The sequence below is a fragment of the Coturnix japonica genome, chromosome 2, assembly GCF_054131305.1.
Source record: "Coturnix japonica strain WE chromosome 2, WE-NBRP24, whole genome shotgun sequence".
Classification (NCBI taxonomy): domain Eukaryota; kingdom Metazoa; phylum Chordata; class Aves; order Galliformes; family Phasianidae; genus Coturnix; species Coturnix japonica.
Window position 1 is genome coordinate 18,209,919 of NC_140664.1, and position 57,970 is coordinate 18,267,888.

General features: G+C 45.6%; 3 protein-coding genes across 10 annotated transcripts; 2 read left to right on the forward strand and 1 right to left on the reverse strand.

Moving 5' to 3' along the window:
- Window positions 1-864: 864 nt before the first annotated feature.
- LOC107310425 (uncharacterized) lies at window positions 865-21,104 on the reverse strand. Of its 3 annotated transcripts, none has more exons than XR_004306286.2 (4): window positions 20,993-21,104; window positions 19,280-19,486; window positions 14,001-14,526; window positions 865-1,330 (listed from the first exon to the last, which is right to left on the reverse strand). XR_004306286.2 is itself a non-coding variant. In XM_032442870.2 (3 exons), exons 1-2 carry the CDS (start codon window positions 20,078-20,080, stop codon window positions 19,296-19,298), a joined length of 633 nt encoding a protein of 210 aa, XP_032298761.2. In that variant the 3' UTR covers window positions 11,353-14,526; window positions 19,280-19,295. The 3 variants fall into 3 exon arrangements, 1 of the variants encoding a protein (XP_032298761.2); XR_004306285.2 differs by lacking the exons at window positions 865-1,330; window positions 20,993-21,104 and adding exons at window positions 11,353-13,148; window positions 19,639-20,080; XM_032442870.2 differs by lacking the exons at window positions 865-1,330; window positions 20,993-21,104 and adding an exon at window positions 19,639-20,080 and having other exon boundaries at window positions 11,353-14,526.
- On the forward strand, window positions 19,868-45,809 carry AZIN1 (antizyme inhibitor 1). Of its 4 annotated transcripts, none has more exons than XM_085537119.1 (13): window positions 19,868-20,146; window positions 26,252-26,389; window positions 32,987-33,184; window positions 34,042-34,212; window positions 35,181-35,354; window positions 35,630-35,802; window positions 38,397-38,676; window positions 40,606-40,687; window positions 42,114-42,188; window positions 43,233-43,398; window positions 43,973-44,091; window positions 44,282-44,496; window positions 45,134-45,809. In XM_085537119.1, the coding sequence occupies exons 7-13, from the start codon at window positions 38,588-38,590 to the stop codon at window positions 45,243-45,245; spliced, it is 858 nt and encodes a 285-aa protein (XP_085393245.1). In that variant the 5' UTR covers window positions 19,868-20,146; window positions 26,252-26,389; window positions 32,987-33,184; window positions 34,042-34,212; window positions 35,181-35,354; window positions 35,630-35,802; window positions 38,397-38,587; the 3' UTR covers window positions 45,246-45,809. The 4 variants fall into 4 exon arrangements, with proteins under 4 accessions (XP_085393245.1, XP_015711571.2, XP_085393244.1 ...); XM_015856085.3 differs by having other exon boundaries at window positions 38,542-38,676; XM_085537118.1 differs by lacking the exon at window positions 34,042-34,212.
- Window positions 45,810-53,056: 7,247 nt separating this feature from the next.
- KLF10 (KLF transcription factor 10) lies at window positions 53,057-57,754 on the forward strand. Of its 3 annotated transcripts, none has more exons than XM_015856156.3 (4): window positions 53,057-53,172; window positions 54,102-54,341; window positions 54,452-55,265; window positions 56,267-57,754. In XM_015856156.3, exons 1-4 carry the CDS (start codon window positions 53,095-53,097, stop codon window positions 56,524-56,526), a joined length of 1,392 nt encoding a protein of 463 aa, XP_015711642.2. In that variant the 5' UTR covers window positions 53,057-53,094; the 3' UTR covers window positions 56,527-57,754. The 3 variants fall into 3 exon arrangements, with proteins under 3 accessions (XP_015711642.2, XP_015711643.2, XP_015711644.2); XM_015856157.2 differs by lacking the exon at window positions 53,057-53,172 and adding an exon at window positions 53,525-53,746; XM_015856158.3 differs by lacking the exon at window positions 53,057-53,172 and adding an exon at window positions 53,858-53,992.
- Window positions 57,755-57,970: the final 216 nt, after the last annotated feature.

Below are 57,970 nucleotides of genomic sequence, written 5' to 3' on the forward strand. Positions count from 1 at the left end.
GTGTTTTTGATAGGAAAAACAATAACTCTGTCTCATCACTATATGACTGACCAGAGGAACTTTTCTCAAAACAATTATTTTTAAAAACCCATCAATTTGACCAACTGTATGTGCTTTGATTTTCATTTTGTTTTTATTCAAAACTTTTGGTTATAACCCCGATAAAATATTTTCCATGTCACAGCACTGTGTTAGAAAAGGTTTTAGGGCCTAGCTTGATAAGAAAATTTGGCAGCTGCACCAGCCTAAAGAGTCACTGTCTCCCTCCTGTGCCTTTGGCTGTTGGTCCCTAACCTGCATCACCTCCCTTCTGCCCAGGGCTGCACCAGTACAAGCATCCTGCAGCCACACATTGTGCTGATATAGCTGAAAACCAGCCCCCTTTTCCTCTGTTGTTTTTCAGTTGAATCATTTCTTCTACCTTATTTACTCAGTGGCTGTGCAAATGTGTCACTGGGAAGGACAGAGCTGGTGTGAGAATGGGAGACCGAGAGGGCACAGGAGGAGTGAGCCATTAAAATGATGCATCTGTCTTTCCACTGACTGCCTAACCACATCTTCAAAGAAATACAACTCTGTATTTGTTTATGATTTATGTAGATGTATGTGCCTTATCCTAACTATAACAATAAATTTGTTCAAATACAAAATTAATGCATCATTTGATCATCTTTGCTTAAAGTTTCTGATAGAGGGCAATGTTAGCATAAATCATTGTGATTCCCAGTCCTGTCCTGGTTTCTCACAGCCTGAGGATGATGGCATGTTTTGCAGACGTGCTGTAAAGCTCGTGTTTCACTCGGGGTTCCTGGGATCTGAAGTCTCACTTTGCTCAGCATACCTCCAAGGCAACTATTCGGACTATGTGACACTGCATATTTATTTTTAATTTGCCAAAAGGGCAGAGATTTACCTGCTTGTACTTTTAGATATTTAAGTATATTCCCCAAGTGATAGTGGAAAATCTGTCACCTTTTCTCACAGCTTTATTTTAGCCAACAAACAAGCAGGCTAAAGAAGTGCTGAAATCCTGGCAGTGCACTGGAAATGCTTGATATGGGAAATACAGTAGGAATGAGCACAGTCTGTTAAAACCAGCCAGGCCACTGTCCGAAGCACAACCAAATCCCCAGCAGACTTGATGACTTGTGGTTTCCTTGCTTGTCTTTGCAATATTCAGGATTTCTGGGTCTTGTTCAGTAAAGAGAAAACTTGCAGGAAAAGGCTCTCGCTGGACTCAGTGTGATGTGACTACGCAAGTGGTTTCTTCAGTGATCAAATCATGAAAAGTGCTGCTGTTTCCTTTTCCTTGGAGCTGATGTTTCTGGACCTAAAAGCAAGAATGATCAAAACTTAAAAGTGTTTTGTAGCACAGTCTTATGGTCTCAGAAGTTCAATTCCTCCATCTCACCTTTGCTTTCTCACAGGAGTTTCTTTGTTTTTTCTGGTTTGGCTGTAGAGAGGAAAGATAATTTAGGGGTTTTGTTCACCTAACAACCCCACAAATGTCTATTGTTTCAGTCAAAGAGAAGATGCAGGTGCAGCAGCTGTTAAGCTGCTCACTGATGAATATGCAGAGAAAGCCTCAGTTTTAAGCTGATTTTCAAAAGAAAATGGTGCTTGGTGTAAGTGCTATTATTAATTTTTTTAAAAAGCACTTAAGTGAATTCCATCAGTATAACTTTGCACATTGAATTTCTGAGTTCTCTCACGCTGAGATCCCTCAGACCGGGGGATAAGGCTGGGGTGGCAAATGTGACCTGCATGGGTCTTTAGTTAAGTCTTAGGCATGGAAGCAAAGCCTCATCTTTAAAATGGTGATTGGGTCTACGAGAAAGCTGTTGTCTCTGCTGTGTTTGAAGAAATACACTTTTAAATCCTGCCACACCGAATCAGCCTCATTGAAAGTATGGGATAGGACTACACCCTTGGGATGCAATTTAAGCATTTTAAAACTGCAATCAGCATGTGTGCAGTAGGTGAATTTTAGCAGCAGGGTGCCAATAAACAAACATTCATGCTGTCAAACCTGCTAACAGTTGCAAGTCATGTCATCCCAGACCTGCTTCGTGGCTGCAGAATAAAACTGTATTGATTTTTCCGATCAAAAGGAGACCTGAAACACAGGTTGTGAATGTTGCGCAATGTGAGGTAAAAGGGATTGCAAAGGTAACCGTGTGTTAGCAGCAAAGTTCAGGAGTCCTGACACGACATCTGTTCCCAGTAAAACATTGCCTGTTGGGTATTCATTCCTTTACCAGAATGAAATGATCTCACAGAAGGCACATGAATTCATTGTAGCCCTCCTCACTAAAGTTAAACGATCACCCAGCAGTGGCTTTCTGGATATTTCATCTTTTAGTCTATTCTAAAAGAATACTCAAGGTTCAGACAAGGAGTAGTACATTTTATTCTCTCTCGCTCTTGGTAAATAGAAACACAACAAATATCTTTCAGTTAATTCCATCCCCATCTTTTGCATCATTGTACCTTCAGTTTATTTTGCAGCTGAAAATATTGAAGGTCTTCTTTTTACTGGTCTGTTCTGAGTTTGGCTTGAATAATGTGCTGGATTCTTCCATGTCAGATTCCTGTGAATCATGTTTATTCTGATCATGTAAAATGGATTGACTGTATTTTAGTTAAATGGTGAAAATCAGACAGGAGCTTGCTATGAATTCCCTGGGTTTGGAAAATTCAATATGAAACATGACCTTAAGATAAGGCATGTGTTAAGAACAAGATAGATTGCTAGAGCTGTTGGCATTCGTTACATGGATTTGAGGCAGCTGTAAGACAAGCGGGAGCTTTTTCTTGCCTAAAGCACAATTTGGATGCCAAATAATCAACTCTTGTAGACACAGTTATGAGTTAAATGCCAGGTAATGTCTCACACATTGCAGGTGAGAAATGAAATACAAGTTTGAATAGTAACAAATCTTAACAGCAATAATATGTGTTTTAATATGGCTTTCACTCAGAAAGCTCAGAGTGACATGTATTGCTGCCTTCTCTGTTGTGTGGGTGAGGAGGATGAAGAACTGGGAGAAGGGGCTCACTCCAGAGCACCCTGCAGAGCCTTCAGCCATGAGCCGGGTGCTACAATGGCCACATTGGGAGAGTGGCCACCTTTTCCAGACTGTCTTTTCACATCCACAGCAGAAATTCAGCATTGCATCTGAAATGTGGTCTCTTCGTAGGACTGTTATTTTCTATGGTGCAAAGGCTGCCTGAAAGACAGTGAAGAATGGAAAGAGAGCAGAGGAGGCAAACCCCAAGAAGGATGGAAATGATCTTAGTAGCTGAGTTTCAGGTAAAAGTCTGCTCTGGAAGGGTATGGTCGCAAATAGAACGGATGGTCTTCTCTTAGGCCATGACAGAAGGGAGGATAACCCAGCTGGACACTAGCAGTATGGAAAACTTAGGTTTTTCTCATTAAAAAAAAAAAAACCAAAACACATGGGCTTTACACACAGTTAAGTGTTACTGTGGCCTCTTCAGTAGAAACGGTCCTTCTTATAGTTCCATTACATATACGTAACATATAGCTCTGTCTAAACTACTTATGTGGCAAAAATCTCACTGTTAAAACCTTGCATTTAGAATTGATCTGGTTAAAGTAGGGCAGGTTTTCTATTATAGGCATGCCTCAGGGCATGGAGAGATGTGAACAGAATCCACGGCTCCCGTTATTTCATTTGAGAATATGAGCGCTCATGAAAACCTGACCCTCTGCAATGGGGTCAGCCATGGCTGATCATGTACATAGGTATATAGATATGCATTTATCCATATATATACATATGTATATAGACCACCCCAGTGCCTAGCTCCCTGCTGTCCTGCTGAAGGCATTAGGAAAGCTGGGACTGGCCGAGGGAGCAGCGTGTATTGCTGTGCTTTGTGGCTCATGCTGCATTGTGGGCTCCAAATCCTTCAAAATAAGGAATTTAAAAAGAAAAAATCAACCCAACACCAAAAAGCAAAACCTCAAGATTGCACATTCACATATTTGTCCATGGTCCTTCTTGGTTTTCCTCCTTTAATAAACACGCAGACCGCTTCCTTAAGGCAACCTGGCAGAAAAAACGTGTAATATCACAAGCTCTCACCGTAGCTTAGCAAGTATTGTAACACTGCAGCTGGCTTAGACATTTGTGGAGACCTTTTGCTTCTGCAGCTCGCACATCCCATCATTCTTAATGTCACGCCTCCGAGCTGCAGCATTAACCCAGGCTTTCTGATCTGATAAGTGCTGCTTTTTGCAGGGAAACGGTATCTGGGTGAGACGTGGTGCTGGGTGAGTCCTCTGCTGAGCCCGTGATGTTCATGAACTGCTGGATAGTTCTGCTCAGGTGGCTGTTTTTTAACTTGTCTTCTTAATCCTAGGGTAAGTAATTTTTGTTGAAAGATAATGCATGTCTAAATGCAACTTTCAGAAGTGCTTCTTTGCAGGGATGGGGCAGCTCATTCACAGGGTTTGACATTTGTGGAATTTTCTTCACAAATGAAATTTCAAGTTATTCCTGACTCGATAGAAGACGTAAAACACACGAGTGAGCGAGAAGCTGCTCAGAAGGAGTGACACTCTCATGAGGGCTGTAATTATGACAAAGGCACACCAGTTTTTAAAGTGACACACATAAATGTGTCGTATCAGCTGTTTTGTTGGATTAGCCACACGGCTTACACAGCCTTGTAACCTTTCCCTGAGTGTAGTCAGCAGAAGGGGCAAGAAATGTCCTAATCCCGATTAGCCAAGGATTGGTGTAAAACCTGACTGCTTGCAAAATTTCAAACTGTTGCAACTCTGCATGATCTCGTTCATGCCATGCCCTTGCTGAGCCTCACAAAGGTTTTCCTGTTGGTAAAATGAGCTCTGTCCCATTGCTTGTAGCCAATGCCCTCTGGGAAGCCCCTGCACTGCCCTCACTTGGTCACTGAAACAGCTCCAAGTTAAGTCAAGGTGTGTGGTGGCTTGGAGCAATTTGAAAGGAAGAGCAGGCTGTAGAGAGAGAGCTTTCTTGCTTGCAATTCTATGGTTAAGGTGGAAGATTAAGTTTCTGATTTAGTATTCCTATTCTATTCTATTCTATTCTATTCTATTCTATTCTATTCTATTCTATTCTATTCTATTCTATTCTATTCTATTCTATTCTATTCTATTCTATTCTGTTCTATTCCATTCCATTCCATTCCATTCCAGTTTCATTTACAGCTTAGCTGGACATCTGAGCTGAGAGTGATGTGGAAACATTTATTCTGAGGGACTTTCCCCTTAAAGGCAAGCCTGCAGCATTAAAGGTCTCGCAAGCTGTGCAGAGGGCTGGCAGCAGTTTCTGAGCAACAGCCAAAAATATGTTCTTGCAGCAGCATTTCCACACTGATGGCACTACAACAGAGTCAGCTCCACTACAGACAGAGTCGGAGAAACCATGTTTTGGCAGAACCCTGAACTCCAACTGCATAGAAGCAGGGGCAGCCATCATTTTTGCTGTCTTATTGTTCTTTGCCCATAGCAGTGATAAGAATTATGTACATATGGCGATTAGAAACAGTACCAATAAAAATATCCTGGGTCTTTATCCCTTCTCTTTTATCTTACCGCAAATTTATTCCAATTGCTTTGAAAAGGTGACGCTCTCTGATGGCAGGAGAGCTGCGTTGTGCTGAAGTTAAGAGTTCAAAGGGAAGGAGAAGAGAAATCCCTGATGTCGCACTGCTCCAGTCTCTCTTTGCTGATGGGGGTGCAAACGAATGCCATGGATGTCACACTCTTTGCAGCTGGGACCGAGAAGTGGTTTCAGATGACTCATGCAAAGGGACTACAGTTTCAGGGTAGCACATGCCAGGAAGGACATTCTCTCCTACCTAGCTAATTCTGAATATATAATGTGCAGCCTCTGGCTGATCCGGGGGAGCCTCACGCTTGCACAGTGCCTGCCTGGCGGTTGACCTAGTTGTGCATGCAGGGAGTCGCACACAATAACCCATCTGTCAAGCCACTGCAGAATTCTCTCCCAAACAAGCAAACAAGAAATTAAAGGAAAGCTCCAGCTTTGCTGATAAGCTTGTAGAGACACACAAAGCTTGTTTGTTCAATTTGAGATTTGTTTGATCCTCTCCTTGAACCCAGTGAAAGGGAAGAACTGAGAGCAGAGGCTGCAGGAAGACTCAGTGTCTGAGCACCCACCCAGCTCCACATCCTCTCATGCCTGGGAATTCCCTCCGCTGTGATCCCATCTTCCCTGAGAGAGGAAGGCAATGGATAACAGGGCCAGTTTCAGGGGAAATGTGCCCAGCAGTTTCTGGCCAGTTGCTCCCTGGGTAGTATGAAGTCCCTAAAGGATTGTCCATAGACTTGCAGGCACCGATCTAAATCCTTGTTATTTCCAGAAGCAAACGAACACAAGAATTGTCCTGTGCTAGCAAACACAGCTTTCCTAGCCGCATGTGCTTTGGGACCATGTAGATTATTCTTATCAGGGTGGTGTCTTACTGAAATGTATCTTGAGATGGCTGGAAATGTCTTCATCAGTTTTTCTTACTGAAGAAGACCCATAGATACCCCTTCTCAGTCTGGTTGTATCTGTGAAGTGAGTGCTGTACCTCCTTTGGGATGGCTGTATGGATAGCATTCAGCTCAGGGATCATCAGATGTAGAGCTGTGTTCAGCCCAGGGCACACAAAGCTGATCTGCATGCAATATGTTCTCTTCATGAGAACACAGATGAAGGTGGGCTGGCCTTGCTCTGTTACAGCCACATTTATCAGGGTCCCAAAGAATATCACAGACTCCTTCTGCAACAGTTGCATAAGAAATAAATGCTCCAGGACCCATTCTTCCTAAAGGAGACATCAGCATAAATGAGACTCTGCAGACAGTCTTCTTGCCACCTGCAGGACAAAGTGCCAGCACAGAGCTGCTTCTTATTTGCAACACATTGCACTGCATGCTCTGTAATCCCCCGGACCTACTTTCCCTCCACGACCAATGCTTTCATCTCCTGTGACAGTGCAGTTGGGCTCTGCACAGCACTGCTGCCAGCAGAAGGTCTCTGCTTGGCTCCTGCACAGCCTCAGTGAGCTGTGGTGTTCTGCTTCTCCACTTCACGCTATGTGACCACCAGTGTATTAACACTCTTCTGAGAATATTAGTGCAGCAGAGCAGAGAACATTTTAAGTCCAAGAAATGGGAAGAGGACTTGGGCTTAAATACCAAATAACAACACTTATTTACTATGCAACAGAAGTATCGTCTGTTAGAGATGGACAACGATGCTAATATAATGCAAACTCAATCTGTGCTCCAATACTTGCTACAGCTTCTGCCTGGATGTTAAAAGTCTACCACTCTGCTCTTGCTGGGTAACTGGGTTCTTAGCTTACGGCTGGCAGTGCTGACCCAGGGTCACTCCAACAGTGAGACAGAGTCCTCCACTCAGTGGGAGTGAGGAAAATCCCAAGGCATATGGGAGCAGGAGTCAAAGCAGAGCTGCTGCAGGTTTTCTGCAGGGACGCTGTATTATGAGAGCTGCTCCAAAACCAATGTGCCCTTTGTTATTCTGTCAGAGGCAGACGGTGGTGGTGTGGCAGTAGAGGTTGAACCTTCCAGCCAACACTGCGCTACATGTTGTTGCCGTGACAGGTGGCAGCAGAGGGACAGTCTGACAGAATGGAGTCTGACATGGAGGTGCGGATGAAGCAAAGAGACCTCATTGAATAACTCCATGCAGGAAAAAATGGCACCCACTGACATTCACTGATGCTTGCTGAACATTTATGGAGACCAAAGCAGTGGCTGTGAGCACAGGGAGGTGCTGGGTGGTGCATTTCAGCAGTGGTAACACTGACATGTAAGCCTCGTTTTGGATGGCCATGCACAGCTGTCACACCACAAAATGAAGAGTCTCAACCAGCTCATCTCTATGAATCAGCTAATGGTGCTGGCTCTGTTGAAAAATAGTGTTTTGTAGCTGAGAACTTGCTCTATCAAGCAGTGCTACTGTGCTCTTTATAGCTGTTGTATTTTCCATGGAAATAAATGGGAGGCATTACTTTTGGAGCAACCTATGTGCCACAGTTTGTGAATGTGGAAATCTCACCTTTTATTTATTTATTTGCTTATTTTTTTCGTCCTGGAAGACATATATTTAAAAACAATAAAAATGGCATCTTGTTTTATGTTTTCCTTTGCAGAGTTCATTAGTACAGCGGGGCTTTTTACACATATATCTTCCCCTGTACCACATCTAAACAGAGAGTACTTGCTGTGCTCCTGTGGGGCTTGTTCTGTGGAAGGAGGCAAGTGCAAGGTTTGGGTTTCTTCCCAAGAATTCAGCAGCCACACTGCAAATAATATCACTACTTACACTGCCCATATTTACATAGTCTAAATATCGCGGAAGAACGTCAGCTGCAAGAATCTGCGTCACAGACGTTCCTTTATCTTACTTTTCGCAATGCACACATCCAGTCACAGTAAGGTGTTCTTTGTTGCAAATTAAGCATTAAGCACAATTAATACTTACGTACAAATCTGGAAATGTTTTCCAAGGAGGATTTCCAACCCAGAGCTTTTACGTTAATCTCGTGTTCATCATCTGTAATCACCGACTCCTCAGTACTGGTCAGATATGCATGCAACATTGTGTTTGCCCTGTTTTGAGCCAAAGCAAGGATGGAATACAGCGCAGAGGACTGAACAGGCATTACCGCAAGGTGCTGGTTGTGGTTACCACTGCAATAGCTTTCATTACACGGATCACTCCAGAAGACAGGTAACGTGTGACTGGGCTTACCAAAATGAGTTACTTCTCCATCTGTTAGTAACGTGTTGGCTTGCAGGAGATGAAGCTGGAAAATAATACCATTGTAACTGCAATTAGCAGCACACATCTGAAGAATATCTTGAGCTTGTGCTCCTATTATATTCGGAGTTGTTATGACAAGTTTAACTGTTATGTGGCCTCCGGGCCTGAATTCTGCTTAAATAATGATGATAGTAAAATGCATTTGAAGTATTTTAATGCATTTAATTGATGTATTTTAATTTATTTGAAGCACCTATAAAATTCCTCTGCTGACTGGGGCAGCAAGGATCACCTAAGCTTAAACTACATGGGTTGCTACACAGAAACATTACTTTTTCTTTTGTTCAGAAGTATTTCCTTTTCTGACTTCCACCTAACTACATGAACTGGCCTATGGTTGTTTGCAGGGTTGTATAAAGCTTGTACTGCATGCTTAGCACTTCTTAACCCAAATCACTGTGAAAGAGGAATTTCATCAGTTCCAGCTGCAATTTCATGGCCCCTCTCTTCTCATTCCCTGCTTCCCAGCACACACAAAACAGAAAGCAGTTCTTTGAAGTTGGTGCTCTTCTGTCCAAAAAGACCATCTTGGAATGATTGCTAATGGATGCTCTGCTTCATATTCCATCTCCTGAAATGCTGCACGTTGATTTTGCAGTTACCGTAGTGGATGCTAATATCATTTGCTTTGTTGTTTATGACTTAAGTGATGCTATTTTTAATGGTGTTCTGGCATGTCAAATTGTAAGCGCATTTTTGGCAAGGAGTTGGTGCAGCTCCTGGCTCCTCACACTGCTCAGTCGTTTCGGTCGATGCAGACACTGCCATTACGGTGACACCTACAGAACGCATTAATGCAGCCTTAATTACTGATACAGCTGCCCTGCCAAGAAACAAGCTGCACTGCATCATCCAGATCATTCTTTGAGGGTGTTTATGCTTATTTATTTTTCCACAGCATAAAACCACTTGACCTTTGGTAAAGTTTGTTGCTTAATCACCGTGTACCAACTCCATACATTCCACTCAAAATGTTCTCCAGAGGTTTAAAAGACGGATCATCTCCACCATCTCATTGCAGAAATCTGGATTTCTGGTCTGGCACTAGGGTTGACTTCTTCCTTTTTTCTGCCCTCCAGTTTCTTCGGAATATCAGGATTCTCATCTTCCTGCAAACTCAAAGCAGTTAAATGCGATTTCAGGCAGTTTTTCTGCTTGAGGGCATGATTTCAGTCTGCTCGTTATGACAGCCTTGCAGTACAAGTTGTTATCTGGCACGGGTAGGTGTATAGCTTTGTATTTTCATTGGAATCTCATTTATTCTCTGTTCTGGGAGTGCTGAAAGCTTAACATGTCATTAGTATTCTTTCTGGTCTTTTGAAAAATATCAGCTGCATCATTATAACCCAAGGAAAATGGGTCTCTCTCAAGTTCCCACCCCCCTATTAGGGCATGCAAGCTATGCAGAACCTTCATTTTTGGCCTGAGCTGAAGCAGTTGAACACAGAACTGAACATTAGTGACAACTAATTACGCTGTCCGGAGCCTCAGAGCAGCGGAAGAAAACACTGCTTATGGAGGAGGATGAGCTGAGACAGTGACCTGGTTTTCCCAAGTTGTGCTCAGACAGTGCTGGGAGCTGCGGCTGACGAGGAATGCTAATGGTGTCGAGCATGGAGAACAGCCCTGTCCTGCAGGCAGCACAGCTGCGTGTGCTCCCATCAGCCCTATGCCCAGCGGCTCCTTGGAATGCTCTGCAAATGTTCCCTTTGCCTTATATGTTGCTTGTTTGCTCATTCAGAGTGCCAAGCAAATGAACGTAGATTGCTCTGTAAGTAGTGCCTCTTATTTATTTCTGTGGAAACTACAACAGCTACAAAGAGCATAATAATACCATTTGATAAAACAAATTCTCCGCTACAAAATATTTTTTTTTCAAAGTAGTCACCATCATTTAGCTACATGTTTTTACCAGAGATGTACAAGAGCCAGAAGGCTGGCCCCAGAAGTGATCATGGCCTCCTGCTGATCCCTTTACTTGTGTGGGCACCAAGAAGCCTCCCTACTGCAGGAGGAATACAGGAAGAGCAGAGCATAAGTTGCATCCAGTCCCCTTCCACTGAAAGAAGGCTCTGTTTGCTGGATCCTTTCCACCTGGGAAAAAAGATGGAGGAATGGATGGTGGGTCCCTTTCAACTCAGGATATGCTGTGACTTTCTGACACGTGGGGTTTTGAACACATGTTTCTGAGGTGTGTGGCTGTGTAGTGCAGCTTGCTGCCCCAGGCCTTCCGGCCCAGCCATACTCAACCTACCAGGCCCCTTTTCTGGAGACCACAGACCTCAAGGAAACACCAGTCAGGCCAACAGGCAAGCACAAGGCAGGCTGGTATCTGTACAATGGGAGCATTCTTCCTATCAGAATTTAGAAACCAGACAGCTTAAAAAGACAATAACGAGACAGTGCTTTGGAATAAAGGGCCCCAAACACAACAATGTCTTAGCTGTGGTGCCGCAAGAAGGCTTGCATCTGCCAAATCTTCTGTTGTGTTTGCCGTTCTTATTCAAGGTGAACAGATTCATGAACACATGATATGTGCGGCAGAGTAAGAAGGATGATTTGGTTGTCTAGTCCATTAATTCTTCTCAGAGAAAAATGGCAAGGTGCCCTTACAAGCCCATCTCTATTTACCACTTGGCAGAAAGGACAATCCATGTTTTAAGATTCCTCAGTGACACAATGTCGGAGATATTATGTGTGTCCTGCTTTTGCCACCATGGAATTTCAATAGACATCAAAACAGCAAAGTCTGGTATTCATAAATTATCCCTCATACATCACAGAATTGGTATAATTTGGGCAAGCCCTTTTCCCTGAAGTCTAAGCACTTCTGTTTTAGGCCAATGGATGATGGCAGGTGACCTGCTGCTGTTTTTAGTTTTTATTCTGTAAGGCGTGGTATTTGCATTCCTCAGCTGCATGAACAAGACAAGTACTGAAGGTAAGGGTTGAAGTGGAAATTCAGAACACAGAGTAGTTGGATTAGCTCTGTGGTTAGCAGCACTGCATTTCAAAGGCTAACAATTGCTACGGTCAAATATTTATATTCTCAGGGACTGTATTCTCTCTTTGTTAATTTGCAGTTGTCGTGATGTCGTCATGGTAAATTTCAGCAAGAGGGGTGGGGAGGGAAGTAAGAATTGTTTGGGTTAAACATTAGAAGAACATCTTGATTTTACAAATTTCCAGGAAATGCACTGAAGAATTCTTGCCACAGCCACAAGGGTGTCATTTTACGGATTCCTTTTCTCGTCATTGTTACATCACATTGTGGTTATTGGTGTTGGAAGGGATGATGATGGAGAAAAGGCTAATTCTCAGTAAATTCCATGAGTATTCAAATAATTCCATGGCAGCCCGGTGAAACAGCTGGCTCAGCATAGATGAGAGCAAGTCTTTTTAGAGGTCTTATTAACAGTTTTAAGGAGCGTTATATTCACAACACTGTAAGAACATTTAAATTCAGACATTCTACTTAAGAATATGCATTCATTAAGCAAACGTAAATTAAAGTCACCACAAAGAGGCGGTGTAATTAAGATTTCTGATTTGTGTAATGACGAGAAATGCACATGAAATTCTTAGTTTACGAATTCATTGTGAAAGTGATGACTTGGGCATTGACAAGGATGGAACCGTAGATGAAACTCTTTCATAGAATAAGTCTTTTTTTGTTTCTTTTTCCCCCAGACTTGAATAACTCAATTTGGAACTTATCATTTCACCACCGTTTCCAATAGATTTGTTAAATGCATGAGTATGACCATTAGCTTCATATAATAAATGGTTTGTTGTAAGAAATAATGTAGCATATCATCAAAGCAAATAGTAGATCTAATTGCATTCAATTTATCTTTGGCCATGTCCAATCTGGTGTGGTATTTAAAAGCAAACTTTGTCCATGAATTAAATGGAAGCTATTGAAACTAATTACACTTAAGATTGTGTTTACATGTAAAATCTCAGAAACACAATCTCTAGTTTATTATTATAATCAATCTTCTGAACTCTGCTTCTGTTACAAAAAAAAAGGGTAAGCATTGCTTTGGCTCCTGAGGGCAAACCTGGAAAGAAAAAAGAAAAAGCCTGAAGCCCTGTTCTGTACCCAGAAAGAGATCAGGACATTCAAAATGACAGAAGGATGTGGTGCTGTCTGGAGGCAGTAACTTGCACACACACTGCTTTACACAGCTCTTCCCCATGAGGATGACCAGTTGTGGTGTAGTGCTGTTGCTTTGCCTTGCCTTGGGCACTGTGGAAGGGGGGTAGTGAATTCTGAAATGCACAGGAAAATTATATGAAATGGAGAAGGGCAGAGAAAGAAGTTGGCAAGGAGAGGATGGTGGTGCTTTTACTAACAAAATGTGTTTTCAAGGCTGTCTGCTGAGTGGCATCAAAAAGTGTGGAATTCTGAAAATGTCCCTGTGACCCAGAGAACATGTTCCTGCCACATCAATGCATTTGTGGCACTGTCAGTGCTTGCAGAGATCTCAGTGAGGCTACATCCTTCTACTTCTTTCAAAATAACCCATCTTAAACAATTTGGTGCCTTGAAATCTTTTACTCACAGGAAAACGTATTCTGCAAAGCACTCACTGTTACTTTTTTTCTCACCGTTTCAAGCACGAACAGAATTATCTGTCCCCTCTGCAAACAGCTTTTAACAAAAAACCAGATCTTGTTCTCAGAGCTGCGGACCAGTTTTAGTGGTGATTCTCATGATGGTCAGATGTTGGGGTACTAAGTTGTCACTCACATCTCGCATCTGGCCCAGGAACTTTCCTCACATTCTTTGGCAAAGTGTGGCTGAAGTCCTGAATAAATCAATTGGTTCAGGGGATCTTAATGGTAACAAAATTAAAAAGGGACTTCCTTCCCTGATTTTGAGGACCACAGGAAGGATGAGACAGAAACAGAAATTACAAGCTACAAATCTTAGAGATCGGGGCCAGCCTCAAGAGAACATCAGGTATGTTAACACAGCTTGCTAGAGATGAAAATCCTGCTTGATTGCATCCAAATAGGGACTCAAAATCTTGCTAACAGACAATGTCTTTAGAAGCCCCAAGTGCCAGCAGCAGTGCTGTGACAATTCAGTGCACAGGTTGCAGCTGTGCAGCTCCTTACCTTGCATTGTATGTGCAGATCCTGCAGATCCTTCTGTCTGCTCCTCATTGTGTTATAGGAGTAATTATTTCACGTTGGTCTCTGCTGCCATCCATGGCATATACGGGTTTTATTTTCTTTACGGAAAAAAAAGAATTCTTTTTGAGGAAGCCTGTCTTAACTTCTAATGCGTGCAAAATTTCAGATGTAGAGCACTTTGAATAGTGCCAGTCTGCTCATCTTACTCCTGCTAACATTAGTAAATCTATTCATGCAAGTAAACAAGATTCATCTTAAGTGGGTCAAATGTTTTTTGTTGAAAAGAAAACGAAGATAATCAGAGGCCTCTCAGATTGACACGAAGTCTTGATAGACACTCTCCCCCTCGCTGCTTGCAGGTCACACAGGAGGGCAGTGGGGGACACTGATGAGTGTAGTGTTACTTCAAGGCTCAGTTGGGAAACTTCCTCTCTGAAAACTGAGGGAACGTGCTTGACAAAATGCCCTGCCAGCCAGGGGAGCTCAGCCAAACCGCTGCATCTGCTGCCTGGAAAACACAAGAAGAACACATTGTGTGTTTGGCAAGCTGAAAGGTGAGTGACAAGAATTACCAGCAAGCGTAGGAGCCTGAGAACACTCCTAATTGTGTGGAGCTGGAATCAAATTTGGTTTGATACCAAACCTACAGGGCTGAGAAAAAAAATTCTTGCAAGTATAATACACAGCAACAAATGTATGGCAAAAAAGCTGGACATCAACCAGCAACATGCTCTTGCAGTCCAGAAGGCCAACTGAATCCTGGGCTGCATCAACAGAGGGACAGCAGCATAGAGTGGGAGGGGATTGTTCCCCTCTGCTCTGTCCTCATGAGGCCACACCTGCAGCACTGCAGCACTGCGTCCAGACCTGGGGACCCCAGCTCAAGAAAGATGTGGAGCTGTTGGAGTTGGTTCAGAGAAGGGCACAATGATCATCAGAGGGCTGGAGCCTGCGGGAATTAATCTCTTGTGTCTCTTCCAATCCAAGCCGCTATGTGATTCTATGATTCCACTCCAGAAAAGACTCCCTCTGTTATGTAACCACTAGTAACAGCACGATACACATTGCTTTAACTCTCATCAGAAGGTCTGGATGGCACATAGAACACTTCATCTCACTTCAGCACTTGGTCTGCTGCATTTGAAAGTTGATGTAGCCTTAGCACTGTTGATTAATTCCCTCTTCTGGGAACAGATGCCTCCTGTTTATCCAGAAAGGAAAACTTCATACCTCTTCACCAATCTAAAGGCATCCATAGTAAGAAAAGATGAATTTCACAGAGGCTGAACCCTGAGCCACTAGCTGATCCTGCAGGTTTTCATGATGAACTATGCTACCTGGATGTGAGTAACTAGAATGTAAATGGTCAATACGCAACTAAATCTCTACTACATAACAAGTCCAAGTTCTTTCTAACTTGGGCTGGGCTTAGGACTATTTCCTGATAGTAGGAAGTCCATATTCTGTTGCAGGTTTGCAGGTACTTAAAGCTTTTGAATCTTCCTGCTGTTTACTAGTTAATACAATGTATGCATGAAGTCATTACTGGACTCTGCAGTAATGCTCATATTTGAATATTCTCTTTGATAACCCTTATTCAGCTGCTAAGATATCTAGTTCACAGGCATTTTCTTTTAGCCTCTGGTCATCCACTCTAGGTTTTCATAGAGGTGAATAACATTTTAGCAGTGGACTGACAGAAGGCTATATCTGTAAAAAGCAAAACTGTGTTTATAGCATATTGCTAGGTACTCCTAAATCAAGACTGATTATTTGTTGTTGTTATTCCTTTTTACTTTTGTTTTTTCTAAAACAACCAAAATTCAATGCTACTTATTTATGATACCCTTACACAGTCCTTTGAGCCACTGTTTCCATTAATTTTCCACGTGTCAGATCACCCCACACACCTCCATAGTAGCTATGTCAGTCAAAGCAATGAGCCAGTATATACTCATTTTTTAACCTTTTCTTTGTTCAAATGACCTAGCTTGAGTATGAGATGTATTCTGTAAAGATTCACTGTGTAAACCAGGCTAATCCAAGACCAGATCTGATTTCTGCTGCAGCTATTTTGATCCAGCAAATACTTCAGCAAACATAGCTGAGAGGCGACTGCTCTGTGTGCTAAGGCAGAGATGTCTTCCTCCCACCACCTCTGGGCTTTTAATAATTACGAACCATTCCTCCAGCTGCTTATCAGTGTTTCTTTCCACTGGACAGGAACAGTGATAACTCTGAAGTATGCAGCAATGAGAAAGGCACAATGATTCAAGTACTGAATGGACAGTACAGCCAGAAGATCCTATTTATACAGACATACATAGAGGCTGCTGGAACTCTGGCACTTCTATAGCACAGTGGGAACAAGGGGTCCTGTCATCTGTGCTTGTTTCCTCCTGTGCCTGCCCTGTGCACAGCGATTCCTCCTATACACAGCTCAGACCAAAATGAAATTCTGACTGCTTCTTTCCTCCTACCGCAATGGCTCGGTGCTCCTGCTGGACAGCTACAGATTGCTAACTGTTCCTGGCACCGGATGCCTCCGCATGGACGTGAAGCCAAGAAGCCAAGAGAGGAACCGTATTGTCAGGTCCAAGCATTCTGAAACTGCAGTAACCTTTTCCCTAGACAAAAAGTGGGTTATTATTTGTATTTATCTTTTGTTGCTCCGTGTTTTCAGCAAACATATTTCAAACTCTTCTCTATGATCGTGATCTTTTTCTCAACGGAAGTTGAAATTCTTGCATACCCATATAATTCCTGCACCTGAGGCTTTAAGAAAAAACACCGACGACTGCAGGAGTTGGCAGCAAAGAGGGAAGAGGAAGAGGAGACGGAGGAGGAAATAATCTCATTCTCTCACCTGCAGGAGCGGAATCTGATCCCCTGCTGATGTCTGGTGATAGAGAGTGCATCGGAGAGGGAAAGGAAATGGGAGAACCGGGGGAGAGAAGAGGTAGCCCATAGGAAGACATAAAGAGAAGGAAATACTTTGGGTTAGTGGAGAAGGTCACCAGGCTACACAGCCTTCAGACATCTGTCCAAATCAGTTTGAAACTCCTGACCACGGGGTTACCTCACCGCTGAGTGTTTTTTGCATTCCAAAATGAGTGGTGGGGAAGGGTGTCCTTCCTGCTCCTGTTTATCTGAGTCACAAGGATAAAACCTAATTTTGTCTCTATCCAACTGTCAGCAGTGCGGCAAACAACACGTGTGGAGGCAGGAAAGGAAATGTAGTATAAGCACCTCGCAATTGGAAGTGAGGGCTGTACCTGCCTTTTGTGCTCTGCTGCCTTTTCATCTTACAGAACATAACGTGAGCTGTTACTCTAGTAATCCATGAAGTACTTTGTGCACGTGGAGCCACACAAGGTTACTAACTGAAGGATCAGAACTGAGTGTAGACAAATGTTAATGAAGTGAAGGAACTGTTATTGAACTTATTACACTCTGCCTATACGTACAAAACAGCATTAGTTTTGTGTAGCACAGTGCTAACACTACATACACATTTGAGCTGGGACATCAGTTTTCTATTTCTGTGTTATTATCACCAGTGAAAGTGGAAACACTGCATGCAGTGCGGGTCCTCATTCTGTCTGTAGTTCACTCTTCAACCGTGTGCCACTTCTTTTTGTTTTTTCAGTAGACTGGAGAGGATGAAGTTTATGTTTCTGTTTTCAGTTGTTGCTTCCTCCACGAGCAGGAAATCCTCCCTCCCTCCATATGTTTTTAAAATAGCTGACAGTGCCCCCAATTAATTGCATATCAAACTGAACTTCTTTTTCCTGGCCTACGTGACTGTCCTCCCCTCCTCAACAGTCAGCCCGTTTTCACGCTCACGGTAAGAATATTAAAAACATCCCCTACCCAGCAAAACAAGAACTCCTCTGGGAAGGTGCATGGAGATGAAATGGCAGCAGCTGATGTGACAGTCACATCCTTCATGTACTGCTGAGACATCTTCAGCTATTGCCATCACAAGGTAAGAACACAGATAAAATAAATAGTTCTATGTGGAATTCGTGCTGACCTATTTATTTATTTACTTACTTACTTTTAAACTCCTCCACACTTTAAACCAAGCCCTTCTCCTGGTTTAAATCCTTTCCAAAAACACATTTTAAAAAGTCTGTCTTCCCTAAGAATACAGCAATCTGAATGGCTCCTCTGGTTATATCCCTATAACCTTTGTCCTCCCTTCTAATCCTTCCTCCCTTTCTGTCTGTTAATGATTCACATTTATGGTACCCTTGTCCATATCTGTCCAAGTCTCTCTTCCTATCTCTCTACAGCTTGCTTTCTTTTCTTTTTTTCCTTGCAGTGTGTGGGTTATATTTTTGGTTTCTTGGTGATTCCTTTCCTCCTCCTGCACTTACTATCCCAGAATAGGAACTCAAAACAGCAGGCGAGTCACCAATGAGGGGTGTAGCATGAAATACACTTGAGAAAACAGCAAACTGCTCTGTTTTTATTCCTAAATGCAGGGTTTGGCGCAAATGTATGCAAGAGGTCCTCTGACTTCAGCATTAAGTGCCTGATTTTACTGGCTGATCTGTATCCTCTTAGTGCTCTTATCGGGAAAGATGAGACTCTGCACTGAGACTGCATACATTTGTCAGCTCACTTCCTCCTCATTTAAAACGATTCGCAAAAGAGAAGGTGACAACGGATGAAGAGTAAACAAACTCCATCACTGCGTGCTGCAGAACTTTCTGTCTCGTTTCATCTCTGAGGAGATGACAGGTGTGTGTCTATTAGCCACTTTCCTACATTCTCTGTCCTATAGAACTCAACAAACCCAGCTTTGCTTTGGAAGGAAAAAAAAAAATCCAACCTGCACTAACCCACGGGATTTTGGTTTTAATTAACAAATTAGTATGTTCTTAGACTAGCAGTAACCTTCCAAAACAATTGCTTCCCATTCTCTTCTATGGGGTTCAGTAGATTTTAGTGCCTTGGAAGGACTATGAATGCTTGAAGGAGCTTTAAGAACCTGACAACCCTGTGTGCTTCTATAACTAACATGGCAGGACTGTGGGATCGGAGTTTGGTCCTCAGCTCCTCCATCAAACTCCTTAGTGACCTTTACCTGAGCTCCCTGTCTCTGAGCAGCTGTTTTCCACTTGCAGCACAAGCTGCACTTCCTCACAAGGATGCTAAGAAGTAATAAGGACTTTAGGATGTGCAGATGTACAAGTGCCTAAGCAGGTCAGCTAAATCCCATAGTTCATGTATTTACTTGTCTTGAAACTCACCTAAGAGCGAGGCATGCTAGGTCCCTTCCAACCCAAACCATGCCATGCTCGGTCTCCTCCAGTGAGGAGTAACACTCCATGTACCAGCAGCAGGCAGCGGGCTCCTATTCTCTTGCTTGAAGAAGGTTCCTGTCTGGCTGTGAGGACCCAGCCTCTGCCACCCGCTCAGAACAGCATGACACCGGCCTGGTCTCATCGCTGTGGGTGCTGTTAGCAGAACAGAGATTCAGGCTATTACACAACACTGCCCGCTCAAAGAAACCCCCCTTCAGCAGACGGTTGGGCGCCGCAGTGTGAGGGGCCCCGCTCGGCGCGGCGCTCGGGCCCCGAGGGAAGCGGCCGCAGCGCGCGGCCCGCACCTGCCCCGTCGGCCGCCTCCACGCCGGCGGATCGGGCACGGCGGGGCAGCGCCTCATCTTCCCCCCGCACGGGGCGGCCGGGCAGGCGGCCATGCCCGCCGGGAGCCGGGCTCGAGGCGGGAAGGCGGGAGCGGCGGCGGCTCCTCCCGCCCCGCGGCCGGTGACGCGCGGTGCCGGTCCCTCCCCGCGGCCGCGCCGCTATAAGAGCGGAGCCGGCGGCGCCCCCTGCTCCTCTGCCCGCCGCGCCGCGCCGCTCCGCCGCCCGTGCTCCGCTCCCGTTCCGCCGCAGCCCCGCGCCCCGGCCCGCTCCGTCCCGTCTCTGTGTGTCCGTGCCCTCCCGTACCGGCGCTGCGCTGCGCTTTCCCCGCCGGTCGCCCCCGCAGCCTATGGCCCTGGAAGGCGCCGCTGCCGCCGCCTGTATTTCTGCTGTAGGTTCCCACATCCCTCTTTAAAAATTCCGCCGAAAAAGAGAAGACGATTTACCAAATCTTTCGGGCCGTTATCTCACGTGAGTACCGGGGCCGGGAGCCGAATCGCCCGCGCGGGGTAACCGGGGGGAAGCGGCGCCGGGGCGGGGGCTGAGGCCGCCGTGATGCTGCCCGTTCTCCGCCGGAGCGAGCCCGGCTGCCCCCATCGCTGCCGGCGGCGGCGAACGGAACGTGGCGGGGATGAGTCGCGGCCGAGGTCGCCCCTGTCCGGGGCCGCGTCCCGGGGATGGGGTGGGCGAAGGGAGCCCCGCGCCCCGGCGGGCGGAGGGTCAGCGGGCGCCGCGCTAACATGGCGGCCGGCCGTGCCCGCCGAGCGGCGGGCGGGAGGGGCGGGCCGGGCACCGGGGCCGGGACCGCGCTGGAGCGGCGTCGCGCTGCCGCGGGGCTCGGAAGCGAACGGGCGGAGAACCGCGGCGCTAACGGAGCGGGCGGGGGGCTCGGCGGCCGCGGCGGCCCCAACATGGCGGATCCCCGCGGAGGGGCTGCGTGCCGCCTACCCCGCTCCTCTGCCGGGGCACCGGGGGCGGCGGGGGGAGCGCGATGCCGGCGGGAGGTCCCGGCACCGTGGGTTGGGCCGGGGTCCCTCGGGGCGAACGGGCCGCTCGGCCCGTGCTCGGCCTGTCAGCCGCCCGCAGCGCTGCGGGCTGCCCTGCTGGCCGCGGTCCCGCCGGTAAATGACAGCCGGGAAGGAACGCGGTGCCGCCGGGCGGGCCCGGCTGCCGAGCAGGGAGCTGGGGAAGCAGAAGTGCTGGCGGCACGGCGAGGCGCCTCTCCTCCTTTGCTTCGCAGAGGCCATGTTGTGTGTCTGGAACCGTGGCCATCCATCCGGGTTCCCTCCCGAGCTGTCACACCTCTCCTCCCCTCACCTGAGCCGCTCCTGGGCTGGCCCGGTGTCACCCCGGCCGTCCCTCTCGGTGCGGCTGGTGGCAGCGCGGTGACAGCACGAGGCAGGAGGGTAATGGCACAAGTCATGCGGTGTTGCACAAGTGGCTCTTTCCGGCGCAAGAGCAGAAATGACGGGGCACGTTGCCTCAGCGCCGGGAGGAAAGGGGAGTCCTTTGCTCCGGGTCAGCTGGCGGCGGCCACAGTTGTGCCTTCTCCTAAGAAGACAGCAGAAAAACGCTTGTCTCAGGGATGTGCCGTTCCCCCTCCCCTCGGTCAGTGGGCACAGCTGCAGGTTGGGTGCTGCAGGTCCTTCTGGAAGGCTCCTTTCTGGGGCTCAGCCTCCTCAATGTGTCTATCTCTGCTGGTTGTGGTGGCCCATCCGGCTGTTGCTGGCTGTGATTTTGGGAAGCGTAGAGCAGAGGGTCGATTTGTGGCCCAGAGTGAAGTGTTGAGCCTGGGTGTCAGGATGGCCCACACTGCTGGTCACAGCAAGCTGCCAGCACAGTGTGTGTGTAGGGGGTGGGGGTGACGTGTGGATAGGGGGGCTGCAGCCATTGGACATCTGAGATGGCTGAAGGAAGCACTGCAGCTGTTAGTAGGCAGCACCACAGATGTCAGAGACCCGTTCAGAGCCCAAGGAGCCGCAAGTCTTTGCCAGGGAACCTGGTTATGGCAAAGAGGAAAGTGAGCTAAAACCTTCCTTCCAGCCCTTCTGAATCCTGCGCAGCCCTTGCATGCCAGCAGATGGGAGAAGCATTGAGTTGCAGAGCTCTGCAGCAGTCTCCAGTGACTGGTTGTGTACTCCCAGTTGAAAATAGCCACCTGGCACCAAAACACAGCGTCCCACGGAACAGGTTAGCTGGGGTCTGCCTCCTCTCCCAGGCAGCAGCACTGCTTGCTCTCTGCGCTTCATGTTGGTGTGTTGGGGGATGCTGCTCAGCTTCAACCCCCACCCCAGCTGTTGGGTTTTTGGCTCTGAAGCCCCGGCACTTGCTGCCATTCTTTCCTTGATAAATGTGAGAGACAGCAGTGCTGGGGGGGGGACGACAGTGGGGGGTTGTGAATAATAGTAATGGTAGGAGGGGTTTGTTCCAGTCTGGACTGGTCCAGTCTAGTTCTTCTCTTCCTGTCACCCTGCGAACAATGCTGCTGCCGCTGTGGCTGATGCTTGCACCACTGCAGCCCCCTCCCCATGTGTTTGGGGCCATGGTGAGTGCAGGGAGGTGCTCTCTTCTCTCACCCCTCTGCCTGGGGTGGGCTGAGCACACTGACCTCCCTCCCTCTCACTGCCAGGGAAGAGCAGACAGCCACTAGCTCCTGGGATGTAAAACTCATGAAAAAGAGGGATTTCCACAACAATTTGCATGGGATGGCATTGTCTGCTGGTAAACAGCCATGCAAGATTTTCTCCTACTTTACTTGGAGGCAAGAGGAAGGTTTACTGCATCTTCCTGTGCTGCAGCTTCATGGAGGCGATCTGCTTATGTGTTTGGGTTAGTTTGGTGCTGGTGGCTGTTTCTTTTTATGCTGTATTTGAAAGAAAAAGCTGGTGCAGGTGTATATTGGGAATAATGCTCAGCTGGAGGGTATGATTTGAGAATGATTCAATCTCTCCAATTAAAGGAGAGACAGTGTGCTCTGGCAGGGAGTTTATACTGTCTCTTCCTGAAGGGATGCTTAATCATGTAATGGACTAATTCGGGTTTAATGGCAAATTTCAGTATGAAATGCAGTTGATCTAGTGCAGGAGAGAGTTGATGGGAGAACTGCTGGCAGACCTGCGTGCTCCTTGGGACAGCGAGCACAGCCCCACTTCCCTCACACTGCCTCACAGAAATGCCTTGGCACTGGCCTGGAAAAGACCTATTGTGCCAGAAGAATAGCTTGTGTTATTTGTGGACCTGAGGAGCTGGTGCCTCTGAGTCTGTCTGTCTGCCTGTGTGAGGTCGTTTCTAGATATTTAGGGTTTGGCTCTTAGATATTTTATTTCAGATAATTAGATTATTCTTTTTAATTATTATTTTTGTTGTTTATTTTGGGACTTGAGAGACGCAGCGGATCATTTTAGTGAAGAAAATGAGTTATACTCAATTCTGTAGGCCTGTGTGTGTGTCAGGCTTAGGATCTGAAGGCCATATCGGCTAGAAATGGCTCAGGCTGATGCTCATAGGGCACATCATGCTGACACAGTTGTTTTGGAAAAGCTATGATCTTTGGACAGGTAGGGTTTTTTCTGTTCCTCAGCAGGATAGTGTTGCTTGGTACGAAGTACAGCACTGCTGATCAAGCTGCGTGCAGTCAGACACTAGGCACCTGCTGATGTATTTACAGATGGTACACAAATACATGCATATAGGTGTCACTTGAACATTAGAAGGCAAAGCGCATACCCACAACTTCAAGCTCACTGTGAAGTGCAGAACACTTGTATACCTACTTTAAAACTCTTATACAGTGGGACTTGTCATTTGTGCTTCATCACATAGACAACATTGGCATTGTCCATATGAATTATGAGCATCTGCTGTGCCGCTGTGGCTTAAAATGGTTGTCCTGCTCTACTGCAGCAGAGCAAACTAGCTCTTTGTTAGTTAAATTACTTGCCTTATGGAGTAAAATTAGTATGCTTTGAAATCATATTTCCATCTCCAAATGTCTCTTTCATGCAGATTTGCCAATATGAAATAAGTCAGACTGTTTTCTATACGCTCGTGTAGATTTTTCAGACAAATAATCTTTGTTTAAAGGAAATTCCAAAGGCCTTTTGGAACTTAGAGCCGTTCATGGTTAACTTGCTACAGAAAATGATTGTGTTTCATTCCAGCTTCATGGAAGCTGTTTTTCTGGATGCTTTCTTCTTGGGCATGTGAGAACATTTATCAGAATAGTCCTGCTGATTATATTTATCCAGAGCGTGTCCTTTAATGTGTTGCGCTAAAGGTCACGCGTTCCCCTTAGAAGTACCTGTGTTCAGTGACTTAATGCACTAGGAAGGTAAACTTGATTCAAAAATCATTGGAATTTGTACAAGTTCTTGAGCACAGTAAGTACAGCATTCCGACAGTACAGTGGGGCTCCTGGCTTATTTAAAGAAAGTGGTGTTGTATGCATAATCTGAAAACAAAATGTTATCGACTTCTTGCTTCATGAAAGGGCTGATAAAACACATTGCATATACGTTAATTCTAGATGGCAGAATTCCATAAGCTCCATAATTCGATTGCAGTTTTGTTGATGATATGAAGCTGGGAAGAGTGGCTGGCATGGCAGAGGACCGTACTGCCATACAGCAAGACTTGGACAGGCTGGAGGGTTAGACAGAGGGGAGCCTAATGAGGTTCAACAAGGGCAAATGTGGAGTCATAGACCTGGGAAGGGAATAACAATGTGTCAGTACAGGTTAGGGGCTGACCTGCTGGAAAGGAGCTCTGCAGAGAAGGACTTGAGAGTCCTGGTGGACAGAGGGGGGACCATGATCCAGCAGTGTGCCTTTGTGGTTAGGAATGCCAATGGGGCACATCAAGAACAGTGTGCTTAGTGGGTTGAGGGGAGTGATCCTCTACTCTGGCCTGGTGAAGCCATATCTGGAGTACTGTGTCTTGTGCTGGGCTCCTCAATTCAAGGAAGACTGGAGAGAGTCCAACAGAGGGCCATAAACATGATGTGGGGCCTGGAGCATCTCCTCTATGAGGAAAAGGTGCGACCAGGGGCTGCTTTTCCCGGAGGGAAGGCTGAGAGAGGATTTCATCAGTGCTTATAAATATCTAATGGATGAGAGTCAAGTGGATGGGGCCAGGCTCTTTTTGGTGGTGCCCAGTGGCGTAACAAGGGGCAGTGGGAACAAACTGGAGCACAGATGTTCAGTCTGAACATGAGGAAAAACATATTTACTTGGATGCTGACAGAGCACTGGTGCAGGCTGCACATAGAGGATGTAGGGTTCCCTCTGGAGATACTCAGAGCTCACCTGGATGCTTCCCTGTATGACAGCTGCAGGGAGCTGCTGTAGCAGGGGTTTGGCGGGGTGATACCTAGAAGCCCCTCCCAACCACTATGACTCTGTGATAATATCTCAAATAATGTTGAGCAGTGAGGCTTATTTTTAATATTATATGCTACAGAATGCTTATGCTAATTTATAGCTAAAGCTGATTTCTCTTTGCTGTGGGAAAAGTTGCTCTCAAGTTAGAGTACAGTAGTTTATCTTAACAGTAGCAAGAATAACTGGAGAAATATACTTTGGTTGTTTGCTTGACTGTAATGGAGTTGAAAAGATGATTGTTTGTGTTAGGAGATTCCCAGAAGCCAGTTCTTTGTAGTCTGCACATGTAGCCTCATTTAAATAATGAGAGCAGCAAAGACTCCTTTTCTTTAAACAATACATTGGTGCATTCTGGATTTCGTGCCATAGACCACAACAAATTTGTGGAAAATTTAGCATATGCTGGTTTTCATACAACCACTTCTTCTGTACTTAGTTTATTTCTGTGAAAGCGATGGTTTCTTTTGGAAGGAATAACTTCTCGGCACGGCTGGTTAGTGTCTCTTGACTGCTTTTTGTGGCCTTCATACTGTTCTGTCATTGCTTTGCTTTAATTTTAGCCGTGTACTTTAGAAAGCTGCTTTGCTGTTGTGTGTAACAGCCTTAGTCTCTATGGGCCAGCTGAAATGTTTCCTCATTCTTGGAGGCCAACATAGGTTTGCTTCTTTTTCATGTCTTGCTCGTCTCTGGATTTGTATGTATGGTGTTCAGCTTCACTATTTAAAGCACTGTTTTCACCCGCAGAGCTTTTTTGCCCAGACGCCACCTTGGTTCACAGCAGAGAAAGGGAAGGTGGCAAAGGAATTACAAAGTAGAGAAAGGAAGTGAAGGCAGACCATAACAGTTACAGAGTTACAAGTATTTCTGGGAGGGTGGTCAGACATTGAGGCCTTCCTTAAAGCAGGATCTCTTTGCCTCCAGGTTGAAGATCTGCCAGCTCAGGCAGCAGCAGATGGACACAAGCAGGCAGTTTCAGTTGCCCAGTTAGTACATCTTAACAGTGCATCATACGTGTGACCTGGTCTCTCTCAGAGCTTACGTTCACTGCTGGAAATGGCACTGTGGGTGATTGTAGGCTTTCCTAAGGGAAAGCCACAGACCTCCTTATATACAGAACTGAAAATGCTCCATGTTTGAAGGTGAAGTTTCTGGCTATTCTGGCTATCAAATTTACCTTTGTATGCTTTTCTTCCCGCAGGGCAAAATCTCTGATCAAGTTTACAACTATCCAGAAGGCTTAGGAGAAGTGCTTTATAGAGAACAGTTCGACTTCAACGCCGAGCCACCTTGGGAACCTAGCTGATGATAGTAGGGTTCCATCTCCTAACTTGTCCATGTAAGTCTTTTTTCCTTGCCCTTCATCTATATACAGGCGGATCAATACTTCCAAAACTGTGAATAGTATGTATTGCCTTTCTGATCAGCAAGATAACTCTCTTTATGTAGATTATTGAAAACTGAAAAATAAAAGTGTATGTGGTGTCCTGGGCTTTCATTCAGTGGAGCTCTGTGATTTCTGTAGGTATGGAATACTTTTCTCAATGGTGTTACTGGTTTCTGTGGGACTTAAACATGTATGAGTAAGCTTTGTAAATAGTTATTTTCTGAGCTAGGACCACTAGCTACAGAGATCCTACAATAAAATGCAGTAGCTTCAGTCTCAGTGTTATGACTTGACACCGCTTGGCTATTAACATCAAATCATGATTTTTCTAAGTACTGTGTGATTTCTGAGGGCATTTTGTACTGAAGTGGTTAAAGTAGTTAAAATCTGCTATTGTAAACAGTAACTTGCTGATTGTGAAGGGTGTGTCTCCCCAAATGCCTGTCTCCATTATTTGCCGCTTGCTGTTCACTTCCACAAATAGTTGTAGTTGAGCTGCTGTAGAAGATGGAATTCCGTGCTGAGTGGATATCATACACCAATTACAATGGCCTTTAAGTTTTAATAGGCGAGCAGTTACTAGAGCAGAACAAAACCCATGGCAAATTAAAGCAAACAAATGCATGTAGCTGATTTCAAGGAGTACAGAAGACTCTGGAATGTGTGAGGTTATTCTGTTCTGTTAACATAAAACAATAACTTCATACAGTTTTAACAATACCCTTAAATCACAGAATCATTAAGGCTGGAAATGCATTTATAGCATCTGCATTGAGCTGATTTTTGCAACAGTATTACTTCTCTCCAGATTATCTGGTATTTTTAATGCAAAACTTAAGAATGACAATGGTTAGGTGTGATTAACTGAACAAGGTACTGCTTAAAGTCCATAGCAAGTTTAACTTCTGGTTATGGTAGTGTGTCCCTTAATAAGGGACTTACTTTGACGTTGCCCTGTGAAAATAATGTGTCAATGGCAGCACAGGGTGAGCACAGCTTATCGTTAGTTCTGTCTTTTCTCTCCGGGGATGGGGTTCTTCTGGCTGTGTTTGAAGCCATGATGGAATTAGCCAAATGTAGCTGGCTCTGTATAGAGCACTGTTCTTTTTTGAGTAAATATAGTTAGCACTGAAAATTCTCTGAATATCGCAGTTGTTTTATTGGTAACTTGATTATTAAGGTTTTGTAAGTGGAAGATCTAAGTAAGTTTTCTTGCTTAGCTTCTGAGCTTCAGTGTGTGGGTAGAACAGTCTTCCATGATGGTTTCTACTTCAACAGGAAGAAAGCAAAGAAGCAGTTAAAAGATAGGAAAGGCAGCAGAATTGTCGGGAGGAGGGAGGCAATGTAGTATAAAAGCTTGATGTACTGGAAAATAATTTGGGTTTCTTAAACTGTTCAGTCAATATTGCTTCCGAAGTTTCCTTCTTTATGGAGAAGGCTGTTCTCTTCACTGAGACTGCAGCAAATAGGGTGAGATGTAGCTTGTCCTAGAATGGAAATACCACTGGATTTTGCTGTATTCTGTGCACTTGCTTTGCTCTAGATTCGCTTATGTCTTCAATACAAGTAAACCGTATATAAATGTAAGTAGTTCAATATTTAATGTAGTGATGATGTATGTAGCAGTGCTCTTTAAATGTTCGCCAGTAAGTCAGTGTGATTTGATGTGCTGAAGCAGGGGAAACAGCTTCAAACGCAGCTGGGAAGTATTTGAGTTAGCAGCTAATTGGTAGTTTGAGTCCTGTTCAACTTGTGATTTAATGGGGGGGGGAAAAGGTCAACTGAGCTTTTAAATGTAACTATTAATCTTACGTTATGACGGGACTTCTATAAAAAATCTTCTGTCTGAGGGTGTACTTATATTCCCATTAAATTTGCTTCCTTTCTAAATTCTTCCCCTCCTACTTCTGTCCTTATGCTAGAGAACAAGGAAGAACTTGATCTAGTTCTGTCTTGCTTTTGAAGCTCTGACTTCCTGAGCAAACAACCTGGAAGCTGAGGCCTGAAGTATTGGTCTTGGAAGAATCTGTATTGCCAGGTCTGGTTGATCAGAAATGGGGGGAATTACCAATGGAGATACAACCTGTTAACCATCCCTGCCTATGCCCAGTGCAAGTAGCTGTTATTTGGACCGACTGACATTAGAGGCTCTTTTGACTTTCTGTCTAGATGGGGCTGGGTGGCAGTCATGAAACAGGAGAGCTGGGAAGGCAGTGAGGGGCTGGGACCAGTGGGGAGAAGAGACATGACTATGGACTAAGGATTAGGGGGAAGAAATCACTGTTTGTATTATAGGCAAGGAGTGCTAAGATGTTACAGTGCAAGTACCTGTGCATTTCCAAGGCTATTCCTGCTGGTAAGCTGTGCAGCTTCCAATAATGTACTCGAACATGAATGAAGAAGAAAAAAGTTCTCAGAAGTGTCTCTTGCACAAGTCTAACACCTGAGTGGTGCTCTGCCATGACCCTACTGAGGGGCAAATTGGAAATGCAGAATAGCCACCATCATTGTAAACAGAGAAACCTGTAACCTGTGACTTGGTTGACAACTGTGAGTGATTGATGTTCACTGAGTGAAACTGTCTTAGAGTAATTTTTCAAGATACTGTTTCAAGTTTTTTTGGTACTGAAAACAAAGGGCTCATGTTTCTACTTTTCTGATGCACCTGCTTCAGTATCTAATTGGCTGTGTTAGTGAAAATGCTTCTACTTTTTAATCTCCTACTCTCAAAGAACTGGAACAGTAATGAAGGTGAGCTGAAACTCTCCTACCTCTTTATGATTTTTGCATTGGCGTAATTAATCTCATAAATATTTATATTGCCTAATAAGACACGTAGCTGAGAGGCATTATTGGGAACCTGTCTGCTTTGCAGAGACTTTATTCTTTACAGGGGAAGCTTTGAGTGGAGAAAAAGAAAACTTCAGATCAACCAACATGTAGGTCTGACAATGTAATGAACAATGGAGATGATGGTTTTGTTATGAGTTTTTTGCACATTACAAGCACGTGCTTAGGCACTTCTTGGAGTATTTTAATTATCTTGTGTTCCAGATGTTTGCATTAATCACAGTGTTTACACATTTGGACTTTTATCTTGAAGTTCTTATATCTGGGATATCATCGTGTTAAATCCTGAGGGGCCTGAGGATGTATTGCTTCCTTTAGAGAGAGCAGTTTTGTGCCTGCATAGAAATCTTGTACCTTTTGACAGCTTTGTTTGCCCTTATGAAGTACACATCCTGGAGCATGGTGCAGGCTGACATTTTGGGAGTGTAACAGCTGCTGAAGTTTGTAAAAACTATGATTTAGCAATAAGTCAGCATTCCTAACGTGGACTGAACTTTGTGCTCTAATCATTCCTGACTCTATGCTACAGATATAGAAGTCTGAAGTCATTCTTCTGATTTCCTTTTTGCGTGTGATCACTATGTACACCTTCTTGATTTTCTTCTTTGGAGGTTGGGGGCAGAACAAGTGTAAGGTTCTATAGCGTGATCCCTAATAGCTCTGCTTTTGGTACAGAAAAAAGAAATCTCTTCAGTATGCACCATCTTGTGGTGTTGCTGACAGCACTGGTAGGAGTTTTCTCCTTGTTTTCTCCTTGTGAAGTCTCCCTTTTCCTATCTTGCTCTCAACAAGACTGAAGAGAAGTAATTTCTTCTGGTGCAGGAGACACAGAAGAGGAGAGGGGTGAGCTGAGGCAGAGCACACAAGTTGGTAGGCTAACATTAGCTCTTTTTTATTGTGTGGGTTTTGCAAAACGGGAAGTTCGAATGTCACAGGCATGCTTAGAAATAGAAAGTGCTCTTTAGCAGCTTGGGGAAGGTTATACTGAGTTGTTCGGGTTTCTTGCAAGCTGTTTCATTTACCTACAAGTGTATGAATTCCTTTTCCTCTCTACCTCTTGACCGGAAGCTGCTGTTGGTAAAGTGAAGTATAGAAGGCAGCCTCTTAGCAAGTGGCTTGCATCAAAACTACCAACAAGCTCTTGCTGCCTGGTTAATCCTTGCTCTGGTTTAAAGTTGTGATCAATTAGTTGAGTGAAACGCAAATGTTTTCACCATCTTTCATAGAGCTTTCTGCTTGTCTGAAATCAGTACATTCGTTTTTGCTCTGAAACATATTTTTCCTCAACTTTTAAGTGGAAAATTAATTTAGATCTTAAGTTAATTTACCAGTGTTCTTATTGCTTTTGCTTTTGAGTAACTAGTGGTGGTAGAAAGGCTTCATCCCCCTCCATGCTTTCTTTGAACCTGTTCTTTCCTTCTTCCCCACAGGATCTCCCTAGAAGTTAAAAGGTAGTTTTTGGAGAGAAGTTGGCAGCTTGTCTCTGTAAACTCTAGACACCAGAATCATTAACTACAACAACAAAAATCTTTATTTTAAAAGTACTATAAAATTAGTCTGAATCCACTCCCATCTAACTCAATAAATACAAGGGCTTGGAGAGAAAAAAGGCAGCTATTGTTTAGGAGACCAAGCTTGGTGTGCAGTCAGAGGCACCAGCAATTAGCCTGCAGGGTGTGTGCATGTCTGCTGAGTCTGAAATCTATTCAGTGCTTGTTACTGGTGCCATTGAGTGTCCTCAGACCTTCTGACGGTGCAGATCTGTGCTTTGTCCCAGAGGGGTGAATGGAGGTACACAGTAGTGCAGCGGAAGGGGCTCTGACTGTCTGCAGGCTTTGGAGTGTTGGAAGTGCCTCATAGTACCAGAGAGGTGGGAAAAGAAAATCTAGTTAGTACCCTTTTCTATGTAAGTAGTCCTTAAAATAATTCAGCTTTGCTTGTACAAAGTGCCTGGGAATTTGGAGCTTATGGTCAGAAATGTGAAATTTGCCCAACAGTGTGAGGGAAGAAACCCAGCTCAGTTATGAGGCTTCTGTCAGCCCAGTTGCTTCTCACGTGTATTCATTTGGTTGCAGCCAGGTAGAGTTGTGACAGATCAGATGTGAGCAGGAGGGGTGATGAGAAGCTGGAGTCATGGCAGGTCATCCTTTACAGGGTTGCCCTGCTACAATCTTGCCATTGAGCCTTGTTGAACTTCAGAAGAAGTTATGAGACCATGTCCAAAGGATGCTGTAGATTGACGTGTAACACAAAATAGACTTTTCCCTGAAGTGACCACCCCACAGTGTAACAAAATGAGAAACTTGTGGTTTTTGAACGGCTAGTGTTGCTTACTGTATTTGAATAATCTGCTAAAAATGGAAATGGTTTTGCTTTTGCATGTGTGCAGGATGGTTGTTTACTTATTCCTTTCTTTGGGTGTTTTTCTTGCAGCTGGATGACAAAAGATCTGTTGTAGGAGAAAGAAAGTTTAATGTTCTGTTACGCAACTGCCAAGTTCCTGAGGATGCATGAAGGACTTTAAAACTTAGTTAAATATTGGGCTGCTTAAGTCATAGTGGGAAGGAGTGATTCTAAGAGGTCTAAACTCTGCTTTTAACCTTTTAGATATATTCCAGGGAGGTGGTGGAGTCTCCTTCTCTGGAGATATCCAAGATCCAACTGGACGCCTACCTGTGTGACGTGGTGTAGGGAGCCTGCTTTGGCAGGGGGGTTGGACTCGATGATCTCTAGAGGTCCCTTCCAACCCCTATGATTCTATGATTCTGTGATTCATGTTTGTTATTTTACTATTAGTTTTCTAATACTCAATTTCATACTTATAATTTCCTTAGCACACTGGTCAAGATTTCTTACTTTTTCACGATTGTTTTGGATCTCCAGCATTCACTGAGGTGTATGACTCACCTAACACAAGTGTGCTGAGTAAGAAGCATACTTGTCTGTATCATTCATCTCCTGAATGCAACTGGAAGTTCTCATTGCCACGGAGTTCAATGCACCTGTCAGTAAGTCGTTCTCCTGAGGAGCAGAGGTGGCATGTGCAAAGTGAACTTGTGGATGCCCCGTCCTTGGAGGTGTTCAAGACCAGGTTGGACAGGGCCCTGGGCAACCTGATCTAGTAAATGTGTATGTTTGGTGGCCCTGCCAGGCAGGGGGGTTGGAAATACATGATCCTTGAGGTCCCTTCCAACCCGGGTCATTCTGTGATTCTGTGCAGAAGGTACACAAAGCTTGTGCTGGAGTTTTCCTTCCTATTGTCTACAATGACAAGAAGGAAGGGCAGCTGCTCCATAGCTGGTTTTCTTTCTATCAGCTGAGTGAAAAGAAGCTTCATCATCATTGTTGACAATATAAAGAAAAGTGCTGTTGCAAATTGTGTTTTTATTTATTTACTCTGGAGCGGCGGTGGAACAAACATGTGCCAGAGCTCTTGTCGTGGCCTCGGGATCACTTGAAGCCAGAACTGTTTTCACTTTTAGGGTCATAGTGAAGTATTTTTTTTTAAGGTTCATCTCTAATGTTTCTGTCAATGTTTTGAATTAGAGAAATGTGTGATTATTTTTTTTTCTGAAGGCAAATACAGATGTGCTGAGAAAACAATCAGCTCTGTTTAACAAACACTGTTCTGTTTCTGTCAAGAGGTGAAGAATATTCTTTGTGCCTTTTTTCTCATTGACTTATGTTTTTTTTGTATAGTTTGTTGCATAATTTAAGGACCCGGATATAAGGCTTGGAAGCCCATCCCTTGTGTTTCTTGGTTTATGACTGTCGGCTTTGCGGAATACGGCTGAGATGAAAGGATTTCTCGAGGATGCAAATTACTCCATTGGCCTGTTGGATGAAGGAGCAACTCTCGCGGATGTTATTGACAACTGTATTTATGAACATACTCATGTAAGTTTTGTACATCTTCCATGTCTTCTGGTTTAGTTCTCTTTAAATCTTCAAAGTAGGTCAAGGCATTTAGCGCTGGTAAGCTGACAGCAGCAGAGGAGCAGTCGGCAAAACTCACCTTACAGAGTAGTTACCTGTTCTGATTCTGCTTTGCTGTTTGTTTGCTGAAGGCTGAGTTCTGCTGGGGAAATGTGGGCAACAGTTGTGACCTCCTTTAGCATGGCTAGCAGGAAAGTAATCTTGCTGATGTACTAAATGTACGTTCCTATCTCATTCCTCCAAGAGATGTTACCACTGGTGGGGTTTAGACCAGGAACCTGAAGTCTGACAAGTAGATATTACAGAGTTAAACCATTTTTTTTGCTTATTCCCTGAAACTGTGCCAAAGTTTGGGCAAATAACATATGCTGAGCCAGCTTTAAGCCATGTTTAACATTTCTGCGGTCAGACACACTCATATGGTTATATACATTCCCCATCTCCTTCTTTGTGTAAGAAGCACAGGTAGAAGGTACAAGGGAACATTGTGAGGTGCAGCTTTTTTCTTCTAAGGAAATAAACTGGTCTGAAAACTGTTAAGGTTTAGTAACCTGCTGGTTATGGTTGTTATGGACTTTGTTTTGTAGACAAGGTTGTAGAAAGAAAGAGCTTTATGAAGAATGAAGTTTCATTAAGCAAGTCCTGTATCCTTAATATGCCTTATCTATGAGTTGTTCGCTTTTTCCCTTGGTTTATCAGAACTAATGTTCCAATGCAAGTGCTCAATTATAGTAAAGCAAATAGCTAAATCCCATGGCCTTCTGAACTCAGGTAAAGGATTCCCAAATCCTGATTCCTAATATTCTTTTTCTGTCTAGCAAATAAATAGGTAAACTACTGGCAACATGTCATGTCTCCAACCACTGGCTGGCTCACAGAGGATAGCTGCCTCCTGCTGCTTTCATTTACTCCTTTAGCTCAAGGGGTAAAGGCGTGTGCCATGGATCTAAAGCTCCAGATCCCATTCCTGCTGGTGACCCGTACAGGGGGTCAGTATGCTTCCACCCGATGGAATTTCTATTTGTGTTTTTTTTTTAAAACAGAAATAAAGACTTTGTATACAATAAGCCACAACAGAAAAGTTTTGTATCTGCAAAAGTCAAGTGCTAGAATGAACGTGTGATGTACAGTCTTAATTCAGATTGATCATGTATTTTGTGCTGGTCTTTAATACAAAGGAGGCATTTGTTTACAGGATTGTTACTGAGCGCACATTTTGAACAAATACAGAATGATCAGTTTGGATTTAGGTCCTCTACATCGACATCGTGATATTAAGCAAGGTTATGGTGACAGATGCACAAGAGGGACTGTTGCAGTTTCCAGAGTATTCTGTGCATTTTCTTTAAGGCTACGTACTTGACTCTGCAACCTTAACACGTTGAACTTGGGTCTTGAAGTTCTGCTTCAACTTTGTGCTCCATAAAATGTGGATAAAACAGTCTCAATGCATTTGAATACATGAATTGGATCTTATCAAACAATTTCTCACTAATAATAGCTAGATGTAATGCCATTATCTTAACATTAGATATACATATTTTTTTTCCCTGTGTATAATAAGCTGCAAATCATGTTGAGACTGTGGATGCTTTCATCCTACTGGATTTTCTTCCTCCAAAGCATTGCTGACTCCTAAAAGTTGGAAGTGATCTGTAACCTACTCTTTATTTTTAGATAATAAAATCAGTATTTGGCTTTCAAAGTAGTACCTTTTGTCCAGGAATTTCAGGGTATTGTCTAGAAAGCATTCATAGTGTCTTTGAAGTGGTAGGTATTCCCTTTGATTTCAAAGCTAGTTCAAATTGTTAGGTAAAATCTCGAATGAGAATTGAACCAAAGTTTATTAGGAGGACAAAAAATACATGGATTTTTTTAATGACTTTCATAGGTTGTTTGTGTCTTGACAGCAAACCCACAATGTCAGACATTTTATTTTCCTAATTTTGTTTTTTAGACTGGAAAAAGAGCATTTTATGTTGGTGATCTTGGAAAGCTTGTAAAGAAAAACATACAATGGCAGAACGTGATGGCACCAATAAAACCATTTTATACTGTGAGATGCAATTCTACTCCAGGTGTACTTGAAATCCTGGGAACACTTGGGGTTGGATTTGCATGTTCCAGTAAGGTAAGTTTCCATTTTCTGTCTGTGCCTTATTTCCTTCCACCCCTCTACTGCTTTAAAATCAGTTTGCTTCTATTAACTCCCGTGTTGTTACATAGTATAACTTAAAGTATAAACTGTTATGTAACTGGCTGTTGAAATTCTAAACTTCTATCCAAGGAACAGTTTTCTTCTTGGCTTATTTGAACTATTTCTTACGGTACTGGGATGCATGTAATAAATACTCAGGGGAGATAGTACATGTGACTGTTGAAGCTTGGTATGTTCCTGTCTTTCAGTCTGAAATGGCGTTGGTGCAAGGCCTGGGCATTTCTCCTGAAAACATTATATTTACAAATCCTTGCAAGCAACCTTCTCAGATAAAGTATGCAGCAAAAGCTGGAATAAACATCATGACTTGTGACAGTGATATTGAGCTGAAGAAAATTGCACGTAACCATCCAAATGCAAAGTAAGTGTCAGAATTCTGGTTCTGTTTCTTATGTGGTAGAAACTTAATTTTACCACTGTTCTGGGTTGTTTGTTGAGCTGCAACGATGATATTTAGGTCTTTAATGCAATTTACATCTATTTATCTTCTCTTTGATACCTCCCTTGAAGGCAGAGTTTTTTTCTCTTCAGTGTTTTTTTTCCTCTGGGTCTCAGCTTTGTGTACAATCATAAACCCCTTGTTTTGAGAGGAATCATATAATTCATATGATAATGTCAGATGATAAGCTTCACAGGTTTAACACCTTGTCATCTGCAAGTCCATTCTTATTCTATGTTATGCTGGCTTAATGTTCTTCTAGAATATTCTGTTTCAAAGTCCAGGTGGAGATTATGAGCAAATGAGCTTGTACATTGAGACCCACCTTTGGCTGGGATGTGCCATGAAGTCTATTAAATAACCTACAGATACTTCCCTGCAATTAATGACTCCAGTTCTATTTCTAGTTACTGACTCAAAAACTTTCAGTAGAGATCATGCAAACTGATATTCTGACTGTTAAGACATTGCTCCCAGTGCGTGGTGGCTCACTTTGGACTGATAAAAGCTTGCTCAAGTCATTAGGCATCACCTCCCTGGTCTACATCTATTTAAAGTAAACAAGAGCCCAAGTGAATGTTATATCACTTCCTGGTAACACACTTAGAATGTCAGGAATTCCATTTTTAACAGAATTCTTGACTGTAGACAGTCCTTAAAGATTCACATCATCTCAAAAGTGTGGCCATAGCTGAGGAATTGGGAAGATTTTATTGAGTCCGGTGTTCAGGGGACTGCTTACACTGCATGGTTGGGGTTCTGATGGCTTTGTTGTTGTTTTTTATCTCAGGAGCTAATAGTGCTGTTGGTGATGATTACACTTCATCTTCTTGGCAGTGTGGCAGTGCTTTGCATGCTGGAGAGTACTTACTGCACAAAGAATATAGTCTCTGATAAATAATTTGAGTATAATTTTGACATACTTGGTGCATTTGAGTGCCTTCATTATGCTAAGGCTGTTGTCTCTGTCATTAGCGATCTACCTGTTCTAGCTGGTGTTTCACTAGGGGTATTTTAATTCATTTCTTCAAATCTTCAAATTCTTCACTAGGAGAGTGGTTAGGCCCTGGAACAGGCTGCCCAGGGAGGTTGTGGATGCCCCGTCCTTGGAGGTGTTCAAGACCAGGTTGGACAGGGCCCTGGGCAACCTGATCTAGTAAATGTGTATGTTTGGTGGCCCTGCCAGGCAGGGGGGTTGGAACTACATGATCCTTGAGGTCCCTTCCAACCCGGGTCATTCTGTGATTCTGTGATCTTACAGCCTCTTTCACCGGGTGCTCTTTATCTCACTGGCCACAGCAAGAGTAGTTCAGATGCATGTTTTTTTTGAGACAGGAAAAGTTGCAAAATGGGAGAATGCAATGAAGGAGCTGCCCAGGCTTTACTAATTCCCAAGGATCCCACAGCTTAGGGTACTTGAAAGGTTCCTGATTCTATAAGAACTTCAGTAGAAGAATTGCAGGTCGCCATCTGAGTTCTCTAAAACCTGAACTCCAGTTCTCCTGCTTGGTAGAGAGTTGTTTGTACGCCCTTGGTTTGGTGTTTTTTTTGTCGTCATTTTAATTGAAATTCACATAAAACTTTGACACTGATTAAAACTTGAATACTGAAGTGACAGCTATGGCTTTTCTTCCTTTTCTTTCTTGCTGTAGTTCCAAAATGTCAAAGTCTTTATATAGCCGTGTTCTTCTGATGTGTGGCAGTTACAGCCAGGCTGTGTCTGTTCACAGAACCGTCTCACTTTGGGTGCAGAGCTTTTACCCTTGGTTTATGCTCTCCCTCTTGGTTAACTGTGATGTGCTCTGTGTTGTCTGTATGTCTTTATCATGGTGCAGATTTTCCACATTGTTAATAAAATGACCCTTTCCTAAGGCTGGGTGGGGTGGGGGAGGCTGCAGATTTTTAGTGAGCAGCAGTTTGATTTCCCAAATGTTGGGGCTATACTTGAAGAGGTTTTGATACGATTGTGCCTTTGATGTTCAGTTTTACTTCAGCACAGCAAACTGTCAATGGTTGACACAGCAGTTTGCCACTGCTGCCCAGCTGTCAGCTTTGAGCAGTGGAAGGGTGTTCTTGCTTAGTGCTCATTAGTGCTCATTGCAGTGCTGCTGCACAAGAACCCTATGAGGAGCATGGCGGGGGCAGACCCACCTTGTCACTGTACCCAGCCAGAAGTGGGGAGTGGGGGAAGAAGGGATGCATCCACAATGTGCTTTGGGTCAGACCTGGTTTCATCAGATGTTGTGTTTAACCACATCTGAGTAATGACTGACTGAAGGATAATCTATGTGCTCTTCTCCTGGGCTACAAAGAGGACAGAGATGGGGAAAGCATATTACAGTCACTCGTGGTTTTAATGGGAAAGCCTACAATATCAGAAGGTAACATTCTCTTTCATTACAGCACCCAACAGACTCTTGCTGCTACAAAAGAGTCTTAGTTGCTGCATTTCGAAATCCCTTACCCTTGTTGGCTCCATGTTTTAGCCCCTAATTGCTAGTTTTTTCTCTGTACAGGATTGTTTTTACTAGGTTCACTTGACTCATCCATCGATGGAGCTGGAGTGCTGACAACATAATCAACATACTTCTGACAGTCTTCAGGCTTCACATGTGCTGATGATGTAAACCAACTGCCCCAATCATCTTCCCCTTCTCTTAGGCTCTTACTGCACATTGCCACAGAAGACATTACTGCTGATGAGGAGATGAATATGAAGTTTGGCACCACTCTGAAGAACTGTAGGCACCTCATGGAATGTGCTAAGGAGTTTGGAGTCCAAATAGTTGGTGTTAAGTGAGTAACTTCATTGTTCTCTGCTGGCTGAACTGGTGTTTGTGTGATGCTCAGGACTTAGAGCTACAGCACAAAAAGGCCTTTTTTCCCTTCTGGCACTTCTTTTCAATAAGGAATTAAAAATTCTAGATCATGAATTTTTGCTTGCAAGCAGAGCACTTGTATCCAAGCAAAAACTAGTATGAAATACAGTAACTATTACTGACATGAGAGCAGTTAGAGTACCTAAATCTTACTACTAGTGTTAAAGCAGGGTTTGGAAGCCTTTCTTCTTCTAGCACATACTCCATCTTCCATGGTAACTTGTTCTGTTTTGTTTTTTTCTGAGCAATTAGTGGCAGATCAGATCTCATGCTCTATCATCGAACACCTGAATGGTTTTGAACGATATGAATACAGTACTGCATTACTTCAGAGCTGGGTCCTGTGTCACAATTTGGTCATGTCAGGGCACAGTATTCAGATTTTTCACGTGCTGGGGCAGGAGTGAATCACAGTGTTCTGAGAGCGTTCAGATGGTCTGTGGAATTTTAGTTTTAAGTTTGACACAAAGATTTCACTGTTGGAAGGAAAAAATGCATGCATGAGTTTGTTCTAATTTCAGCTGCTAGTGTATGCCACACTATGCTAGTGTATGCAAGTGTATGCTTTCAGGAAGCAATCAAACAAGTAAAACTGGTAGGCTGTCAAAACAGCAAAAAAGTATTTAAAGCAAAAGTCAGATTAAGTCAAAACGAAATGGTTTTAAATCTTCTATCTGTAACTGATGGTAAATTGAAGCATGGAAGTATTATCCCAGGGAATCCATGGAAGCATCTCCCCAGGGAGGTGGTTGAATTGCCATCCCTGGTTGTCTTTAAGAGCCATCTGGATGTGGTACTCAGTGATATGATTTAGTGTAGGGTTTTTAGAGTTAGGGTTCTGGTTAGGCTGCGGTTGGACTTGATGATCTTCAAGGTCTTTTCCAACCAGGTTAATTCTATAATTCTATTAGAATCACTGCAAGTGATGAAGCTGTTTGGGAGTTAGATGATGCTACAGAGAAAATGAACATTTGTTTTAATATCCAGAATGTTTGTACTAACTTTAACCAAGAACACACAGCTCTTACGCATTTCTAGTTTAAGAAGTTAATCATAACCTTTATTTACATTTATTCCTTGAATAAATGTACTTAGTGTGGTGGTGCAAGTGGGGATGTGTGTGGTCTGTCCAGGACCAGCACTGTACAAGTCTTTAGAAGCCTGTAGGAGTGTTGGTGCTTGGTTAAGCACCTTGGTTACTATTGGTGTTACTGAACTGTTTGGACAAGGAGTCAGGAGATTCAGGAGCTTGTGGGAGGCATTGGTACCACTCTGCTCCCAGTTACCTGCTCACAGGCCTGCTTTGTCTTGCTATGGGACTAAGACCTGGCCTAGGGTAACTGGATGGTGGGTTGTGCTCCTTAACACACCTTCTTCCCAGTGCTGGGGCCAGTGGATGCTGTGAACAGTAGGGCCTGAGCTTTGGGGAGGGATTTGAATGGCCTGGGAGAGGGGGTACACAAGCAAGGCAGTACAAAGAGGGTAAGACAGACAACTTCCATCAGGTACTGTGTTAGTGTTGGCACACATAGAGGAGGACTTTTGCTGCTTTGATAGCAAAGACTGAAACGTTCTGTGATTGTGGCTTTTGTTTTTAAGACCATGATAGGACATTTGTAGCAGCATGAGGCTGTGAAGCTAAATGGGCCTTGTGTGCTAATCCAGTGGAAGAGAAAGGCAGTCATGGTCTGAGCACGTTCTTTACGCAGTTAATGTGCTGTCACACAAACTTGCCTTGCACTACTTAAGACTGAATTAATTGCCCTGCCATTGTAGATTGTGAACCTGTTTGCTTTGTCCGAAAGCTGCCAGGCTCAGTGTACTAACTGTGGTTTTCTTCTTACAGATTTCATGTTTCAGGCTCTTGCAAGGAACTGCAAACGTACATTCATGCTATATCTGATGCTCGGTGTGTGTTTGACATGGCTGTAAGTAGGATATTTACTCACATGCTCTTGCTGCAGTGGGGATCCACTCTGCTAATCATGCTAACCAAGCCATTACATTATTGCCTCAATGTATCAAAGTAAGGAAAAGCTTTTAGTAATGGACTAAATGCTTCATTGTGAGACATGTGCTAGAGGTAAAGCAGACTTAAGTTCCAAATTGAGGACAAAAGTTAGCGAATGAAATACTGTCATCCTGATAGTAACCCAGTTTGCCAGTAGCCATAAAGCATTAAATTTTTACAGGCAGCACTGGGAGAAGTGTTGATTTGCTCACATAGCAAGTATCTTTGTTGTCTAAGATGACCTACTTTCCTAGAGAAGAATGAAGCAAATGGCTGAAATAAATAACAGCTGTTACTTTTCATTTTAAAAACAAAAAAATTTCCTAGTTTTGATAAAGTTTTAGTTGAAATTCAGCTCTCAATCCTGCAAATGCACAGTTGGCCTTTTCAAGTTGGTGTAAAATGGGAAGCATTGGGATCTTGGCAGTTACTGTGATGGAAGTAACTTGGTGTGTGTGTGGTTTCTGAGGTTGTTATGGCACGTAGATGTTAAAGGGGGTCGTATTTTGGTGGGCATCTGAATGTGGGTGAAGACCAGTGGATCGTTTAGGTGCTTCAGATGGCTCATGTAAATAACTGTGCTCTATATGCATTTTCCATCTTGCAAAACCCCCAGATCCCATCTCTGGAGGTATCTGCATAAATAAGCAATTCATATTCTAAATAGAGAAGAATCAGAGCGAATATGAGTTGATCTCTTTGCTGTTAATGTTGCAGTTACTGTGTTACCTATGGCAGGCTGCACACAGAGGGCAATAGAACTGAGATGCTCACTGATCTTTTTACCACCCTGACTGGCAAACACTGAACATAACAAATCCCATGAGATGGGAGTTGACATTTGTGGTTCTTCTATTTGAGAGCTGTGTGACCAGCCTCTATTGACATCCTCGTGCTATTACTACTGATTTTAATGGCATGATGCTAATTGTTACTGTGATACAGCTTGTTCACTAGACTATTCTTTGCTGAGTATCTCAAAGTATAAGTACATGAAACTTGCGCCAAGTTGTGCCAGGGCAAGTTTAGGTTGGATATTAGGAAGAACTTCTTCACAGAAAGGGTAGTTAGGTACTGGAATAGGCTCCCCAGGGAGGTGGTTGAATCGCCATCCCTGGTTGTGTTTAAGAGCTGTTTGGATGTGGTGCTCAGGGATATGATTTAGTGTAGGGTTGTTAGAGTTAGGGTACTGGTTAGGCTGCGGTTGGACATGATGATCTTCAAGGTCTTTTCCAACCTGGGTAATTCTATGATTCTACATGGGCAGTAACTATGGTAAAAAGCAATAAGTTTGTAGTTACAGTTGTTATGTACTGACATAATGTTCTGCCTATGCATTTTAGGAAGAATTTGGCTTTAAGATGAACATGTTGGATATTGGTGGGGGCTTCACAGGTTCAGAGCTTCAGCTGGAAGAGGTAAGCAATGTATTGGAAGTTGATATTTGTTTTACTTTAGGAAGTCAAAGTGTTTCGCTCTGAAACAACAGTTAACAGTAATAGCTGACACTCATTCTGAATTCTGTGTTAAGCTGTAATCCTTGAGATCCAAATTACTGGAGATCTTGTATTTACTTTTGTTTTTTATTCCTATTCACAACAACTGAACACTGACTTCCATGATTCATTCTTTGAGATAACTTTTGTAAGGGTGGGTTGGGTTAATAATAAATGTTTTGTTTGGTTGGCAGTTACGTAGCTGGTCATTCTGTTGCATGGTTTGCACGAGGATTGTTCATGCTTTGGGTCATAAAGGGCATTGCCATAAAAACTCCTCACACTTGGTTCATCTTCAGTTCTGAAACAATCTTGCTTTCAAATAACTCTCAGTGTGGGTTTGGACAAACTGGGGCTGTGCTGTTCAGTTCTGCAGACAAAAGAATAACCTGTTCTGACTGTTATGTCTTTGGAAAGACAATGTTCTTGATTGTAGGACAGTGAAAGTCAATAGAAACTTATCAGTGTATGACAATCAGAGTTTTTCTTTGGGAGCTTTGACTGTTCTGTTACAAGTTCTTAAACTTAAGCCATGTACTTATTGAAGACCTGAGCATCGGTATTAAACAACTTACTCTATTTCTCATACAAAAGCTGTCAGAACCAATCACAAAAATGCACTTCTGATGTTCTTCTGTTTCAACACGTAACTTTGTGTCGTGCTGGAAGAAACTTTGAAGTGATTTGTGTTATCTGAGTGTTATCCTGCAGCTTGAACTTTGGCTGGGAGGAGGAGCTGCTTGATTCTCCCTTGTGGTGCTCAGTCCTCAGTGTTCAGTGGAACGACCTATGTTGAAACAGTCATTGTAAATTTGGCTGTTCTTTAAGGACACTCCTCATTACAGAGGGTCAAATAGCTTTGTGTCATGCTTTTCAGAACTATTTGCCTTCCAACTCATTGTATGACTGTATCTGATCTATACATGTAAGCAGTTTCATGTGTCTTACCTGCCTTCAACTTCCCAGGTTAATCATGTCATCAGGCCTTTGCTGGATGTCTACTTCCCTAAGGAATCTGGTATCGAAGTGATTGCAGAGCCTGGATGTTACTACGTTTCATCTGCTTTTACACTGGCAGTTAACGTAATTGCAAAGAAAGCTGTTGACTGTGACAAACTTCTTCCTTCTGGAGGTAAGCAATGTGTTTTACATGCTGTGAAATGACAGAGATAACTGTCCTCTCCAGTAAGAAAGGATTAGTTTGTCTTGGTGTGTATTTAATATATGCCTTACCCTTCTATGCCATGTAATCCATGGTTTTTTGTTCTGGCCCTATGTTATCTGCGAAATGTAACAAAGGAAGGGAGATTATTAGGCATTTCTAGTTTACTCAATAGATTTTGACTTTAGTGGTAAAGCCTAGATCCTGTACTTCACAGAAGGTGTATTGGAAGGTTCTTTACTAGAATTACATGATAAAACATAAAATGGAGTGAGTTTTTTCTCTGCTAAAGTAGACATTGGATTTATATTACTCACAGTGATTATTACTGAAGAAAGTAATTTTATTAAGCCTCACATCTAATGCTACAACTGAATCAATAATCTTGTTTCATACTGCTTACTCTGTCCGTAATCTTCCCATTCTAATACACTGAAGTCCATTTTCAGGAGACAACAGCTGATTAAAGTTGGCTTGCATGCATTTTTTTAGTGATAAATAGACTCTTTGTAACCTATATTTTAATTACTTTTTTAACCTGCAGTGGAGCAAGCTAGGAATGATGATGAACCAGTATTTACATACTACATCAATGATGGTGTTTATGGTTCTTTTGCAAGCAAGTTGTCTGAGAAACTGAATACTAACCCAGAGGTTCACAAGGTGAGTCCTTCTGTATTCCTTGAGGATAGACCTTATTGTTGTTACAATTTATAGATTATATGTATGTTGTGTATGTTGTACATACTGTATATACACGGAACTATATATTTATAAAATTATCCTTATGTATACTTGAACATTTCCTTATTGGATATCCTAAATCCTGAATTGCTGGTACGTTTCTGTACAGAAATACAAGGAAGATGAGCCTCTGTTCGCAAGCAGCCTTTGGGGTCCATCCTGTGATGAGCTTGATCAAATTGTGGAAAACTGTCTTCTTCCTGAGCTGAGTGTTGGAGATTGGCTCATCTTTGATAACATGGGTTCTGGTACCTTAGGTGAACAGTCCACCTTCAGTGACTATCAGAGGCCACTCATTTACTACATGATGTCCTTCAGTGACTGGTAAGAAAACTCTCAGCAGTTGCAGGGTTGTTTTCACCTATTCCAGGAGTGTACTCTTGCATGAATGTTTAGAATGGCACATACTGGAAGGTGGAGATGAGCCCACAGGTGGCTGCATGTTCTTGAGAGTGTGATAAAACTCCAACCTGTCATTAGGGTTGGCAAAGGAAAGCAACATATCTAATGTGGAGTGTATGTTTAGTGGTGGTTGTTCCTGAGTTATAGCTGCCTGCTGCTGGACAGCAGCTGTTGAGGTTACCCTAATAGGATTAGGAAACTGTACAGCTACATAACTTTGCATTTGCAAACTTGCAATTAGGAACAACTATGAAATTCCTCATGCGATTCCTAATGTTGACTTGCATATGGTTTTGGCAGCGTAGCTGTTGGCAGGAAGGGTCATAGTGTTGACGTGGAGATGGTACGAGTTACATACTGTTCCAATCCTGAAGTAACCATGTTCCCATATATCTGATGAAGTCACAGCCTTCCTGTGTCAGCCATGTTTAGCATATGGGATTCTCCCTTCTGCTGAGACTAAAGTCAACATATCTAGAGGCAGTAAACTTCAAATGCCATATCCAGTGTTAAGTTGTACTCAAAACTCCGCGTTACAACTCCTACTTTTCTGCTGCAGGGATGAGATGCAAGATGCTGGAATTGCTTCAGACACATTGATGAAGAATTTCTTCTTTGTGCCTTCTTGCATTCAGCTGAGCCCAGAAGACCGCTTTTCCACTGCAGCTTAAACAGGCATTAACGCTTCATTTAGACCTGCAGTTGCAAGTCTGTAGTTTGTCTGGTCAACATTCCAGTGTGGAAGAAATGGAACAATCTCGAATTCAATTCATTCTCTTCAAAACTTGAAAAAAAAATAGTAATAGCTAATGGGGACCAGGCAAAACAAGCTACAGCTACAATTCACCGGGGGGAGGGAGGGTTAGATAATGGCATCCAAATTTAAACTTCTGTTTATTCAACCCCTGAGCGTTTAAATATGCAACAAAATGGATGACTTAGTGGAGATGGAAACCCATCACTTGGGTTCTTCAACAGTTTACATACAAGTACACAGTTTTTATACTAAGGATTCCTGTTAGAAAAGTCTTGTAAAGTTATCGTCTTTCGCCCGGATATATCAAATGTCAGTGGGAGACCAGTGTGACTTCATTAGATGTTTAGTGTATTTAGAATGTGTAAATTTGTGCTTTGAACTGTAGTTTAATAAATGTAAAATTGCATCATAGTATTTGTTGTATTTGACCCTTGATGTATCCTTGTATGATTGCAATAAAACTTTGTGTAGATTTTAATGTTTTTCAGGCTACCTTTGGGAGGGGGCAGGCAGCAGAGGTAGCTGTAGAGCAGATAGAGATGGCTACGTGACTGGGAAGCCGCCTTCTCTTCAGGCCTTTATTGCAGCTTGGCATTAAACTGTAAATAATTTAAGCTTGATACATCTGTATAAAGTGAAAATGTGAGTACATTTCTGGAAGGCTAAAATGCAAGTCGTGGTGTTTGATTTTGTAGCGTGACTTGAGTTTCAGTTCTGACAGCCAGTAGCAAACCTGCAGCAGATAATAAATGTACACAGAGGAGATAGTAGTCAAGTAGCTGGTGCATGTGTAGTGCCCCCAGGGCAACATGGGTTTGTACAGCTTTACAGGCGCTTGAAGTTCTGTAGCAGGTTGTTATTATTATTTTTAGCATTCAATGAATTGTCTGACTTTCAGCTTCAACTAACTCTGTGTAGTCCTAACTCATCGGAAGGGCCATGCAGGTCTTCAGGAATGTAAGTGCTGTTCTGCACCGGACTTGAACATATCCACAAAATAAAAACAGCAACTTGAGACAGCATGGGGTTACGACTGGCTTTAAGCTGTGCCAGCTCCCTTAGGAGCAGCTGAAAGGATTCCAGCTTTGAGGTGTGTGACTGAGCAGCTCCACACCTGGTGTGCATTGACTCAGAATGCAAGGAAGGGCTGTGGATCCCTCACTGCATGCATCGCTACCTTTGTTGGTTGCTCTAACAAGAGTCCTGTACTGGGAGTGCTTGCCCTGGGGCTAGGGAAAAGCCCAACCTGTCAGCACGTGCAGCTCTTGCCCAACAGGCCCCAGTTCCTGATGGCAGATGGTGTGTGTTTGCTTGTGGTGCTGGGAATGGGAACAGCAGGGGGAGGTAGGTAGTGGCTGTGTGCAGATGTGCTTTGTAATAGGCTTGTGGGCTGTCCTCTGAGAGTACCTGTGCCTGTCTGATGCAGAGCCAGGAGCTGGGTTGGTGTGAGGGTGACGTGCACCCTGCCAGCAGGCTGTATCCTTAGTGTAATGAGCTTTGCTTCACTTGGTACTTTAATCCTTCTGCAGCTGCATAGTCTGTAATCTGAGTTAGGTGTGTTAATAGGTCAGCTGCAGAGGATGAGGCAACGGTGCTTTACAGAGGAAAGAGGGACTTGGGGGTGTGAGCCTTGCAGTCCCTCAGCCACAGGTGGGCTGTGGCCCCTGAGGGCTGCATGTTGCTGTGCCTATACATGAGTTATTAAACATAGTGCTTTGTGGTGTTCTCTGCCTGGACTGCTGCAGTGTGGGCCCAGCCCCTGCGGGACACGCATTGTGTAGTGATGTTTGCTGCTGTTGCCACCTCAGGACAGAATGGAGACCTGGTATCAAGGAAAAGCAGAACAAGTGGTGTGAGCTCCTGAAGCTTTCAGCATGGTGTAGTGAGTGCAGCATGGCTTCAGATCCTGGTTGTATTACACTTCTTTTGCTCATCTCGGAACATGACCCTTTCTTGTGCTGTCAGGAAAACCTCAGCAGTTTGGCTCTGCTCAGTGCACAGCTGAGCTGAAGTGAGGGTGGTGACAGGATGGGAGCTGATGTGCTGGGTCCCTGCAGCGCTGGTAGGGCCTGGAGCCATCCGTGCAGGCTGCAGGCCCAGCTCTGGATGCAGCTGGTGAGGCAGCGGCCAGCAGGGAGCTCCCGCCACCAGCTGCCTCTGGCCTCAGCGCAGCCTGCACCCTCCTTGTGTGGACTTTCCCATTAAAAGCTCCAGTTTCAACAAGTTATTTTCCAACAAACCCATTTCCCCCCCCGGCTTTCTTCAGTCCTTGTAGCCCTCTGCCTGGCCTGGACTCGCAGCCACTGTTGCCAGCAGGGTCTGTGCTGGGGTGTGTGCGCAGCTCTCCTTGCAGCACTGTGTGTTTATCCACTTTTCCCTGTGGGTTTGGGACCCGGTACCTGATGCCCCAACAGGGCTGTGGGACCAGAATAGATTCCATTAGGTCAGATGCTGGGCAGGGCTCCGTTGGCATGGGGATGGGCAGAAATAGGAGAGGAATTCCCCTTTCCAGCTCATTGCAAAGCAATGTTCTCCTGGTGCCTAATGGAAACAGATGCACAGAACAAAGCTGCTTGGCTTCATTGCCGTTCACCATGCTGTTCCTCAGCTGCTCTCTGGAAGAAGGAACTCTGAGCTCTGGTCACTCCTTCCAGGTCAGTTCTCCAAGTCCATATCAGGCAGATAGTGAACATGTTCTAAAGTCTTTTGTCCTATCTAGCCCTAAGGAACGGGTATTTCCCCAGCCTCTTACCACACTCATTGATCCTTGGGTTATCTGCAGGTGGTTGTTCATTCATAGCCTCCATGTACCTCTTGAATCTCCTCACAAGTGTTTGCCTCACTCTGAGAACCAAGATGAAAATGACAGTGCCCGGAGTGGTGAGGGTTCGGCCTGGGAGCTCCCTCATAGGAGCAGCAGGGGCACGATTACCCATCCCTTGTTTGGAGAAAGTCATTCCTTGTTTTGGACCACCACCATCTGCCCTACAAGAGCACACGCTCTGTCTGGTTCCAGTGGAGGCAACTGTGGGAGAAGGATGGATTTTCCCTCTTATTCCACTTTAGCATTTCATCCTTTGTTCCCGTGAACGTGTGAACTCAATGAGTGCTCTGCCACCACAGTGCAAAGTCCTCCCTGGAGGGGAACCAGTGCAGTGCAGGTGTGGTGCAGTGCTCTATTGCTCCTATTGAAATCAGGCAGGCAGGAGCATGGGGCGGGCTGGGACCTGGCAGCTTCTCCTCTCCTGCATAGTGTGCTGTGCTGATACGCAGCAGGGCCCTGCAGCACCTTGTGGCACACCCAGCTGCAGGTGCTCCGTGAACCTCTCATTACCTCAGTGCACGTCCCAGCCTCCTGCTGACGTGCACTGAGGTGAGGTCTCAGGTTGGCTGCATGGCTTTTAGTACCGAGCCAATGCCTGTGAGCCCCGGGGGCACCGTTTGAGATACAAAGTGCAGTGGGAGCAGGGAGCTGAGGAGCCAAGCGGCCTCTGCACGCTGCTGCTGCGTGTCAGCTTCCTGCTGGGGCCACAGAGCAGAGTGCAGCCTTTCACCTATAAAGCAGTGTTTACAGATCTCACTCCTCACCTTCTTTTGGTTGCAAACCGATACCTTTCTGTGCGTGCACTGCAGCTGGCACAGCCAGATGGTGTTTTCCTGACGTATATGGGAGCTCAGCTCTGTCATGCTACAGCTGAGAGAGGCTGCAGATGAGAATAACTTTCCGGGACCACGAAGATGATCAGGGGCTGGAGCACCTCCCCTATGAGGACAGGCTGAGGGAGTTGGGCTTGTTCAGCCTGGAGAAGAGAAGGTTGCGGGGTGACCTCATTGCAGCCTTTCAATACCTGAAGGGAACCTACATCCAGGAGGGGAGTAAACTCTTTGAAAGGGCTGACAATAGCAGGACAAGGGGAAATGGCTTTAAGTTAAAAGAGGGAAGATTTAGGTTGGATGTTAGGGGGAAGTTCTTCACTAGGAGAGTGGTTAGGCCCTGGAACAGGCTGCCCAGGGAGGTTGTGGATGCCCCGTCCTTGGAGGTGTTCAAGACCAGGTTGGACGGGGCTCTGGGCAACCTGATCTAGTAAAGGGGTTGGAACTACATGATCCTTGAGGTCCCTTCCAACCCGGGTCATTCTGTGATTCTGTGTGATTCTGTGTGTGACGTCTGATCTGTATAAATAACCACCACAACAAAAAGGCATCTTTAAACTTACACTTAGTGCTGCCGACCTCCCTGCTACCCCTCAGTCCAAATTGATGCAGATCATGGAGTTTTGTTCTTAAACAGAACAGCATAAATGATAAATGGGCAGGCTGAGGGAAACGGATGCTATTAGAAAATGCACTCAAACATTTGTATTTTATGGCAGCAAGGAAGGTGTGCTTAGAAATAATTCCAGCAGGGGAAAGTCCTTGCCTCGATGTACCAAAACAAACAGAGTTAGAGCTGAGATTTCCAGATTGTCCAAGGAATTCAGGTGTCCAAGTGAAACAAACCAGGTGAGCATCCAAAGCCTCTATACATCCCTGGAATCCCTCCTGCCTGCGTGCATGGCTCTATGTGTATATGAGCACATGGATTTATGGGCAGAGCAATTACTGTGCCAGGGATTCTGAATCATACCTCAAAATGAACTCCAGCTTGATGGAGGGTATTGAGTGACCGCTCGGACAGTGCGTCCTATGACCTGATCAATACTGGTTATTTAACAAGAGTAAATTTGACCCAGAGCCTTCAGCTCTCTAGTACACATGGCAAGTAGGATTATTTAGGGGCATCCAGCCAGAGGTACCACACAGCACTGCCGTAACCAAACAAACCCACCTACACTGTGATTTTGGGCTATTTATAGTCATTCCGACAGCATAGAATTGCACTTGTCCTTTTGTCTGTGTTTGTGTTGCAGCCCCAGTCCCAGGCAGCACTCACTGATGTGAGCAGGGCCCATAAAGAGGACACTCGCTGCTTGTGCATCTCCATACAAGGCTGAATGTATAAGCAGAACAAAACAAGGCAATGTGCTCACAAAAGGCTTTGCAGATAAGGGGCTGGGGGCTGCTCCTGAGCTCATCTGCTGCTTTCTGTTCCACCTACACTCACACCGTGTGGGAACTGTCTGCTTTGGGGAGGGCTCTCTGGAGGTTCCTGGTAAGCACGTGGTCCTGACCACTCACAGTGGAATGAGGCTGTTTTCTGACTGGTGATTATAATCGTTCCAGCTGCAAAACACACGCACGTATAAACATTACAACATCGATGTTGCTTTTACAAACGTCTGGTGTCATCAAATAAACAACAACAGCCTTCAAGCACCCAATCTTAAATGAATCCCACCCCCAAAGTGGCTGGGTACAGTTACATTCACTTTGCTGTCTGAACCAGAGAACAAGCTGGGGCTCAGGGCCATGTGGTACAGACTGGCCTGCTTCCCAGCTGCTCAAATAAGGGTCCTCTGGAGCAGATGATTTGCACCCATGAAATGAGCAGCACCACGAGGCCTGTGCCGGAGCTCTACCCACTCCCAGGTCTCCTTGGCCTCCCTGCCCAGCACACTCACCAGCACAGGCCTCCCCACACAGCCCTCAGCTGCTGTTTTGCAACAGATACGTGTACGGACACCTGCAGCCTTCCAGGCATTGACCTCATCTGCGGTCCCTTCTTCCCCTTGGGGAGAGGAGACTTTGGACTTAGAGCAGTTGACTGAAGGGATTGTCCCGCTCTGCGCTGTGCAGCCTCACCTGGAGCACTGGGTGCAGCTGGGTGTCACAGCGCAGGAAGGAGATAAAGCTTAGAGCGCATCCAAAGGAGGGTACAGAGATGGGGAGGGGTCTGGAGGGCGAGATGGATGAGGAGTGCTGAGGCCACAGGAGCAGATGCCACCAGTAATGCGTGTTCACCAAGTAGGGACAAGGCACTGCTCTCAGTTTCCCTGTTGTCAGGGTATCACTGCACCTCGCTATGGCTCTCACAGCCCCCTCCTTGCTGCTGCAGCTCCTGCAGAGCGACTCGTGGTGGGACTGGGGTGCAGTGTGATCCCAAGGATGCTGAGGGACAGAGGAACTTAAACCTTGACACAGTGAGCTGTGAGACCAGGGTGTACATCTCCAACATGCTGAGCTTCAGGGATGAGGTGTGTGCCCTGCAGTCTGGGCTGCAGGACCGAAGCCAGCCGCAGGGAGGCTCAGTTCTTGCTGTGCTGCTAGAGACTATCTGAGCTATCAGCGTGGCACAGCCGTGACTCTTATGACATCTCTTTAAATGAGACACAAGGCCTTGAGCTCCCTAACGCATGCCCTTAGTTCTGGAACATCTCAAGGAAAATAATCAATTACTAACAACGAGATGATTGCTTACCTCTTTATTTGGAGGTGAAGAAATGCTGTTACCTTTGGTAGGAGGAGTTAAGTCCCTGCTGACTTCCATGCCACATCAGTATGTCAATGGGACGCCCTGCTCACACCATCTGCTCGCCTCGAATTCATCCTGGAGATGCAGCAGCTATTGGGGCACTGTGTAACGAGTAACATCAGTTTGGGCAGGGAAAAGCCAACAAATGTGTGATGCTTCCATCGGGAGAAGCACTTATCACAGCATGAACAGGTGGCTCTGTCAGCTGCACGAGCTTGCTCCACAGTGCTTCATCTTAGTTCAGAGTCTAAGGATCTGATTTCTTTCTTCTTTAACAGTAATTTCAATTGTCTGTTGGGTTATATTCAGAATGGTTAATTCAATCATGACACCCATAGAAGTACCCATGGGAGGTTTAAAATAGCCATCCATGCAATTTCATCAGCACAATGTGGCTTATTGTAGAATTGTAGAAGCCCAGTCTCCAGAATAAAGGAGCTGCTTATGGCTCCTCGCAAATTCTATACGACAAAGCCAAGGTAAGCGGCAGGTAATGGTGTTGTGTAGGGTGGGGAACAGCGCTACAGAGTCACAGAATGACCCGGGTTGGAAGGGACCTCAAGGATCATGTAGTTCCACCCCCCCTGCCTGGCAGGGCCACCAAACATACACCTTTACTAGATCAGGTTGCCCAGGGCCCCGTCCAACCTGGCCTTGAACACCTCCAAGGACGGGGCATCCACAACCTCCCTGGGCAGCCTGTTCCAGGGCCTAACCACTCTCCTAGTGAAGAACTTCCCCCTAACATCCAACCTAAATCTTCCCTCTTTTAACTTAAAACCATTTCCCCTAGTGCTGCTATTATCAGCCCTTTTGAAGAGTTTACTCCCCTCCTGGGAGTAAGTTCCCTTCAGGTATTGAAAGGCTGCAATGAGGTCACCTCGCAACCTTCTCTTCTCCAGGCTGAACAAACCCAACTCCCTCAGCCTGTCCTCACAGGGTCGGTGCTCCAGCGCTACCACAGAGCGCAGGAGCCAAAGAGCAGTTCGGTCTCTCCATTTTCAGGACTGTTCCTCTCAGTGGCTCCAGGACACAGCACCATGACGACGTTTCCACAGTGCCGTGGTCACACACCGCCTGTCCCCTGTGGCACAACCCCCCCCTTCCTCCCCATCCCCCGGGGCGCCGTGACCTCACTCGGAGGCTGCGGCCGCCCCCGCCCGTTGGCGGCTGACTCAGCTCCGGGCCACGCCGCGCATAGAGCCGGGCCACGCCGCGGGGCAGCCGCCGATCACGCGCGGGGCGCCCCGCTGCCATTGGCCGCCGCCTCACACACCTTTACCGCCCATTGGCCGCCGGGACGGCGACGCTCCGCCCGAACGCGAGGGGAGACGGAGCCGCCGCCACCTGAATGGGAGCGGCGGGCGGGGAGAGGAAAGCGGAGCGGGGACGGCGGGCAGCGAGGGGAACCGGGACCGAGCGGGTAACGGTACGGCAATGGCACCGAGTGCGGGGGGTGCGGGAACGGAGATGCGGCCAGGGCGCCTCGGGGCGATCCGGGAGAGAGGCACAGAGCCACGGGGAACCGGCGGAGATACGGGGTGGGACGGGAGGGGGAGCGGCGGGTGTGAGCCGGGTGTGAGCCGGGTACGAGGTGGCTGTGAGCGGGGAGCGGCGGGTCCGAGGCGCGGGGCGCTGCCGGCACTGCGGGGGGGAGCAGGGGGTCGGGCGGCCCCGCGCCGGGCAGCGGGTCGGGCTGAGCGAGCGGCCCCTCCACTGCCGTGTCTGTGTCCGCGGCCACGGCCACGCTCCGCTCCCTCCCCGCCCCGTTCCCTTCCCGCTCCGTTCCCGCTCCGCGCTGGGCGGGGCGGCGCTGGCCGAACTGTGCTAAAGGTCGCGTTGCGCTGCTGGCAGCAGCCGCCGATCACGCTTTGTTCGCGTGCCCCCGCCCCGGCCGCGCCTCGCCCTGCGCAGCCAATGGGGGCGGGGTGGGGGCGGGACGGGGTGCGCCGAGGTGACGGTGGCGGGCGCCCAACGGCCGCCGGGCATGGATGGGGATGGGGGTAGGGATGGGGATGGGATGGGATGGGATGGGATGGGATGGGCTGGGGGTGGGCTGGGGGAAGGAGGGTGCGGCGGGAGGGGGGTGTGGGCTCCGTCCCGTGTTGCGCTGTGTTACTCCGAGCTTTCAAACGCAACAGGATGGGATAAATGAAACCAAGTGGGAGCTGTGAAGTGTCACTGCGCTGCGCCATCCTCACGGCAGGGCACATCTCCACACTGATGACTTAAAGCATCCTGTACAGAGGGCAGTGTAGCCGTACCCTGTGTCACCACGCAGGTTTCCTCGCATGAGGCTCTCGGTGCTGTTTGCTTTAACCACAGAGTTAAAGGCTTATTGAACTCTGCCCCAAACAGGAAGAAGAAATGGAGCTGCTGGCTGAGAAGCAGGGAGATGCTCGGCACTTCTGGAACAACACCCCTGAGAAAGGCGATTACGAGGCCGTCGAGGCCCTGATCTCTATGAGCTGCAACTGGAAGTCTGACCTGAAGAAGCATCCAGACGTGAGGCCCATCACCCCGGCCTCTGACATGTCGGAGGAGAGCGATGAGACCCTGCTTCCTGGAGCGGCAGACTTCAGCACCATCCCCACATTTGTAAGTGCTTCCCATGTACATGCTCATTTCTTGGTGTCTGTGAGGCAGTAGTTGGTAACGCGTGGCAGCAGGTTGTTAATTGTCTCCCCTGATCTCACCTCTTCCTGCAGTGCCTGACCCCCCCGTACAGCCCATCCGACCTGGAGCTGTCCCACACCACCCCCACACCTCGCGGAGAGGCTGAGCTGCGTGCACCCAGAGCCCTGAAGGCCCAGGCCACCAGCGTTATTCGCCACACGGCCGATGCTCAGCTCTGCAATCACAAAACCTGCCCGGTGAGAACGGCCAGCGTGCTGAAATACCAGGATGGTGCTTCGTGGGACACCGATAGCAAACGGGACAGCAAAGCAGAGTGCTCGGCTATGGCACTGAGCAGAGCAAGCTATGAAAGCAGACGATTGCCTGCTGCAGAAACTGCAGAGCCAGCTGCCAGCCCGGAGTGCTCAGCCAAGCCTGCGGTCAGCAGGCATCCGTCTGTCTCTGGGTCAGCGCAGCAGCTGGCACCGCTGGCAGCCCCATGCCCTGCCCCTGGAAACGGAGCCCCCCCCGTGCCGGTGATCTGCCAGATGGTCCCACTGCCCACCAGCAACTCTGTAGTGACTGCCGTGGTGCCCGGCGCTGCAGCCAGCCGGCCGCCTGCTCTCTGCCAGCCCATGGTGCTCATGGGCACGCAGGTCCCCAAGGGAGCCGTCATGTTTGTTGTGCCCCAGCCAGTTGTGCCAAGCGCGAAGGCGCCGATCCTCAGCCCCAACGGCACAAGGCTGTCCCCTATTGCCCCCGCTCCTGGCTTCGTACCTTCTGCAGCCAAAGTCACTCCTCCAGTTGATTCTTCGAGAATAAGAAGTCACGTTTGCAACTACCCGGGCTGTGGGAAAACTTACTTCAAGAGCTCCCATTTGAAGGCTCACGTCCGAACACACACAGGTTGGTCGCTCTTTCTGGCTGTTAAAGTTAATGTGAGGGTGCAGCTGTATGCACCACTTGTTAAGAATCTCGTAGATGCTGGGTTTGTTCACGGAGCATATTGTGGGGCAGCAATGAAAGGCTTCTTTCCCATTGTGTGCATTTTAATGCCACCTAATCTGCGAGAGGAAACACCCCGGGGGGGAAGTTGATTCAGCAGTTTGTGCTGGCCTTGCTCCATGTCAGCAGCAGACAGCAGTGGATCTTACAAGCACTGCGAGCAGGGCCTTGCCCAAATGTAGAAAGGGCTTTTCTGTAGTTACAGATTCCTTATTAGGCTTCTACACAAGAATGCCTCTGTGAGAAGTAGGTTAAGGTTAACTTAGAAGGGATTCTTCTATGAGCAAAAGCAAGTGTCCAGTCAAAGCTATCCCCGCTTTGGTTATCTCTGAGCAACTTCTCCGTGTCTCAGCTCTTATTCTCAGTAGCAAAAAAGAGACTCACAGTGCACTGCCAGGGCTGTTACATGGAAATGGGGCCAACGTTGTTACGGGTTGAATTAAGGGGAAGCATATTGGTCACGCTGAGGCACCATAATCTGTGGCACCCGTGGAGCTCAGAGCTGAAATCAGCCCTGTGTGGAGGCATTGAGGGCATCAGGTGTTCAAGGAACGACTGGATGTTGTGTTGAGGGACATGGTTTAGTGGGAGCTATTGGTAATAGGTGAACAGTTGGGCTGGATGATCTTTTAGGTCTTTTCCAACCTTGGTGATTCTATGATTCTATCTCAGTTTGTTTTCCAGAGGACTTTACACACCTGCGGTACTACTTAGTATTGATGATAGTGAGTCTGCGGTGTTTGAATGTGACAAAAGATGTATGAGCATTTCATATGTATAAAAGTAATGAAGGTTTATATGGCACTTGGTTGTAACAGAAACGCTTTTCTCTGTAAGTCATCTGCTGACGGCCAAGCCAATAGCGCTGGTTGCTCAGTGGGTCTTCATGGCTTTCCTTCTAGGAGAGAAGCCCTTCAGCTGCAGCTGGAAGGGCTGTGAGAGGAGGTTTGCCCGCTCGGACGAGCTGTCCCGGCACCGCAGGACGCACACGGGGGAGAAGAAGTTTGCGTGTCCGATGTGCGAGCGGCGCTTCATGAGGAGCGACCACCTGACCAAGCACGCGCGGCGGCACCTCTCGGCCAAGAAGCTGCCCAGCTGGCAGATGGAAGTGAGCAAATTGAATGACATCGCCGCACCGCCTCCAGCGGCGGCCACGCAGTGAAGGGACTCAGTCAGAGGATGGCGAGTAACTGTTGTCACTGGGGTATGCCAGTATATACACAAAATAAAGAAAAAAAGAATCAAAAAAAAGCTTTTGCTGCAGGTCTGAGGGCCTCCAGTGGCAGCTGCTGATGGCTGCGCTGCAGGGAGGCGCGGGAGGTCTGTGTGCAGGGACACAGTGTGGGGCTGAGAGTCGGGCTGGCTGGAATGGCGGGTGTCGTTTGCACTGGTGAGGAGAGAGGGAAGGTTCTAGAGCAGAGCAGCATGTCATGCAGGTTTTGAATTCAGCAGATTATTCGTATATGCTATATATATATATATATTTATATCAGTCAGGCATCAGCATTGCTGAAGGTTTGCGGCTGATGCTTGAAACCAGCACAGATTTTAAGTGTTGGTTGCGAATTTCCAGTACAACGCAGATTAGACAGACAGCAATGTGCAGGCACAGGCTAGAAAGCACAGGGTGTACCTGCAGGAGGAAATCCAGATGGGTTTTCCTACTTGTGCTGCCTTTTATTGGCAGGTGGGCTCATTAGATTCCCAGTCCCAGTGGTACAGCTGGTTTGGTCCTGTGCTCTGCGAGCTGTGGGGCCTGGCCTGCAATTGGTGCCAGGGGCGCCTTGTGGGCAGTGCGAGGTGGGAGGTGGGGAAATGTCTGTGAATCCTCATTGGCTTTGTGATATTTTCCTGTCTTCTTTTGAAAGCTTTGTGATAATTACAACTGGTTACACTGAGGCATCGTAAGGTGCTTCTGCTTTTGTGTTGCTTACAGTTTCCTTCGTGCCCTCTCAAAATTCCATAGCACTGCATTCTTTCTTAAGCAGATCCAGTGTGCTGGTAAAGAAACAGTGACACTGTGAGCTGCTTGGGTTGACTGAGACACACAAACAAGAGCCTTGGGCTTCTTGGCCGTGTTATCCTTTGCAAGATGGTTTATACTAAAAATGAGGTAAGGGTGTGTTACGTATTGTATTACCTTAGAAAGTTGTGATTTGCAGAGTTCCACGAGGCAGTAAAGACACGCCTTAGAACTGAAGCTGTATATTTTGTGACGAATAACGCGTCAGTTTCACTCTATTTTATCCTATTACGCCGAGGACACCTATCAGAAAGCAAACCATTTGAAAATAGTGGATTAGATACGCTCTTTGTGACTACTTTAAAGATTTGCACATTTCTTATGTTGTACTTTATACTTTGTTTACAATAAAAGCAATTTTCTTTAACACAGACTTCTTTTCTTCATATCAGACCTTGGTCGTATCCGCCCCTTTGGGGGAGGTTTCCCTCACAGGGAAGTACAGCGCCCATCAGCGCTTGCTCTGCCTGCTGAGCCCCATCTGCCTCACCCTCTGATTTATGAGCTCGGTGAGGCAAACAGGAGTGGAATTTGAAGTCTGCACTTAATGCTTGGAATACTTTTCCCCTCCCTACACTTCATC

Coding starts and splice junctions, on each gene's coding strand:
- LOC107310425 (XM_032442870.2), bottom strand. CDS start 20,080: ATGTGGGAACCTACAGCAGAAATACAGGCGGCGGCAGCGGCGCCTTCC. Junction 19,487..19,638: donor GGAGGCGGCCGACGGGGCAG/GTGCGGGCCGCG, acceptor TTCTGCTAACAG/CACCCACAGCGATGAGACCA.
- AZIN1 (XM_015856084.2), top strand. CDS start 33,083: ATGAAAGGATTTCTCGAGGATGCAAATTACTCCATTGGCCTGTTGGAT. Junction 33,185..35,180: donor GTATTTATGAACATACTCAT/GTAAGTTTTGTA, acceptor TTTGTTTTTTAG/ACTGGAAAAAGAGCATTTTA. Junction 38,677..40,605: donor GTCCAAATAGTTGGTGTTAA/GTGAGTAACTTC, acceptor TTCTTCTTACAG/ATTTCATGTTTCAGGCTCTT.
- KLF10 (XM_015856156.3), top strand. CDS start 53,095: ATGGGAGCGGCGGGCGGGGAGAGGAAAGCGGAGCGGGGACGGCGGGCA. Junction 53,173..54,101: donor CCGGGACCGAGCGGGTAACG/GTACGGCAATGG, acceptor TGCCCCAAACAG/GAAGAAGAAATGGAGCTGCT. Junction 54,342..54,451: donor TCAGCACCATCCCCACATTT/GTAAGTGCTTCC, acceptor CTCTTCCTGCAG/TGCCTGACCCCCCCGTACAG.